At 42.4% G+C, this 72,089-nt stretch overlaps 2 protein-coding genes across 4 annotated transcripts in view; one reads left to right on the forward strand and one right to left on the reverse strand.

Annotated features, from left to right (window-relative positions):
- Positions 1–3,734: 3,734 nt before the first annotated feature.
- Positions 3,735–44,926, reverse strand: Mttp (microsomal triglyceride transfer protein). Its single transcript, NM_001107727.1, is given in 18 exon segments — positions 3,735–5,120; positions 6,462–6,632; positions 8,647–8,771; positions 14,626–14,853; positions 16,169–16,290; positions 16,385–16,482; positions 18,562–18,773; positions 20,193–20,405; positions 24,889–24,996; positions 25,673–25,841; positions 27,197–27,354; positions 28,333–28,483; positions 29,222–29,361; positions 29,641–29,757; positions 31,405–31,512; positions 36,861–37,004; positions 38,175–38,362; positions 44,768–44,926. Coding segments are annotated over 18 exon segments (2,691 nt in total). The 5' UTR covers positions 44,829–44,926; the 3' UTR covers positions 3,735–4,942.
- A 15,397-nt stretch (positions 44,927–60,323) lies between these two features.
- The window catches only part of Trmt10a (tRNA methyltransferase 10A), a 14,741-nt gene continuing 2,975 nt past the window's right edge, over positions 60,324–72,089 (forward strand). Inside the window, 7 exon segments of one of the 3 annotated variants that reach the window (NM_001044232.1) lie at positions 60,324–60,442; positions 64,056–64,251; positions 64,989–65,151; positions 66,206–66,277; positions 67,194–67,268; positions 68,870–69,019; positions 71,305–71,410. In NM_001044232.1, the coding sequence (NP_001037697.1) occupies positions 64,067–64,251; positions 64,989–65,151; positions 66,206–66,277; positions 67,194–67,268; positions 68,870–69,019; positions 71,305–71,410 (751 nt within the window). In that variant the 5' untranslated portion in view covers positions 60,324–60,442; positions 64,056–64,066. 3 annotated transcript variants of the gene reach the window in all.

Genomic DNA, 72,089 nt, shown 5'->3' on the forward strand with positions numbered 1-72,089 from the left:
TCTTGATGTAGTTTCAGTTTGCATCCCCCCCGCCCCCCAATGACTATGGATCTTCACCACTTCTCCATTTCTTTCTTGAAGAACTGTCCGTTCGGCAGTCTATTTTCTGGTCACATTGTTTGGGTGCTTAATTACTGCAGGTTGTCTCGTTTGCCATTTCTGTTGCTGTGACCAGGTCCCTGAGAAACACTAGCTCATGGAAGACTTACCATTTGAGAGGATACAGTCCATCATGGTGGAGAAGGCATGGCGGCAGGAACATGGAGCACGCTGGTCTCCGGTCAGGGAACAGTGGACAGGATGCGTCTGGGCTATACGATCTCAAGGCCTACCGTCTGTGACCTACTTCCTTAAGTGAGGCTCAGCTTTTTAAAACTTTTCCAACTCTCCAAATCAGCACCACCAGCTGGAAACCAAATATTCAAGCCTGAGCCTGTAGGGGACACTGCATTCAAAGCACAACAAAAACCTTTAGAGTCTGCAGCTATTAATGTCTTGTCTGATGTGTGGTTGGCAATGGTTGTCTCATATTCTGTAGGATTTCCCCTCCCCCCATTCTGCTGCTTGTTTCCTTCGCTGTTCAGAGTGCCTTTAATTTTATGCAATTCTCTTTGTCGGTTCTTAGGATTATTTCTGCTCTATTAGATTCTCTTTACTGAAAGTCAGTGCCTATGCCTATGTCTTGAGATAGTTCCTCTGAGTTTTTCTCTGTTTCAGACTTCCAAGGCTCACACTGAAGTCTTTGACCCATTTTGAAAGTGTGTGTGTGTGTGTGTGTGTGTGTGTGTGTGTGTGTGTGTGTGTGTGTGTGAAAGATATCGATCCAGTTTCATTGTTGTGCCAGCACCATGTCCTGAACAAGTTGTCTTTTTTCTAATCTATGTTCAGTGGCTGTATCTAGGTGGGTTTATTTCTGGATCCTCTATTCTATCCCACGGGTCCACACATCTGTTTTGTGTCTGTACCTTGCTGTTTCCATTACAAAGGCTCTGTGGTGTAATTTGGGGTCAGGCACTACTGTGACTCCAGGGGCGCTCTTTCTGCTCAGGGTTGTGTTTTCTATTCTGGGTGTTTTGTGCTTCCTTGTGAACTCCTGAGGTCTTTTTCTGCTTCTGTAAAGGACGACATTGCAGTTTCAGTGGAGGCACATGGCAGATTGCTTTTCTTGATGAAGCCATTTCACAGTGTTCATCCTGCCAATCCATGAACAGGCCGTCTTTTTTATCTTCTTGTATGCTATTTAGTTTCATTTAGCAGTGTCTTTCTGTTTTCATTACAGAGGTTTGCTACCTTCTTTGTTAGGGTTATTCCTGGGATTTGTTTTTTAATATATTGTGAACAGAATTTTGCTCCTGGGTTCAAACTAAGAAAGCTTGTTATTGGTATATAGAGAAGCTACTGGTCATTATGTCAGTGATGTATCCTCCTATTTTGATGAATGTGTTTATCACATTGCAGAATTTTTCTGTTTATTTTCTAAATGTCTATTTATTTTATATATGTGAGTACACTGTCGCTGTCTTCAGACACACCAGAAGAGGGTACTGGTTCCCATTACAGATGGTTGTGAGCTACCATGTGGTTACTGGGAACTGAATTCAGGACCTCTGGGAGAGCAGTCAGTGCTCTTAACCTCTGAACCATCTCTCCAGCCCTTTCCTGTTTATTTTTAAGGGTCCTTGAAGCAGAGGATTATGTCCTGTGTCCTTCCATTAATTAAAAGGTAAACAAAAGATACATCTATGTGATGGAATGTTACTCGGCCACACAACAGCATGAAAGGTGAGTAAGCTGCAGTCCGGACAAGGTGGAGAACACGATGCTGAGTGAAAGAAGTCAGCCTCAAACAACAGGTAATAGATCTCATTCCATTAGCACAAGATGTTCAGAGAAAACAGATTATTGATTTTCTAGGGTTAAGAGAATGAAATGGGGGGCTGGAGAGATGGCTCAATGGTTAAGAGCACTGAATGCTCCTTCATAGATCCTGACTTCAATTCCCAACCACATGGTGGCTCACAGCCATCTGGAATGGAGTCCAATGTCCTCTTTGGTGTGTCTGAAGACAGCTACATTGCACTCATATACATAAAATAAATAAATATTTAAAAAAGAGAATGAAATTATTGGAGGCAATAGCTAAAAGGGGAAAGATTTCTTTTTGAAATGATGCAAATGTTCTAAAATAACTATGATGACTATACACCGCAATTACACTAAAATATTGACTTCTATAAAAGAGGCGATGTGCGTAAGTTCTAAACCTGTAGAGATTGTGCCAAAAATTATTATGTTATTGAGAATTTAAAGTTGCTTCTGGACCTAGACACTCTTTAAAGAGGGAGGGGGAAAAGAAGAGAAAGAGACCTAGAATACATAGAGTGGGAGAGGACGTATGAACAGCCATAGACTGGGATCTACAGAGGAACATAGCACGAGCTCCTGGAACATGGGACTCTTCCTCAAAACTTTCCAGCAACTGCTGCATCTTTCCAAAGCCTATCACCTGGATGCTCGTAGCCATAAATAAACTGAAACTAAAAGACAGATATAGGACAGTGATGCCTGACAGCAGGGGCTGGGGCAATGCTGCTCAGAAATGAAGCCCAATTCTATCATTCTCTAGGTCAGAAAATGTCTTCTGTGCTTCAGTTTCTCCACCAATAAATTAGCCGCTCAGTATAGTACCTACTAACCCTGCAAGTCTACCAAGCACTTGAAACATTAGTCTGAGAGGCAGAGAACAACTTGTCATGCAGTCAAAGACAGGAGATGGCAGTCACAATTCCTGGAAGAGAAGCCAAGCTAAACTCTCCAAGCATGTTGGCAGGTGCTGGCTGAGCAGAGCGTGGAAATCCATCTTCAGAGTATCCCACAGCTTCCAAATCTCTTCAAAATACAAAGGTTGTTGTATATGCAGAGTAGGAAAGTGTCCACAACTGGAGAGAGGAATCCAAGTGAATTCAAACTTCTGTTTCTGAGTCAAATATCTCATTTTTTTTCATCCTGGCATATAGTCTAGTTCTCTTAAATTTCTATCTTGTTTATCGAAAAACGAATTATTGCTCGCCTTGGCTTTATGGATCCCTGTCTCTTTGGAGCATGTTTGGAGCCTGCTAAGCACTGCCCGGTCTCCAGTGATTGGGTTCAGCTAGGCTAGTGGGGCACTCATGCTCCTGGTACCAGAATCACCCCTTCTAGAGAGATGTTTGCTCCACATTTCACCAGAGGCAGTTGTGGTGTATTCCACAGGTTTAGAACTGAAGTTCCTCAGCCCATGACCCCTCAGCCTGTGTCACAGATCAACCTGCCCAACCCCCAGTATCAGGACAGTGTTTCCCCCAAAGCCAACCCACCACCTTCCAACATTCCCACTCACCTTCAGTTTTTTACTTGTTTTCCGATCTCTTCAGTAAGTCAAGCGTGCCAATCTATGTCAGTAACACAAGTGTGTTGATCTTTGTCTGTAACCCAAGCACACCGTTCTATGTGAGTAACACAAACATGCCAATCTACGTCAGTAACACAAACGCGCTGATCTTTGTCGCTTTGTTGGAAACTCGAGTTGTGTTGTTTGCAACCCGCCAGGTCCTGAAGGATTGGCCCATCTCCCTCAGAGAGCGGACTAGCCACCTAGAGACTGTGTGCTCGGCTTGCTACAGGGTTTAGTGCAGTGCATCCCATGGGTCCAACGACCATGGATTTGAAGTAACACAAGACGAAAGGAACTGAGTAAATTACACGTCTTTATTTTTCATCATCACAATTTATTTTCTACTTCAGTTAAACTTGCATTTACGTGTTTCCACTTCCGTTCTAAACTCCCATCTGTGGTCAAACAAGCACCTGACATTGATGGGGGGGGTGGACATTATAATAAACACATCTGCTCTATTAATAAATATGTTTAAATGCTTGGTGTGGCCTTTTAATTCATACACATAAACATGGTCTTTGTTTAATTTCATAGTTTTGGAATACACATCCATCATTTTCTTGAAGCAACAATTATCCCAATTGTTACTGGATGTTGCATAAATTGCAATCAAATAGATGGAGTTCCTACCACCCAGCAACCGATGCATAGAGAAAATGATAGCTACAAGGGGGTCCCCCACAAAGAACAATGTATCACATTACGGTATCAAAACAACACATCCAGAGAAAAATTTAATGGCTGCTCTAAGACTCAATTATTTTATTCCCATATGATAATTCCATTTTTTTAAAAGGGTGAATAATTTCCAAGTGGCCTCACTGTGAGGCCAGCAGAGACGTGTCACAGTATGTTTTAATTCTGTCTCTTACCTCCATGCTTATAAAACTATCAGAAAACATAAATATTAATTCTTGAGATTAACTAACACAATTCTCTTAAGTCTTATCTCTGTCCTTTCTTGGAACCTTCCCAGCTACGCCAGAAGAAAAAGAAAGTAAAGAAAGAGAAGAAGAACAAACAAAACAACAACAAAAGGGAAATAGTTTGCTTGGTTCCATCCACCCTGCCCTTCTCAGGAAATGTGTTTTATAGAAAGCAAGCTTAGGGTTCTGTCACGGGTTCACTTTCACTGAAGGGTGGTTGAATCAAATTCACATTTGCCTAAGCTTTTATGGTGTGGGTTTTGGTTCTGTTTGTTGTTTCTTTGTTTTTGCCTTTGTTTTTATACGAATACTAGTTTCTCGGCGCAAAACTAGACTCACTGTACTTGTTAGGACTTTTGCAAAGTGTAAGAAGTAGGCATGTTGCTGTAAGCGTCGTACGGTGACTCAGAGGGACACTGTGGGTCATCTCCTGACTAGGCTCGACTTTAATCAACTGAAGTTCTCCATTGCTCTTTAAAAACATCTTAAATACAGGTAAATATGTAAACACTGTGCTCCCGGAGAGCAAGGATTAGGCACGTCAAAGCATTTCGTTCTCGAGGAAATGGACCCAGGGGAATCAAAACCATCCACCACCGGAGTTGCCGCTCTCTGGCTGAGGCGGGAATACCACGTTGCACATCTCAGAGTTCTCTTGATGGAGCGGGAGTTCACATCCGGGCACTAGGCTCTCTTTTCTTCTCCGAGAGACATAGCCCCTCCCTGTGGATAGCCTTTCATACTTTGTCTCAAATTGCCTGTGTAGCAAGAAGAGGAAGGGCAGAGTTACACACAGTTAAGCCCCTCCACGATGGTCCCTGCTTCTGCCCTGCTCGGAAAGCTCTGTTGGACGAGGAGTGTAGGTACTATTCTTTTAAGGGGTCTCGTTTCTTCTGATACTAATAAGTACATTGTGACTGGATGGAGTTTGGGAATCCTACCTTGCTTTGTTCTGGAAAGAAGGACTAAAATCCTAGGAGGCTGCTAAGCCTTACAGGCCTTCCTGCCTCCCACCTCCAGGGCACTCAAAGCACTGAGTTAAACAGGGTTGAAGGTTGGGAGGGAAATATACCCAGCATAGGGTCAGAGCAAAATGGCCAAGCAGTTTAGCTAACCACGTGGCTGAGCTTGTGGCCACTGCATGTATTTATGGAGAATTACTCCAGACAAAAACGTAAGTTAATATCAGTGTACACCAAAAGTTCTGAACATAAGCCATTATTATTTGTGCCAGGAAAATGTAAAACCCTGGTACTGTAATTAAATCATTGCTGCATTTTAAAAATATGGATCATGAAGTACTAGTAGAATAAGGTACTCAACTTTGGCCTTATCCCAAAAGGTGATGTAAATGGTGACTTGCTAGTTCGAGTGTACAAATTACAGTTTATGCTTAGATGCTGTCCATGAAAATCTTCCTAACTACTGTGGAGGAGTTGGGGGTTTTCTAGACTCAAATCATGCTTGCCCGACAGGCTAGGTCTGCTGCAAAGGGCAGCAACAAGACCCAAGGACACGAGAGCTCAGCCCAGAATGGAAGAGAGGCTGTTCTGATATATAGACAATTGTGTAGTAGGTTTTTAAGGACCTCGGCTTTCTCATACTTTAAAAAAAAAAAATTCAGAATGCCAAATTCTCAAGATTGAGCCCAAATTTAAACAAGGTCAAGTTGCTGTTGTACAAATAACTGTGGATTCCCTTGGGCTATAGGAAATAGGTGACCAGATGTATTCTGTCCAGGAAGCAATCGAGAATATACCAGACAGCAGCAAAGACACATGTGGATTTTTTTGTTTTTGTTTTTGTTTTTTCTTTTCTGAAACTAGGTGGTAACTCCTAGAGTAAACTGAATCCCTCTTTTTCCCTAAAAATTTATTTCTAGATTAAACATGACTTAATCCCATATCAAACAAATGGATCCTTGGTACCTTAGAAACCAAGTTTTCTTTGAATCTGTCATTCTCTTCTTTAAGGATAACTGCCTGCCTACTTGGTTTCCCCTGTCCTCTTTTAAGTCTCGCACTGAACGTTGAGGAGTGAATGCAAGCTCTTGATGAGGTAAGGAGAGACTCTGGACCTCGTGCGAGTATTCGTCTTACCTGAGTGGAGCCTCGGCTTTGTCCATCTGCATGCAGACCAAGAACGGGTACTGGGAGAACTGCACTGTGGAGATGAACTCCAGGCCAGCCTCTGTCTCTGCTCTGCTTTCCAGACCAGCTTTCACAAAAGACGAGTCCACTGTGATGTCGCTGGTTATTACCACAGCCACCCTGCAATTTTAACGAGCATCTCTTACTGTCACGTTGAACTCAGCAGGAGGGCTAACAGAACTTCAGCAAATCTCCATTCATGGCACCGTAAGGAAATACCTAAGAATGAAGGTGTGACCCCAGTACACATAAAGCCTTGTTGAAAGCAGGACACAGTGTTGCCAGAGATTAGCCAGAGAAGAGTTGCTCTTTCCATGGGCTTCTCTTGCTTTGAATTCTTGACATGGGAGCTAAGTGTATATCACCTACAAATTGTTTGGAATGTGCATCCCAAAACACCAAGGTGAAACATGCCTGGAACCTAGTCCTTTCTCAGTCCCAGAAACATCCACATTTTCTTAGAAGGAAGTATGAGCACATGGAGAAGATGCCTGTCATTTATGAGAATTTTGTTGTTATTGTCTTTGTTAGCTATTTCAATTCCATGTCACTACTTTCTCCCAGGGTTTGCTAGAGGCATGTATGTGGTTGCCAAGATACATGAAAGAGTGCTGTATGTCAAAGAGCCATTCCTATGGTGGGATATGTATACACAGATAGGATGGGTTTAGCAGTGATCACTTAGAAAACCAGACAGACAGGTTGGATGACTAGGAGACATGCCTTGGTTGACAATGAAGAAGTTTAAAAAAAATTTAGTTCCAGTTTGGCTTTTTTTAAGCAACTGTAACCTCTAGCTAAACCGTAGGAAATTGTGTTCACGGGTGAGATCAGATTTGCATGCCCATGCTTTTGTATCTTAAAAAGAGGAATGCTAATTTTTGTCTGGGAAATTATAAAAGAATTTTGCTGCTATTGCTCTCAGTATTGAACAGGACACAGGTAGTTTGAGATGCGCACGGTAGCCTTTAGTACTTTACCAGATCTTCCGCTGTCTTCTACTCATGCAAACATCTAAGGGCTATTATTTAAGCAAATGAACAAGCAAATGAGATAGAAGACAGAATAGTTACAACATGGACACTGGAGGAATGGAGGGGGGAGGGGCAATGAGCTCACCAAGCAAAATATACCCATGTGAATGTATGTTATGGACAATGGGTATCCACAATGAAAAGTTTTAACTTGGTTGAAAATGGCATTATCATTTTATTATAACCCAGTAGAATTAGCAAATAAAGAGAGATTAATGCTAATAACAGAGAAAGGCTTAAACTTTTATGCTTTATGTTGTAATGTTAATATGAAATCTTGGGGATAAATGAGAAAGGAAAGGTTATGGTTTAACAGCAATATGTTTGTGCATCAGTTTGACGAGGGATTAATTTTGCTGGCTAGCTCAATATCAACCCAAGTTCAAGTATTTGAGAAGAGGGACTTTCAATGGAGGAAATCACTCCACAAAATCAGGCTGCAGGCATACCTGTAGGGCATTTTTTAAATTAGCAGTTAATGTAGGTTAGCTCATTGGCTCATTGCAGGTGCTGCCACCCCAGGCTCGTGCTCCTGGGTGCTAGAAAGAAAAGGAGGCTGAGCAAGCCAGTGAGCAGCGCCTCTCAGTGCCCTCTATATCCACTCCTGCTGTGCGTTCTTTCCCCAGCTTCCCTGAAAGATGCAATAAACCCTTAGAAACCCCAACTAAGACAACTGTCAACTGCTAAAGTGAAATAGGAAAGGAGGATGTCTTCAAAAGCAGGAAGAGCCTCCGTGCTCATCTCCTTGCTCCTTACCTCAGTGTTCCTCACCTCAGTGCTCCTCACCTCAGTGCTCCTCACCTCAGGGCTCATCTCAGTGCTCATTTCTATGCTCATCTCAGTCCTCCTCATCTAGTGCTCCTACCTCAGTACTCCTCATCTCAGTGCTCATCTCAGTGCTCATCTCAGTGCTCAGCTCTGTTCACACTGACCTGTTTCTAAGATTCTATTAATGTAATGAGTTCCCACAGTTGATTCTGGTCCATGGCTTACGAACATTACGAGCACAGATTTGGAACAGTCTGAAGGTTAAACAGCAACCAAGACATATTCCTGCTTTGTTGCTATTGTTGTTGTTGTTGTTGTTGCATTGTGCTTACCGATTTTTCACTCGGGTTTTAGACTCGCGGTACCACAGACTGAATTCCATTGAACCAGAAATGTCAATGGCTAGACCACCCTGGATGTCCATATTGGCCTTTAGTCCAGATTGCAGCTGAATATCCTAGAAGCAAAAAATACAATAAAAGCACAAATTAGTCAACACATCTTTCAGAGAGAGACACACATGGCTTCCTGATCTACAGTCCTCTGCTAGAGGACTTTGTAAATTTGTTTCTGTGCAAGCCCATGACCTCTCTCTCACCTACTAAGTTAGTGTTCTGCCATCAAACTCTACCCCCAGTGAAGAAGGCTTAAAAACATAGCATCCCAATATTGGTCACTGAAAGAAGGCATTGCTGATTTGCTAAATAAATCAATTAAAAAAGTAGAGGAATAGAGCATCAGTTGAGAAGGCTGTTTTCCTTCGATCACTGCCTCTCTTTGGGAGGGACCATTCGTTTTCAGTGAGTGGCTTTAGGCAGGGAGTCAGCACTATCTGGGAACAGTTTCAAAATACAACTTCTGATTTAGAAACACTGAGGGCGGGGCCCGGCAATCTGCTTCTACTATGCCTTCATGTGATTCTGACACAATTAAATTTGAGAACCAGTGGACCAAGGAGATGAAGGTATTTCCATCAGAAACCTAGCCCTGGCTTTTCTGGAAACATGAAGATTGGACAAAATGATCTGTTTGAGCCCTTAAGCACTTTGCTAATTGTATGTTGAGGCAAACACAGACAACTGCATCTTCTGGCAAACAAACAAACAAACAAACAAACAAACAAACAAAAAAAGGCAGGATGAAAATTCCCAGAGTAGGATTCGAGCTCCAGGAGCTGCCTAAGTCAAGCTAGAAAAGGAGAGGAAGGCAATTGAACAAGGCTTCTGCGCCCTGCTGTTTGACATCTGAAATGACATCCACACTTTGGTCAAGCCAAGCACAATCCCCACTGCATTTCCCAAAGGCACAGGGACCCTCCTGCCTGGTTTCCTGTTGTCTGAAGCACACCACTTAGTGTTGTTTGCCTGTGTTTAGACTTTGCCTATCAGAGTTCCCATTTACATTAATTAAGTGGTCATGGTGGTGCTGGCTGAAGAGGTGAGACTGAAATCTGATGGTCCGGAGCAGTGCTAATAGTAACAGTGATTCCGGAAAGACAGCTCTGTACCCTTCATTCTGGTATTCCTCCAAAGATGTCAAGAGTTCCTGGCAGCTAAGAGCATAACTAACTTCTTTTGTAGCTGCCATGAGGAGACCCAAAAAGCCATGCATTCACCAGCATGGCATTCGCCAAATGCCATGACTGCACCTTTTAGAAAGGATTGTGCTCTTCTCTCTGAATTTGAAACAAATAAGAGAGCCAAACATGGTCAGAAAACTCAGAGAACTGGTTTATACCGAAGTGAACTAAGAAAGTTTGACCTTGATATGGAAATGCTTTCATTCTGAAGATCACCCCTCATAAGAGCAGGCAGGGGGTGCTCAGTGCCAGGCTGGGACACATGGCAACATCCCTAAGGATGCTTAAAGCTATACCTACTCTAGGACAAAAATGTGGTTGCCATTGGATACAGGGGCTATGTCATGCTTCATAACTAATGTAAAAAAACATAACCTCTCCTGTTAAGTGCACAGCGGTCATGCCCAAGTGTGTACTTATACCTGTGAAAAACAGGGGAGACATCAGAGGTCTGCTGAACTCCACATCCATGTCTGTTGCCAAGTATCTCTTAATGCGTCCTGCCCCAGAAATATATCTTCTTTTTTTTGCATAATCTTTTGTTTGCTTGGTTTGAAACGCATAGCCCTGTTAATCCATCTAGTCCAGTAGGACCCTAGCATGTAGATCTCCACCTTCCCACTGGCCATACATCATCTGAATGTGAAAGCATCCAAGCCACAAGACAGAGCATTTCACAGTTATCAGACAAAGGGCCTTGTGTGAGGAGACCTTGTTCACTGCAGTTGGTTTGGAGAAACATGTTGTCTCCCTCAGATGATTCCTTTTCTAACCCACAAAGGGACCAGGGAAGAAGTCACAGTGAATTGTACTGGATCCACTCATGAGGACAAACCAACCCACCCACACTCACCACCCTGCCTCTGTGGAGGGGACTAAGCCATACAGTGCACTGTAATAAGTGGAACGAACAGAGGTTGAAACGCAGTACGTCCAAAGCCTTACACAGGACAGGTTGTTTAAACAGGCTGATCTACATCGGAGGTATTCTTCACTGATAGGAAAACTATGGCTCACCAGCTGCACTTAGAGCCAGACCGTGTCTAAGGTTGGGGCTTTTCAGCTGCTGTCACAGCTGTCACACAGTCACCACTCTTTGTCTCACAGTCTGCATGTCCATTCTGAGGGATACTGCAATGAAGACGGTGCATGAGCCTAAATCCTCAATTGGCCCAGAATAACCATTGATTTAATGTTTTATCAATGGACTTCGTGAAGAAGGTGTCAGAACTTTGTGTTTGTGATGGGTGTGATTTCTTTGCTCTTTGACTGTGACCTGAAAACTGTTTCTTGTAGAATAGACACTGACATTTGGCAGCTCCTCCTGCTACTTCTAAGAAAGTACATTATTTCCTAGCTAAAGAGGCTCTTCTTTTTCAGACATCTGTCTCTGAAATGTAATACAATTCTAATGAGAGACAGATAGTCAGACACATAGAAAGACACACATGCATGTATGCACACGCATGTGTACATGCACACAAATGGGAGGGGGAGGGGAAGGGGGAGGGGAGAGGGAAAGGGAGGGGGAGGGGAGAGGGAAAGGGAGAGAGAGAGAGAGAGAGAGAGAGAGAGAGAGAGAGAGAGAGAGAGAGAGAGAGAGAGAGAGAGAGAGAGAGAGAGAGAGAGACTGGGTAATTCTATCTGCCCTGGCAGCTGTGACTGGCTGCCAGCTGCCAGTATTTCCCTCAATGTCAGTACTTGACCTGGAGTGGTATGCACTTCTCAAGCTAGGACAGCATCACTGGAGTGTTCTGCAGAGACCAGAGCCTCAGTTACTTATAAAATGATCTCAAATCTGCCAAATACTTCAGCCTGACACTTACAGACACTGGTTATGGTTAAAATTGTAGGGGTGATCTCTCTTTGACCACACCTTGCCCAGCGTGCCTTACCTTAATGAACAGAAAAATCACATAAGAAAATTTAAATCAGGGATTAACAAGCTGTAGCCTATAAGTTCTCTGCATCACCAGCACCTCTGGTTGTTGTCGCACCTCTGGTTTTTCTCCTCCTCTTCATTCACAGGAAGAGAAACACGTTTTCCTTCGGAGTGCACCTACACTGTGGTGGTTTGAAAGAAAATGGCCCCCATGGGCTCATGGGGAGTGGCATTGTAGGAGGATGTGGGTCACTGTTATTTCCTGCTGCCTGGGGGTAGGGTCAAGACATGGAACTCTCAGCTCCTTCTCCATTGCTATGTCTGTCTGCATGCCACCATGCTTTTCCATGATAATAATGGATTAAACCTCTGAAACTATAATCCAGCCCCAATTAAATGCTTTCCTTTGTAGGAGATGTCATGTTCATGGTGTCTCCTCATGGGAATAAATCCCTAATGAAGACATATACCCAGTGCAAAGCTGCAAAATTCCACCTGCCTTGCAGCTAGAGAGAGCTATGTGCCGCCATTTTGGATTTTGCCCAGTAGCTTTCTACTAGCCCCTCTGGATGGGCACCCAACTCTTCATCCATCCCCTTTTCCTTTTTGGGAACAGACGGGGTGGGTTTTCCGTGCCAGAAAGAGAGTGGCCATCACATAGTCACAAAGTGACAAGTGTGAGATTAAAAGTCATGGGGTTTGCAACCCCACAGGAAGAACAACAATATCAACCAACCAGCCCTCCTCCCCCAGAGCTCCCAGGGAATAAACCACCAACCAAAGATATATATGGAGGGACCCATGGCTCCAGCCTCATATATAGCAGAGGATGGCCTTGTCGGGCATCAATGGGAAGAAAGGGCTTGGTCCTGTGAAGGCTGGATGCCCCAGTGTAGGGGAAGGCCAGGGCATCGAGGCAGGAGTGGGTGGGTGGGGGAGCACCCTCATAGAGGCACGGGGAGGGGTATGGGAGAGGGGAGAAACGGGATGACAATTGAAATGTAAATACATAAAATATCCAATTAAAATTAAATTTAAAGAACAGTCACAGGAAAATTGGGCGTGGTTGTGCATGTCTTTAAACCTGATTTTCAGGCCAGCCAATGCTACACAGTATTTAAACAAACAAACAAACAAACAAACAAACAAAAAAGAGTCACAGTAGGCAGGCAGAGCTAAAGTGCAGGTTCTGATCTCTAAAGATTTCTGTGTTAACGCCTGACTCTCTACTTCCAAATACTTACTGTGCCATAAAAGCCAAGCTGTCAAATCATTTTTGCAATCTGTGGCTACCTTGAACTTATGTAAGGAGCAATAAAGATCAAGACACGATGATATTTCATTTCAGCCATTGAGGTTTTGGGGTGCATTCTAACAAAATGCACTATCAAAGGTTCCCCCAGCTCTTAAAACCCATGACTTCGTAACCAGGAGCCTAAAAAACCAGAATCTTCACATCACTTGGTGAAGGGCCATACAGCTGACACAATATTCGTGTCTGTCGTAACCACCTCGCTTTGTAGCAGAAATTCATGGCTCGAAGCTACACAGTAGCTTTCCTCCCAAGATCACAGCAAGGAAGCCGTAAAAGCCAACCTCAAGCTCTGGCGGCCAGCTATGATGTCACCTCAGCCCCAAAGAAGCCAGTCCCACAGTGCGTACATCTTAAAGTAAATCTCCATGTGGTGCTTCAATACAATAAATATGAATTAGTGTACCTACCAGTGCCCCATAAGATGCTACCTAGGAACCTTCCAGTTTTAATATCACCCTGCTAAGACAGGATGTGCATCAAAGCACCAAAGAAAAAAAGTAAGCATCAAGCACTCACTCTCCAGGGCTCTTCGGAGAGACGAACCCTCTCTGTCTCTCAGAAAAATCCAACTGGACAAGTCATCTAAAGCCCACAGTATCTTAGACATAGACACGGTTCCACATAAGAAGAACTATTATAAGACTTAGCACCAAGGAGCTCTGAAAAAACCCTGAAGAACAAAGTCAAGGAAATAAAAGTACTTGTGTTCCCTATGGATGAGACAGCTTCTCTATGCCCGGGGAACAAGGGCTGGTGTCAGCAGGGGCTCAGGGGCTCACTAGTTGGATGTCATCAAAGCAATGCACCCCATTGATTTTCATAATCATTGTCATCACAAATGATGCCAGCTACTTCAGCACCTGCATTCAGGGTAAAAAGATAAGATACCCCCACAACTCTGTCCCCCAGTGCAGGGAAAACCGTGTTTGCAAGTAAAATCAGCTATGTTCTGTCCTATCGCAGGCATTCTCTACCAAGCAGCTGATCACAGAGAAAGCAAACGGCACTCACCAATCAAAGGGGAAAGGGCAGCCATAGCAAGAGGACCAACGACACGGGAGTGAGCCCCAGAATCCCTGGTGCTTTAACTCGTATTTTCTAGACATGTTTAGACTTTGTCTGCTGAGCCGGGGGAGAGGCTCAATTGGGTAAAGCGTCGGCCACACAAGCAGAAGGCCTGACTTCCGTCCCCATCACTCACCTAAAATCAAGGCTCAGTAGTGTACACCTGTAATCCCAGTGCTGAGGGTCAGAGACAGGAGAATCCCTGGGACTTGCTGTCTGGCTATCATAGCTTAACTGAGCATGATTTAGAGTCAGTGAGAGACTGTCTCAAAAAATAAGCTGGAAAGCAATTGTGGAAGGCTTCCAAGGTTGATGGCTGGCTTCTACATGATCTAGTCATTCATAGATGTGCTTACTGTGCACAAACATGTAGACACACACACACACACACACACACACACACACACACACACACACACACACACTGGAACTCAGTAAGTTCTTGCAGGCTGAGGGAGGTAGAGAATTACCTGAGAATGGTCTATTAGCAGAATAAGTCCTTTCACCACACTGACAGGGTCGCCGGACGCCGACAGCATTTTGGACATCAAATCACTGTATCCGTTAAAGAACGTGACAGGTCTAAGCTGAACATCAAACAGGATGGCTGACATACCAGCATACGAGTCAAGGTTCTCCTCTCCCTCATCTGGAGTGGCTGCAATTAAGCCTTCCAGCCCTTGGGCTTCAATGACCACCTAGGGAGAAAAGGACACAAGGTTGATAGCCTCAGCTCCCCACCAGCTCCACGGGTGATGGAGAGGTCTCTGAGCTACAGAGAGACCTTTTCAGGAACAAAACTTCAAGTGTCTTCTGCAACTAGGCAAGGGTAAGAACGAAACTTCTGTGTCTAACACAATGGAGATTAATTTTCCCTGTCTACGCTTCACAACTACCTTCGGATGTATGGAAGGTTTTATTCATTTAGTAGATGAGGTGAGGACAGGTGAATATTATTCACTTAGCTAGTATGTGGCAGAAATGGCTTGAATCCTTGCTGTGTGACTACAAAGACCACAGGCATTCTCTTGGAGAGCTTACTTTCCCCAAGCTGCCTCAAGCAACAGACTTGCCGTCTTCATGAGCCTCTGACAGGAGATGGAGGGGCACGGACACTCCACCCATCAGCTGTTCCAAGAGGGCACACTCATGCTCCTCCATGTCAAACTTGCATCCCTCACCACAAGAATGAGGCCACACTACGAGAAAGCTCACACCCAGATGACATGACTAGCCTGTAAGGAGTTTGGCTTATTGTCCATCCCTCATAGACAGGCTCTAACCACTGTGTGCTTGGCATTTCTGAGACACACGAGACAGCAGGTGGCAATGCCTTGGCACGGCAGGTATGGGATCTGACCATGGTGCTATTGAACAGGATGAGGAGTTCATATTGATGAGCCCCCAGGTTTCCATAATGACAGATCATCGTTGAGGCTTGGATAACTTCAATTAGAAGGTTATAATCTGTTATTCATAGAGCTAAAGTGACATCATGGTTCACAGTAAAGATAAATCATTGCTTAATTTAGGACTAAAATTCAATCAGTTCTCAACTGCTAATACTTGATTCTTCTCTTTCTTGGCAGTATTGGGGAAGTATAAACTAATTCCTCAAGAGCTGTACATTGTAAGATTTTGTACATCGAAGTTTCTTATAGGGGCAATCAGTCTTGGTAGAGATAAGCCAAAAGGCAAACACAACATAAAATTAAACACTTAGGGATATCTAAGTAATGTATTCCTGAATGAAAGTCTAACTGGCAACTTCTGGTGCAGCTTTAAGTTTGTTTGTCTATCTGTCTCTTTTTGTGTGTATTACAATATATATATATATATATATATATATACACACACACATATATATACACACATATATATACATATATATACCACCATTAACTTACAAACTAATTTGTAAGATATAAAATGTATTCTGTAAAGCTACCTTCAGTACATGACATTTTCCCTCAGACAATTTCCTTTCATTAGTAAGCCATGGCCATGAGGTACCTGGCTGCCATGCAGCTCCGCCTTTCCGATGTACTGGAAGATGTTCAGGTTACTTCTCCTCAGAATGCCAGACCCAGAGTAGAGGATATCAAGGCTGTAGGTGGACGCCGCGTGGGGACTGCCTAATGACAAAAGGACCACGGGACTCAGTCACAGTTCCAGCAACGATGAAAGGGGGCGGGAGGGGCAGCTCCTGGGGGGGGGGGTGTCACCTACGTTCTACGTAGCCAGTGTAGGCAGAAGAGGATCCACTCTTGGAGAAACGGTCATAATTGTGAACAATCATCTCCTTGAGAACCCGACGGATCATTTTGCTGCAACACAGAAGAGAGGCCTTTTCATTCACGGTCACGTCTGCCTCCCAGGTCAAGTTGGGAACACAACCAAATCCCAGTGCTGAAGAAGAAAAGTCCTCATGCCATCATGAGACCCAAGGAAGTGCTGGCTGGGCATCGGTGGCAAGATGGGGGCTCTCCCCTTCATTGCTCAAATAGCTGACGGGTAGTTCCATGTCAAAAGGACAGACCATAAGGATACCCGGCCACGAGATACCTTCAGCTTTAGGAGCAGAAAACTCAATTTGACTCATCACGGTTGGACTTAAATAGTCTATACATTAAGAAAGCTGTGCCAAACAGGAGGCTGCTGCGTACATTTTTTTTTTTTTACTTTTTCTTTCCCTTCTAAAATCACCCTTGGCAAACGATACAAAACCAGAGACTTCTAGGATTGCTATCTGTGTATTTTCTGCCACAGAAAAAGCTCAATAGAGCCCACAGGAGGAGGATTCTCTCCTCTGAAGCTTTAGCTCCTCCTGCACCCCTGTGTCGTGTTTATGGAATTAGCATTGAGAGCTTCCCACTTCTCATCATCCCACACTGATCCGTACAACTACAACACACCGAAGCCCCCAACTAATCAACCAGAGTGAGCCAGGCTAGCTCGGAGGCAGGAGCATTTTGCAAGGTAGGAATGGCTCTTTATTAATAATCTCCCTATCCGTCAATATCACCAGGTCACTGGATTTTAAGCTTAGAAGAGAAAAGATCATGTTCTCAAATATTCAAGGGTTTTCTGTGGATGAACTTCAGACACGTTCTGCTTCGTTCCAGAGGCAAACCCAGAGCCAATGAGAAGGCACATTGTAAACAGGAAGACACAATAATGAAGTCCTGAACTTGGGTCACAGATTCGTTTGGTGGCAGTGAGCTCCCTGACATCATAGACAGTCAGTGGAATCTGCTGTCACTTGCCAGGAAACAAAACAAAAACAAACAAAACACCCCTACACTGGAAAGAGATACATACCAAGCAAGGTAGACCTTAATTTCCCTGCCTGCTCTAAGGGTTTTGTTTCTGAGAAAGTGATGTCAATGTTTACAATGGCTTCTTCACATTTCTCAGGCTGCTTTCTGTCCCACTCCCTCCTCTTTCCTGTCCCCAGAAAACTAGGTTCGCAAAGCAGAGGCATGGTCCACACCTGGGCCTCCTCCAAGGAGGTCCTGAGTAACAATAGAAGAAACAGAAGAATCTGATCCATGTGGGCAAGAGCATCCTGGATTCCTTTCTGCTCCTGACTCCTCTGTTCTGACTGTCCCGCTCCTCCCTTGCGGGAGAGATGCCCTATAGTCCTGCCAAGGTTGGACCCCCAGTGCAGGGGAATATGGGGGTGGGGAATAAAGGGGATGTATCTGGGAAATACCTGCATGGGGGAAGGGGAGGGGAGGGAATGGGGGCTTATGAACAGGAAACCAGGAAGGGGAATAACATTTGAAATGTAAGTAAAGAAATATATCTAATAAAAAAAAGAGTGGGTGACATTCAGAGTGAATGTGGAAGGCGGCTTTTGGGAGATGTGATAAAGTGAGTTTAGGGAGAATGACTGAGCACAGGAAGTCAGCCAGTGAAGCTCTTCAGAGCCTGGCTCTTCCTAAACTGGGCGGTGACTAAGATTTGCAACTCAAGTGGCAAATTCAGGGGGATTGTGATAAAAGTCTCCAGAAAGTCCTCACATTTGAAAAGCTAAGTTTCTTTGTCTCATTGTGCTACTTACAAAAATAGTCCTGTTGAAAATGCAATTAGACTGTGAAACTTTACTAACATTTGGTGATATATATATATATATATATGTATATATATGTATATATATATATATTTACCATACTGAGCGGATACCCAGAGAGGCAGCCCTACCCAGAGCTCCCAATCTCAATCAGTGAAAAGAAAGCTGTTTTATCCAACTCACTAAAGAGTTTCTTTGGGGAAAGTTGGCACTCGTTAGGTGCATGTAACATTGCCCAGTGTACTGACCAGATCATGGTTATTAGCTATGTGGCACCATATCAATACACAGATAGGCTTGCATAAAAAGAGGCCTGTGGAATGCATGGTACCTTGCAGGCATTTCGAAATGCAGGATGTCTTGCACGATGGTGAGCATGTATTTGTTCATTTCTTTAGGAAGTTCCCCAATAGACAGCAGAATGTTCTTCACATCCATGTAGGAGGGGTTGTTCTTTAAGATGACAGCAGCAGCCGTTGTGCGTACAGTCTTTTCATGAACCTTACGATTCTGATGGTATATCCTGTTCAAGGTCTTCTTCACCTGTTAGGAGATGTTTTAAGTTTAGCACAACCACGGAGTTTTAAAATTGCTATTGGAGGGACAGTAAGGTGGGTCTGTGGCCAACCTTGATGATGTGTATGAGTTCCACTCTTTGGACCCACATGGTGGAAGGAAAGAACTGGCTTCAAAAGGTCGCCCTCTGAACTCTTCATGTGTGCCATGATGCGTGTGCATCACCTGATAGAAACTTCTAAGGCTGCTGATGTGGCAATGGGCCTTTTGTTGGGGGTGAGGCACTATGAACTGATATTTTCTTACAGTAAAGTACCTCAGATTCCTTTCCTCTCTTATTTAAAAGAAAATTTAGCATGCTAGTTTCTAGTGGTAGATTTAGGTTCATCATAAAGGTCAAAACAGTTTCCAAATATCTTCAACCCAACTTCTGAACAATCCCTGCCCCCCATATCAACATTCCGCACCAGTCTATGGTCTGAATGTGTCCCTCCAAAATTAGATGCAGTCATCTGTATGGTGGTGTTAAGAGGGTTGCACACTTGAGAGGTGGGGTCTGGTACAGCATAATTGGGTCCTAGAAGAGTTGCCCTTAGGAGGACTCAACACAGGTTTCACTGGGCTACACTAGTTCCTTCAAGAATCGTTGTCTAAAAGGGATTACAACTCCTCCCTTGAATCTTGATGTATACCATGCCATATTCTTCAGTTCTTGCCCTTTGCTTTTCCCTATCTCCTCACATCTTGCCTTTGCTCTCAGACCTGTAGGAGTTACATATCCCACCCAAGAACAAGCAGCTGGGAAAGGACCCCGAGAACATATAGCTAGGTTGATCTTTCTTAAAAGCCTACACCTCGTGCTTCCCAGCCCACTGCCTTCTGGTAGAGGGACACTCAGTTGCGACCTGCAGATGGCATCCTGAGTGACAAGCACTCTTGTGGAAAGCTCATATCGAAACACGACCACCTCTAACAAAATCACGATGTAGGGGGCTTCCAGAAAATGATGCGTGCGCAGGTGAGGCTGCATACTTCTGACATACCCACTGAAAACCCTAACGACATTCTGAGACGTACAAAAGCAAAGCCGTTTCCAGAGAGAATCTGTTTCTCAGCATCGTGCTCTCACCAGCTGAGCCACCTGGCCAGCTGCTGGAATTTGTCTCTTAAAATAAGAAAATGCTTGGGGATACAGGACATAGCTGCTCAAAATGTAGGGCCAATTGAGATTAACCATAAATACAAATGAAGGATTATTTCTAGGCAAAAGAGAGTGACTGTTATGGGAAAACAACAACAAAATAGATAGATAGATAGATAGATAGATAGATAGATAGATAGATAGATAGATAGATAGATAGATAGACAGACAGACAGACAGAGCCAGAATGACTTGGTTTTTCCCTCCCTCCTCCTGCTAATGTTGCAGACAGTCAAGTTGCTTACCTCGTCTGTGATGAAGGAGGCATCGTATCTCTGGAGAACAGTGGTAGCCAGGTGACTGACGGGCCCTTCCCCAGCCTCAGCGTACTTCAAAAGGAGCGGGATGCCTTCAGGAAGCAGGGCGTTCTTCAGAGCCAGCAGGTACATCGTGGTGTCCTCTTTCTTCTCTGGTTTTTCAAGTCCTCCCAGGATTAGCTTCTTAGCTTCAACCACTGCCTAAAACACCACACCCCTCAGACAAATGCCCAACTACAACACTCACACAGGGAAACAACATCAACTTCTAGGAAGCTTTGCTTTGGTTGCCACGTAAAACTTGTTAAGGTATGGAGTCCTCACAAATGTACGCTTACGAGATCTAGAAAAGCAGAGCACGGTTAGTAACGGACAGCCTTTAACACACTCTCAGTGCATAAGGGCGATTCCGGATTAAGCTCAGTTGTTACGTGTGGAGAAAACTTCCTCAGCACTCTGAACAAAAGACAACTGTGGTTCCAGATCCCCAGAGCCAATTGTTTATGATCTAATACTGCAGCGTTCATGGGGATAATCTCCTGGACCTCCTGGCGATACCATGCTTCATGAGTGCTTGGGACCCTTAGATAAAATAAGACAGCATTTGCTTCTTTATATGCACCACCCTGCTTACTTGAGTCATCTCAGGAGTCGTTGTTGCCCTCAATAATAAGGTGACTCTGTGCAAATGGCTATGCTGTGCTGAATACATCGTCATGAACATCTGCTTCCGCTCGCTATTTTCAACCCATGGCTGGTTAAATCTCAAGAGGAGAATCCACATATGTACAGGGAACCACTATACTGGCATCTTTGTATTTGATAAACGGACAAGGAATTCTTTGAGAACATTTGGAATGATGTTCTGTGCATCTTTATAGTAAAGGGTTGATGTGTCTAGTATAAAAGTCAGCATTCACTAAATAATGATACCTGAGAATTTTATATATCGGTTTTACCTTGGCCATAATATTTAAGGCAGAAATTGATCAAATAAATCAGCTGCTTAATAATGGTTGAAATTGGAAATGTAGGGATTTGTCATTCTTGGGTGTCTTAGATGTAATACTACGTTTAATTTCTATCGTGACTGACAATCATTTTCAACGTCCCTGCTTTTCTTGCTTGTTTATCGTACATTCTCTCTGTAGGCTACCCCTATGAAACCATTTGGTGTCAGTGGTGATCCTCCATATTGTCTGTAATAACAAGCATTGAGAAGCAAAGGTGACACAGTCATGTTTTTCTGTAGCAGAAGACAGTAGGGACCGGAGGAAATAGCAGAAGAAAAGTATGAGTGAACATGAGCTCGTAATAACAAAGGGGAGAAAAGGAGCTGCACAGATTTGGCACTTTAATCTTGTAAAGTAGCAAAAGGCTTTTAGATGGATATTACTAGATTTAACCCACTTGGGTTTGCTGTGTTTCGTTATGTTTATGAAGCAAGTTATGTGATTTTTTTTTAATGGAACAGGTGAGAGATTTGATAGGCTACTCAGGCCAGCAAAGAAGCTTTCAACAAATAAGACTAAGATACAAAGTTGTAGGTGAGCAACAGCAAGTAAATTCATATCAGCAAAGCTCACCTATGAACACTGCATTCATCACAGAAAAGGGTCCAGTCAAGGAGGAAGTGGTAGCACCCCATAAAGGTCTAAGGACAAGAATTATTCTATACACACCACTCAACAGAGACAGAGAAGCTCATTTGATTGTGGTAAAGGGTTGAATTATCAGGAAGACAGTAAGAACTATACACAACAACAACAGCAACAACAAGAGAGCATCCTCACATATCAAATATGCATTAAGAAATCTGAAAGAAGAAAGATTGTAGCTCAAGAGACACATAGGACTTCACAGGCCGTTTAGACCAAATGAGGAAACGCTGGACTTGAACTCCTCTTGAGGCAAACACACCCAAGTCATCCACTGACTGTCACATCCTATTCCCACGAAGTAGATTTTTCTTTCTCAGACATTGTGTATTAGGTGAAATTATACCTTTCGGTGTTTTGTTGTTGATTGGGGGCCTTTTTGAGACAGGGTCTCATTAGGTAGCCTTAGCTGGCCTAGAGCTCACTATGTAGTCCTCAAACTCACAGAGATCTATGTTCCTCTGCCTCCTGAGTGCTGTGATTAAAGTTGTGCTGTGTTATATCTGACACACTACAAGTTTTAACAGATTTAAGGAGACTGAATCCACATAAAATATTTTTCAGCCACAGTTATGTGAAACTAGAAATCAAATAACAGGGAAAAAAAAAACCAAGGAAAAGTAACAAATATGTGCACATTGAACAATTTTCTCGTGAGTAACTTGGCTAAAAGAACTTAAAATACATTTTTAGTTAAGTAAAAAAGGAAATACAACATACTTTATGGTTGCAGTAAAAACCGCCCTAAGAATAAAACTTATAGCAATAATTGATGACATCCAAAGGCATCTCCAATACATAGCGTATTATATTTCAAATAACCGTTAAGAGCAAACTAAGCTCAAAATTAGCATAAGGAAGAAAATAACAAAAGCCAGACAAGAAATAAATGAAATAGAAAATAATGCAAAAAAATTTTGATGAAAATTGCTTTAAAGACAAAATTGTGAGTTTTAAAAAACATAAAAAAAAATTAACAGACCCTGTGCCAAAATAAGAAACGAAGATAGAAGACTCAAGTAGGTGAAATCAGAAATGAAAGATGAGAGATAATTGCTGAGGAGACACAAAAGGTCCCCAGGGCAAGCCGTGAGGAGCAAGGGGCGCACAGAAGACAGCACAGCTTAGAGCAGCCGCCCAGCTACTTAAAATGTTGAGTGCAAACAAGATTACAGGATGAAAATTCAGTGGTGTGAACGCCCAAGTAATGAACAAGCTGACTGGGTAGTTAAGTCTCCTGTGAAGGAAAGACTGTCAGCCAGAAGGCATCGCTTTCAAAAAAATGCCTCTACCAAACCATTCTCAAACTCTCCCAAACAACTGAAGGGAAGGGAATACTGCTACTACCACTGCACAAAGACACCAGAGCCACAGACATTATCAGAAGACTAGGAACAAATTTTACTGCTGAACATGGACTTGAAACTTCTCAACCAAGCGACATCAGCCGGGAGAAGGAGAAAATGGCTCAGCAGTTAAAAGCACATGACGCTCTCGAAGAGGACACTGTTTCGGTTTCCAAACCCAAGTGGCAGCTGGCAACCATTGGTAGCTCCAGTTCCAGGGTATCAGATACCCTCCCTGCTGTTCACTGGTACCAGGAACAAATACAGTGCAATTACACGCATGCAGGCCAAGCACTCCTACACATAAAATAAACACCAACCTATGCATTCTGCATGATTGAGATTCAACCCTGTGATGAATTCAGCCATGGTTTTGCAAAGGCAAATCAACAAAGGTGGCTGAAGCAGAGTGAAGGTCAAAATAATACGGCCGTGTCAACAGATGAAGAAGGGATGGCGGACTAAACGTCCTATTCTGATAATGCTCAGCAAATTGGGTGTAGAAAGAGTGTCTCCCATGATGAAAGCCGTAGGTGGTGAACTCATAACTAACACACTGCACAGTGAAATGCTGAAGGACTCTCCATGAGCAGGAACAAGACAAGGACACTTAGTAGGCACCACTCTTCCCCATTATTATAAAAGTCCTCGCCAGAAATAGAAATAAAAACCCTCAAGTAGGAAAAGATATATGTGGGTTCCCCTGTTTCATTGCCAAGTAGAGTTAGACAGGGGAAAGTCTACGACTCCACTATCTCACTATTGGAACTGATAAATAGACTTGGTAAAGTTGCAGAACAACAGTGTCAACCAACAAAATCAGCAGTATTTCTAAACATTAAAAATGTAGTATCCAAAAAGCCTTTTTATAATAGCATCAAAAAACACTTATGAGTATTATAAGCCAGGACACGAGACACTGTCTACTGAACGTAGAAAATAGTGATAGAAACAGGTCCGCCAATAAATAAAAGGATCTCCTATATTTATAGGTTAGAAGAATTAATAGCATTAAATGTGTATATGACCCAAGGACACCTACAGACTCAATGTAAGGCACATAAGCATATCAATGACATTCTTCAGGGACCAAATGGTCAAATCAACTGAGAAAGATCAAATATTAAAGCTAGAGGCATCACACTTTTAAAATACAATACAAAGTTGTAGTCATAAAAAAGGGTATGGTGTTTGCATAAATTTGTAGAAACAACAGCCTGTGTAATCAGCCTGGGATGAATAAGCCCACAGAGCAATGGTCAAAGAATTTTCTACAAAAAGGCGAAGGACAAGCAATGGGGAAAAGGCGGTGTCTTCAATCATGGCTGTTGAGTAAATGTGCATTCGCATACAGAAGAATAAACGTGGATCCCTTACTAACTCCTCTATAAGAATTAGGTCCAAAGTAGCTAAATATTTAAACTTGAGAAGATCTGAGACTTCGAGACATGGAGAAGGAAGCATCCTTTAAACATCTGGTGTTGAGAAACAAAGACTCATCACTGTGGGGAGCTACAGTGAGAGACAGAAGTTAAGAAGAATACCAATGAGCAGCTCAACTGTAAAGTGTGGACAGAGAATGATTGCGGAGTTGGAGACTAGGGAATGGCCATGCTGGCTGTATGGCTACACTGTGCGTGCACAATCTGGACACAGTGGGTACGAGTCTGTGGCACTTACCTTGAGCTTGCAGCCTTCATTCTGACACAGCTTCCTGACTAGGGCTCCAATGATGATCATAACCGACTCTCTGATGTCGTTGCTTGCAAAGGAACCTTTGAACTTGCTCTGTGGCCAAAAAGAGGTCAACTAGGTCACCAGGACACTACAGCTTTCCAAAGGGACACTTCTCAGCTAATAAAGGAACCAACATCTGGGGGATGACTTTGTGTTTCTAGACAATAAACTCAGAATCTTATTTTTGAGACACTTAGAAATGTGTTGTCTAGTTTTGCATGGATTGCTAGACTGACCGATCCCAAGTGATCTTACCCCCTTTCTGTGTACCCTTCAGGATTTGATTATTCAGTTTCATCTAGGATCCCCAAAAGTCTGTAATATTCTTTATATGAACCAGAGGTATCAGTGTGTATGTAAAAATAGCATGAATATTTTTGATGTCAAAGTAATCCTAACCGCTTATCGAAGCATCGTACAAACTGTTAAGTCTCCTGTTTTGTTCGTCCTTTGCCACATGATAAGGTAGGTGGCTGCAATCTTCAAGTTGTCATAAAGTGTAGGTCATGCTGGTCACTAGACCCTCAGAGCCCCCAAGTGAGAAGGTTGACTGTGCTGGCTAATGCACAGAAAAGAGGCTGGCAATGTGAATGCCAGGAGGACTCTCTCCTTTGGCCTCAACTCTGACTGGATCCACTTTTAATACCAGCTTCCATTTAAGACGTTTCGTTTATCATTTTTACTCTAGCAGCCCATGGTCACCATTTTCCCAGTGTCCCAGACTTACAAGGAGGGCTCGCAGGAGTTCTTCATCAGGATGGGAGGCAAATCCACATGCATAGAGGAACCTTTCCTGGAGAATGATACTGCTGTCGCTTTTGAAATCCAAAAAGTCCAGGATGGCTTCCAGTGAGGCTGGAGTCTGAGCAGAGGTGACGGCGTCCACCAGCTGAGGGCTGTGAGACAGACGGATAGCAATGCTTACGGCGCTTAGGAAAGTGCTACGCAGCCCCACCGCTCACAGCTTTTTGTCAATCTGAACTTCCTAAAGAAGTACATCTTTCCCTTTGGACAGAAATCATAAATAATACATTCCCAAAAACCACTTTATTCTGCTCAAATTTCTCCTTCCCTTCTCTTGTCTTGAAACATACAAACCATTGCACTATACTAGCCCAAGCAAAATACACTCTAAGATTTGTAAGTTAAAATTATGTAAATATCATAAATCAGGCTCTAAATATTTTATGTGGGATAATAATACATATTGCCCAAAGTCTCAAGGTGAATTTTCTCTAATTAGCTTTACTCATATATACATTTCTCAAATGCCTAATTTAACTAGAGCACCGTTCATTATTGATAGAGAATGAAAACTATTTTAAGTTCATATTATAAGGGGGAAGTTTTTGCCCTTTAAAAATAAAAGACACAATTATATAGTTATGTTTTATTCACAATAAATATGTTATTGTCTCTCATGAAAAATGTGTAGTTAAAACATGGTCATGAAAACACGTCTTTGGCTAGTTGAGTCTGGGTATGATAAAATTTTGACTAATTGTTCACACATACAGAACATAGGAATGTAAATATTACAGACTGAGCTCATGCTCACAGGGGCCCACTCCTATAATCCCAGTCCCTAAGAAAGCTGAGACGGGAAGATCAACCCAGGTTCAAGGCCAGGCTGAGCTACATAATAAGTTTTAGGATGGCATGGGCTACAGAGTAAAACCTTGTCTCAAAATCCATCAAACAAGTTGATTAATAGCTTGAGAACAGAATCCCACGGAAGGAAGGCAGCCCCGCATCTCAGAGCATGATAAACTCAAGCCTGTACTAACTTGGACTCATGGGCACAAAACAATAGTCGTGAGAATCAGTGTAAAGCTTGCTGGTACATCTCTGGCCAAGTGAGCATTAAGTTACAGCTGTTAGAAAACGCAGGCCAACAGTTGCACTGGTTTAGAAGTAGGACAGAAGACTGAAAGCTTCTTCTGGGTCCTTCTTACTTAATAAAAAAACTAACCGGGTTGGAGAGATGGCCCAGTGGCTTAGGGCACTGCCACTCTTGCAGAAGAACCTCGTTTGTTTCCCAGCACCCATACAGCAGTTCACAACCACCTGACTCCAGGGGATCCAACTCCCTGCACTGATCTCTAAGGGCAACAGATATGCATGGTGCACATACATACAGGCAGCGAAGAGTTCATTCACGGAAAGCAAATATATCTTCAAAAATAAATTAAAAGACAATGGCAGCGTGAAACTTTCCTGACAGATGGCCCCAAATAGCAATGTGGCTTACAGAACTTCTTTCTTCTCTGCCTTCAGAATCTGAAGGATCTCTTCTCTCCTCGAAGTGCGGAGGTGCTGAATGAAGGCCAGGAAGCTCTGGACGGCCTCGGCGTTGGACAGGTTCTCAGGTTCCAGGTTCTTCCTGATAGATTGCCAGTGCTCCGCCAGCTACAAAACACAGCCGCAAGTGCAACCCCCTTAATTCTGAACTCCCGCCTTAGGAGAGCTGCTGTTCTCCACAGAGATACGATGGTCACCCCGCCATCTCATACACTGTGTGAAACCAGCAGCAAATACATAGGCTGGCTTTTCCCGGGGGGCCACGCTAGAACTGGATTTGCAGGACCTTGGCCCATGAGCTAACTGATGTTCGCATGTGTGGGTCCACCAATGACAGTGTTGTGACAAGCACATCTGCGGCCAGGCTGTGAGCACACTAGGGAAAGTGTGCAGAAGTGTGCAGCCGGGGATTTGGTATTTGGGAAGGGCAAAGTGAGACTTGTCACAGAGTTGTACTTGCTTTCTAGCTTGCTTGAACCTCACTGCAAATCGAAGTTCCAAACAGTCTGAGCTCCCTACTCTCTTTATGGCATTGCTTCCCTAGACTCCAATGCCGTGCTATTGCTGGGATCTGAACTGTCTAGAGTTTGTCTCTATGTGTATAATGGGGAGGGTCGTTTTCTCACATGCTACAGTTATCATACAATGGTTTTGAGAAGAGTAATAATGCTAATCAGTGGCATCCTTCACTTTCGAGACAAGCCAAATAACTTCCCTACTTTTTTTTTCTTACCTCATTGTATAGAAAGTTAAATTCTATTAGTGTGACTGTTAATCATGTGGTAAAATCACCATGCTGTTTAAAATGATTAATTCCTTCTTTTAAAGGACTAGTGGTTACTTCTGCTGCAGAAAGAGAGAAAGAGAGGAAGGAAGGAAGGAAGGAAGGAAGGAAGGAAGGAAGGAAGGAAGGAGGGAAAGAAGGAAGGAAGAGAGAGAGACAGAGAGACAGAGACAGAGACAGAGACAGAGAGACAGAGAGACAGAGAGACAGAGAGACAGAGAAAGAGAATGAGGAAGAGAAAGAGAGGTGAGGGGAACGCACAATTACAGCTCAGCATTAGACCCCAGTCTGTTCGCACTTACAGAAGGACAGCCTTTACAGACACTCTGGAGGACCTGTCCCACAATGGGAATGGCTTTGTACTTGGAATCAATTGCCTTAATTACTCCTGCCACTTGCTTCCCAGGTACCATTCTTGGGCCGGCTTCCGTTGTCTTCAGCTCCAATTTCTGCCTGTGCAACACCAAATGGAAACGGCACATTATAAGAATTTATGTGTGTGAGAGAGGAAAAAAAAAAACGCTAAAATTGCAATTCTTTCAGAAAACACAAAACCAACTAACTTACTCTATCCGTTTACACACAGTCTACGGCATCTCCAGAGATACCCTGAACCCCAACAACACCATTCAGTTTTTCTGGTCTGACTATTTTATTCAAAGATTTGCAAATTTAGGTCTAGACTTTCAAAATATCATGCCAAGAGGATAGAAGAAAGACAGTCTGTCAGGATGTAGAAGACCTGGGAGGTCTGTCAGCCCTTTTGAGTTAGCTTTCTGAAAATCGTGTTCAGGCAATCATGTGTCAACTATTAACCAAGACAGCAAAGCTCATTTTCAAAAAAAATTGTCTCAATGGTAATTTTTTTTTCTGACATACTCTCCCAGAATTTTGTCTTTCTGCCATCAAAAGACAGGCAATTGTACTGAAACTAGTATTTCCTATGTGTTACTGTAGATTGTATGAAAACTTATGTTGAACAAGTTGAAGTCAATTTTTACAAGGAATTCACAGTCGAAATGAAGAGGCCCTGTGTGCATACACAGACACACACAGACACACAGACACACAGACATACAGACACACACACACACACACACACACCTATTTACAAGTCAAACACAATATATAAAAGAAAACATTGACTCTAACAATGTATGAAGGAAAATAACACTCTTAGCATTGTCTTACTTCGACACTATTTTTCCTGCCACGGTTTGTAGGAAGTTCAAGGCAAAAGCCCTGGTCTCTTCTGCAACCACTGCTGTGACAAAGCTGTCCTCTATCTTATAGGTAGTGACAGAGGTGGCTTTTGAAGTGACACCCAGCACCTGCATAAGTAAGTGGATTAGCAGGAAGTTATTCTTAAAGTTTAATTGAAGCGAATAGCATCTGTCTTTCAACTTTCAAAAAAGTGCCTCTTGGATGCCATCCCCCACCCCGTACACACCTACAATGCCATGAAATATCTATTCATTTGGTGCTCGTGAAGACATAGCCTATACTGAAACTGATAAATGTTTTCTAGGTGTATTGCTTTGTTTCTTTTCTACTATCTTAAATCTCTACACAATGTCATTTTTCGAGTGCCTTGAGGGAAGCTACCATACCTGATTTGCTGTTGTAAATCCGGACCTCTCAATTTTGCATGTATCCAGAGCCTTAATTTTGACCACTTTGTCTTGCTGAGCCTGGTAGGTGACTTTACAATCCCCAGAGATATCTACCTGGAACGGAAAACAAAAGCATAATGTTTGGGGTGCCGTGTGGGTCTTCTCCACTCTCACAAGAAGAGGCTTGAATCTCGGGGTCCCTAACATGCCACTGAGAACTTCACCCCAACCCGGGACTACAAGACAGAAAGACAGAAGTCCTCAAAGACCTCTTACAGGATGCTTAATCTCACTGTCTTTGGTTAGACCTTAGAACATCTCATCAGCTGTCTCAGAAATCATGAACCATCCCTACTTCTCTCGGAGCCCAGGATCTGAATAAACTGCTTGACCATAACTGAACTCTCTGGCCATGTGGGTAATTGTCTGTTGAAGAAGAATGTTTTTAAAGGCTGTATCAAGATGGTACATATGATTTTTAAGAGAGAAAGATGGTCAAAAACTCTTGAAACTTGTGAGGTTAACTAAATTCATTGTCATTCATAATAAGATTTTGAGTTTAGACAAAAACATCCCCAAATAGACTCTGTTCGGCTCCTGTAAGCTTTCCCCTTGGGCCCCTGCCAGTACCATGCCGGCTGCTATTTTAGTAAGCTAGCCACATTCCCTTGGCCCAGCCCTGCCATCACAGTTTCTCCTCTGCTTGTGGGCTGGATGAGTTAAGATCAGGAAAACTGGTATCCAGATTGACTCAGTTCGGGGGGATAGCTGAGGACCCAGAATTCTCTCATTTCTATCTCCTCTCTGAATTAGGGGACTTGGTTCTGAATACCAGTGTTCCGTTCCAGATACCTGAGATTATTAAAATACAGCGACTCAGCTCATTGCTTACCTATGATTTTAGCATCCTTGGGATAAATCTAGAGAATGTATTTTTAATATGTTTCCCACAAGGCAGCAGGACACTTAACAACCCCCAAAGTTTTCTGCATATTTTACAATTATCCAAAGTTCCTTTAACATAACTGATTCTAATTCCTTAGCTCTATATTTAAGCAATAAACCATTTCGTATGTCAGTGAAATTTGACTATCCAACTTAGGCCAACTTTCTTAAAGGAGTATTTAATCCTGAAAGCTGTTATAATTGTCTGTGGACTTTCAACAGGCAAAAATGCTTACAAACAATTTTGATATACCTGTCGACAAATGCGATGTTGGTTGACTTCTTAATTGATCTACTCATTTATTTTGTAGTACTGGAGCTTGAACTGGGCCTCATGCTTGCTCAATAAGCTCTCTCTTACTGATCTATATCTCCCGTTCTTTTGATATCTTATTTTATTATTGCTTGGGGGATATGTGTGTGTGTGTTGTGTTTGTGTACGTCTGTGTGTATGTGTGTACACATCCATATACATACATGTAAGCCATAGAGGATATAAGGTATTTTCCTCCAGTGCTTTCTGCCTTATTCCCTTGAGACGGGTTCTCTCGTTGAACCTGCAGTCCACCAATTGGATCAACAGAACTGGTCAATGAACTCTCAGAATTCACCTATTTCTGCCTGCTTCACTGGTTACCCAACACGAGTGGCCAGAGTGGTGGGTTTCATTAAGTAACCAAACTGTCTTAAAGTTATTCTATGACCCAGGTAGACCTTGGCTTAAAACTGGGCCTTAGCCCCCACGTAGCTGAGATTACAGGGAGCGCCCCTCCCCCCTCACCAAGATACTGAGCTCTTAGGATTGTCACTAAGTACCTCATTGGTGGTTCCAGAGGTTAACTGCATCTGGAATAAGCTAGCCAAGCCTCTCTTGAGATTTTCTATGCCCACGGGCTCATTTTCATAGGAGTAGAACTCTTTGACCTAAAGGGAAGGAGAGAAATAAAATTGAAGCCATGATACATTGTTTATCAGATTCGATTAAACACTGGCTGGAGAAGGCAGGTTCTTACACCCACTGATTATGTGAGAGATTATTCTGTTAGTGCAAAGCCATGATTTCTTTCTTGTGAAAGGAAGCGGTTTCAGTTTCTAAGAAGCTAGATCCTCAGGAATAGATCCTCAGGAAATGGAACTTAGGAGTGGAAAATGAAGGTCACTGTGGAGAGCCTGGGATTTCTATGAAAACCAGGGCTGTGCGGGCAAGAAAAGGCAGGAGCATCATTCTCCTCCACAGCGCACACCTTTCCCCTGTAATTCTGCTGGAAACAAAAGCTGAATAATCGCGCAAATAAAAAACCAATGAACGTGAATGGAAGGTTCTTCGATGAGAAGGAGAATCACTACAAACAGCAGTCAACATTCCTCAAATGTCATGACGTCAGTAGGCTATGGCATGGGCTCGGGTTTGCTCGTGAACAGCCATGATGTCTGTGAACAAACTGCAGAGTACTGAAGTGTTTCCAGAGCGTCAATGCTGCTCCAGGTAGAAAAATATGCAGAGGTCGCAGGACTGGAGGGGTTGCTTCTGCTGTACAGCCTGCCCATGGCTCCTGCTGGAGGTTCTCATCAGAGAGTATGGGGGACGGGGAGGTTGAAAGGAGGAGTGATTGAGGATTGAGCAGGAATAGGAAGTGACTTGGCTCTCCTTTATCCTTGACAATTATTGGCCCATATCTTTTAGGATTTTTAATGAGTCTACAAGAAACAGCGCAAAAACCATAGAGATTTGCAGAGGGCAGCCTAGTACATCCACCTTAGACTGACTTCAAACACATCCCTCGGCTCAGAAGCAGAGGACGGATATGCCTTCCCTGTAAAAATTGCTATGCTCTACAGAAGCTGTAGCAGAGAGTTCCTGCCCCACCAATCCATTTCTCAAAAAACAACAAACAAACAACGGCAACAGAATCAGAATTTCAAACAAAATAGCAAGCTCAGGAATGTAATGAATCTAATTAATACCAACCTGAATAATTCAGCCTCCCTAAAAACTTCTCATGCACTAAGAGACAATATTGTGTCAGAATTAACCACACAAGTACTTCCAATTTCTATTTTGACTTCCTAGACATACTCCCGCCTGCCTAGTAACAGGTTTGCTGGATACTGTGTCTGTGATCAGTTTTAGTCACTATGCTGTGTAATCCTTAAGGGTTGGAATCGTGTTGTCTGCGCTGGTTAAAGGGGACCTGTGCCAGTGACTTCACTGTCTGAAAATCCAGGGATCATATTCTCAAACAAACCCCTGGCTGTCTCTCAGATGCAAGCTGCCTTTCTGATGCTCTATGCTATGGGATTCCCTTCCCATGGCAGCGACAGTATGGTTTCTAGTGCATGTGCCTGGGGGAAAGATATCTCTGGATTTCATGGCTACACAAAGCTTATAACTAGAATTCTCAGGCCCAGGAATCTCAGAAGTGCTTAGCCATGATGTGTGTTCGTGGAGGGTGATTTTTTTTTTGGTCAGAGTCTTAAGTGCTTCAGAAGCCATTTATGGGGAATGTTAATGCAATATCTACATTACCTCCCATTTCCCCAGTCTATAAAGAGTTCTTAGAGTTCTGGCTGGGCTGCAGGAGACGCTGGCCTTGTATTCAGTCTACAAGTAAGACCACATGCTCATCTATTACTGGTCGCCTCTGCAACGTCCAGCTTGCTGTCTTGACACTTAAGATGATGATGATGCAGTGTTATTTGTTTTCCAAGTAAACAATCCAAAAAGCATAAACTCTGAGACACGACCAAAAACATTTTAATTGTTTTCTATTAGTATCTATTGTCTTCCTACAGCTAGAAAATCGAACCAGCCTTTTGTTTTCTCCCTTTGTGGGGCTGCTATTTCAGAAGCTAAAATGCTGTGCATTTTTAGAGCAGACCAATCTGATCCAAAGTGAAGATAATGTTCTTATCCGTACTTGTCAGACATCGGAATTACTCAACGAGGATAATATTAATAAATCGGAACTTTGAAGTTTGACCCATGTGACTGTCAACGCAGTAATCTTAAATTCACTATTTCACAAGAGGGGCCAAGTATGTTTTATGGTGTTCAGGCCATAAAGCAGATAACTCCATTTAGTTCTGAAATGAGTTCTAGATACCCAAGTGCTAAGGCTTCCAATCTGAATCCACAGTCACCAGAGTTTCCAGAAACAGTATGTTAAGTTTTCCACACAGGAACTCAGAGTAAGGCTAGGGAGACTGCCAGGAAGGAAACACCCGGCATCCTGTGGTTAAGCCTGGGGCCATTCTTTTCTTTGGAACTGTATTTTCCCTTAGGAAGAAGTTGCCCCTCTTAAATGGGTACAATTACAGAGGGCAAACTTACATCCATTGCCTAAACAACAGAAATAAGTTGAATTGATCCTGACAAAAAAACAGGGAGTCACATGATATTTATCTAAGGCAAAGCACAGTTAAGAATGCTGTCAGAGTAAACAAAGGCACAGGCGAAGAACCTGGAAGCTTCCAAGCTGATGTTGACAACTACCACACACAGCCTCTTGCAGGGTCTGTGTGTGGGCAGGAGCTGCAAAGCCTGATTTAGATAGCAGATCCACCCCCAGGAAATAGCACAAAGTAAGAGGCAAACTTAATTTCATAGATACAGACAAGCAAAACCCAGGGTGGAATCCGGAAGCTGTCTAGTTGACCGGATTAGCATTTCCGGTCAAGAGTGTGTCTGTGCTATGAACACAGGCACCTTCCATCCCTCTGTGTCAATGAACTGAACAGAGACTGCCACCTTCCCAGCCTAGTTTAGTCCATGTAGACAAAGTCAGGTCAGGCGCACGCACTTACACGGGGGCGATGAGTGAAAAGAAAATATGTGATGAATAGGTATCTAAGTATTTTGTTAGGTTCCTTCACAACGTAAATAGGGGAGCTTTGAATGGGAGAGGAGAAAGGGAGGCTCTGGAAGGAAAAAAAAGATTCTCTAGAAATCCCAGGAATTTTGAATAGAATTTAATTTTGCCTTAGGATAGAAATGTCCTGTAAGAAAATGGTTCATCAGCAGCTTCCCTGCTTTCTCAGTTTCTCTCCTCGTAAACCTGAAATGACAACGACCTTTCTAACAGCGATGTGACCGGAAATTCCCTTTGGCTCCTTCTTAGTCTACAGGGTAGAGTCTTTTCCAAGCTTTTTATTGTGCAATTGAGAGAGATATAATGATGTACTTTAACCCGTGGCTACAGCAAGTCATCACAGACCACAGACAGCTTCCACTGGGCTGGTACATTGGTGTCACCAAAATAGTGATGTGGCAGCTTCTCCTCCAGCCTTTGCTCACCGAGGGCATCCAGTTCTTGTGTGTGTGTGTGTGTGTGTGTGTGTGTGTGTGTGTGTGTGTGTGTAAGGAGACTTTGTACTCAGCTTCTGGCAAAGGCACTGTAAAATGATAGATTGCGGTTGAGATAATAAATGCAATTAATATTTAATGGACTCAAGAAATTTGCCGCCTTGGAGGTCCAGAGAAGAAGAGGACCGAGTTGTGTGTTAATGAAGTTGAGCCGTTTGCCAATCAAGTGAGTGAATTCATACAGTGAAAATAGAAAGAACTTTCCACATCAGACCGGGAGGCCTCGCAACGAGAGGACGAGGTTACATAGACTTTGCTCCAAGTGCCAACTTCATGAAATTTCCTTAACTGCTCAGAACTCTAGGTCCTCATCTGTCACAGCAGGATGATATCAACACAGCTCCCAGGTTTCTGACTAGCGCAGGAGACAAATGTTCATAGTGTCTTCAGGCGGAGCTCAGCACGCCACAAGCATGGAGTTCTCTTTGCTTGTCACTAACTAATCATGAGCCAAGTCTGCCTTATTTAGCCTCACACCAGCTCCTGCAGTCACCCCTTTATGTACATTAAGTTTTTACCACAAGCATGCTCTGAGAGAGAGATGTAATTGCGGCTCGTGAGAAACTCGTTGCTACTTCATGAGAGAATTAGACTGCATTGTGACAAACTTCAGAAGAGGTGGTGGGCTTGGGGGATGTGAAGAAAGCTTTATGGACACAGCAGAAGGCACAAGGCTCTGGGGAAGGGAAAGAAAGGCACAGGGCAGGGAATGGAGGGGCTGGACTATAAACAGATTGGACGTTTCCTTGATGAAAACTATGTTAGCAAGGAGTAAAGATGGCTGAAAGAAAATGGGAAAACCATGAAAAGGATCTGAAGTACTGAGAATGTTGGGAAGTCGAAGGCTCACTTCACTTCCTGCTAACTGAGAGGGTGTGGACAACACAAAAGAAAGAAGGACATGTGAGCAAAGTTTGAATCACTGTAATCATTCTGAATAGTGGGGACAAAGGCATTCCGGGTTCACATTTTGCGTGACGTTGGCACATGCCTACCCCTGAATCCTTCTCTCAGTGCTCCATAACAAAAAAATTTGCGCCATGTTCACAACAGAAGTTTCTGATGTTTTTACAGTCAAGTACTTGCCATCGGCATCTTGAGTGTGGAAAGCTGAAGTTTGACAGCTATAACCCTCCCCACCGCCCCATTTGTTTTTCTATGTCTTGACTGAGCTTGACCCCCCCCCCATCACCCCTAATGTGAATAAAACACCCACAACTTTCCTAAACAAGAACGCAGAATGCCTGATAATTAACTGATCACAGTTGCTTCTCAGTTCCAACCGACTAAGACCCTAAAATGAGTTAGGTTTAAACCATAAAACTTCTGAAAGCTTACAGAATTTCCTTCCTGGAGTTCTGGGCAGACATTATAATATTCATTCATCATTTTGCTATGTTTAGTGCTTTCCCAAGTCATGTTTATAATGAACATTACATATTTTTGAAAGCTGTCTTCAATATGACACAGCAAAAGGTCAGTTTTATGCTTTGCCCAGACAGACAGCTTCACGAATTATCTACATTCCTCTAACCTTCCGTTCTACCCTACTTTCCTGAACTTACCCAAGTGTGCTCTGATGGTTTCTGTTATTCTAGCTCCATAATCCTTCCTAATTTAATTAGCTGCACTTTAAGAATCGTCCTTCTCATCCATATCCCATTACACTCATCCCATTACAATGATTTTAATGACAGAGACAGAGAGACAGACAGAGAACCTGGGTAGGGAATAGAATTCAGAGCATGATTTGATTTACTCTGGAGATGTTTAATCAGCAGCCTTTAATCAGTTCTTGAGATGATTCCACCCAGAAGAAAGGTGGCAACAGTGTGACTCCCTCAGAGTGTTCCCTGATGAAAGGAAGCCTAGGAGGTAGGGGAAGAAAACACCAGAGCCATTGCATTACCTTCCCCCGGACCAGATGAAGAAGCATGGGTCTCCGTAGAGCCTCCAAGTTGTCCTTTCCTACGATCTTAGGTGTACTTTTGCCCTTGAAGATGCTCTTCTCTCCTCTCTGCTGACCCGCATTTTCGACATTGACAGCCGTTATCTAAGGTCCAGGAAAGAAAACTATTAGAAAAAAAAAATCCCACATCTGCCTCCTGAAAGGTAAAGTGGTGAAGGGCTCCAACTGAGGGTGTCCTCTCTCAAACCATGACTCACAGGGCTTGTCCTTTGTGCCACAAATTTCTTAACCGACTAAGCCACAAAGTCTCACTGTGTCACTCCCTTTGTAAGGATGGAGAAGGTGTTTAACATTAGATATTTTGGCTCTCCTGGCTCCCTGTCCCCTTTCTGACTTGTCCTGAGCGGTCCCTGCCTGCCTCATCATTTCCCTGTCTGTAGCACTGTCTGAACGATGCTGCCCACTCTGCCTCTGTGTGTTCTAAACGGAAGGTGGGCAGCAGAGGTACAGAACAAGAGTGTAGGCAGCGTCTTCTTCAAGAACGCTTGCTGTTCTTGTGATAAATGACTCAGAGGAGTGGATGGTGATGTTTTGATGCAACTTTGAAAATACAACAACCACTATAGACATAAAAAAAAAAAAGCAACAGATTGGCAAACAGGCTGCTATAAACCACACTATAAAAAACATCCAAACTACTGGATAGCTTTGGTTCAGGGCACCGATTTGACATTAACCTCCAGAAAAATACCTAACTTTAAAAGGAATTCACTGTCGTCAGGTTCACGGAAAGTAGAATTACAATATATCTGCATTAGGAAAACGTCTCACAAATCTAAGCCACCATGGCTGACCAAACACTCTCATTCTGTGGAGTACTTGGTTTCTTCTAGTAGAGGCTCTGTCCCTCCTTAGTAATCCCACCTGTTAAGTGAGGCCTCTCCTAATGCCTCTCCATTTCAGTCCCCCTGGTTCCTTGCATAACTTGCTTTGTAAATCCCTTCCTCCCAGGACACTTTGAATGGATTCCAATACCATGTCCCTTTCATATTAAAATGATATATAGACCTAGAGATCGGACTCCAGTTACTTGGCAACCTGGATCACATATCTCCTAATAGCCTGCTCCAACAGTTTAGAGAACACTCACTACTGGTCAGCAGTAATTTCACAACTGTGACTGCTTCACTTGTCTTTGTGAACTCCAAGAAGCCAAGTATAACCAGGGGCATGAAACAAGGGCTGCTGGGAGATGTAGTTCTGACATCTAATCTTAGCGAAGTCTTGTGTTTCATTTTGGTAGCAAGTGCCCACCGTGACTTGGATCAGTTGATCATCGTCACCGTCGGGATTCCTCCACAGTAACACAACGTCCACGTCCGATGAGATCCGGTAGCCCACGCTGTCCTGCAGTTTTCCTTTGCCCCCATCGAGAAACACTTCGGTGGAGTACGTGAGCTTGTATAGCCGCTCATTATTTAATGAGAGGCCAGTTGTGTGACCTGCATTAAAAGAGGGACACGGGTCGAGTTTCAGTTGTCAGGCACCTGTCAGGCCAGAGAACAGACTGTCTTGCCACCGTTTCGTTCTTCCAGATCACCGAGGCTCGGCGGGGCTTAACAAGCATCTGCTGAACCCAAGACGGCGTGCTCCTCCGTGGCTTAAAAACCACAAGTAACTGAGTTAACTGATGAGCTACAAACATGCTTTCACTTCAGGAAGCATTGTGTATGTAAATTATGAAGTCACCTCTATATTGCCCTGGCTGAACACTGTGACACTTTTAGAGCAGCAGACATGTTGCTCTTAATCATGTGACTATAAGGTCAAGCAGAGGTCTTGACAGGAATTGCTTTACAAATTAAGTAAGATCATTTGTAATTTTATGTATATGAGTGTCTTGCCTGCATGTATGTACACCAAATGCATGCAGGGTCCAGGGAGGTCAGAAGAGGGCGTTGGATTTCCTGGAACTAAAGCCACATTCAGTTGTAAGCTGCTGTGTGGGTCCTGGGACCCAACCCCAGGTCCTCTGGAAGAGTCCCAAGTACTTTGAACCAAACCACAGATCCATCTTTAAAGCACCAGAATTAATATATTTTTTAATTTCAATAGTTATCAGAAAGACAGTTCTTTCATTGGCGTACTTGGTTCATTTAAAGAATGTTTTCTCTCTGTAGTTTTCTCTATAAGCTTACTTAGCAAACTTGTCCAAAGAATATTTCATTGGTGGTTGTGGTGGTTCATACTTATAAGTTCAATGCTTTGAAGACTGAGACAGGAGGATACCCATGAGTTTGGGGGTAGCCTGGGCTATATAATAATACCAGGCCAGCCTGGACTCCATAGTGATTTCCCTGCCAACCTAGACAAAAATGTGAGGCCATGTCTCAAAAAGACCAAAGGGAATAAATTAAAAAATAATAATAAATCCTCACCCAGGTACATTATTCTATTATAATATTTTAAAGAAAATTGGAACATTTCAGAGTCACCAATAAATAAGTTTACATTAACTGTGTCGCCCCCAAAGACACTTAATTACATAAAATCTTAACATGGGATTGAATTTTATGTTTAATATCAAATAGTATACAAGTCGGTATTGGGAATCAATCAATCAATCAATCAATCAATCCACAAAGGAGAAGTCCACACAGTTTCCAATTCAGTTTAACTTATTCCCAAGACATACAAAGAGGAAGGTTCAGAATTTTCTAGACACAAAATATTTATGATTACATAAACTGGCTTTGTATATGTTCTGTGAGTCACTTGCTAGGTGTTGTCCAGAAGGATTGGGAATGCATGTTTTTCCTTGGGGCTCCTGGGCTGCTTTGCCAGTTAACTCTATCAGGAAGTCATAACTTACTTTCCCCTTAAAAAGTATGCACATAGTTGGGGATTTAGCTCAGTGGTAGAGCGCTTGCCTAGCAAGCACAAGGCCCTGGGTTCGGTCCCCAGCTCCAGAAAAAAAAGAAAAAAGAAAAAAAAAAAAAAAGGATGCACATAGCCAGGTGGAGTGCTACACGCCTTTAATCCTAGCTCTTGGGAAGCAGAGGCAGGTGAATCTGTGAGTTCAAGGCCAGGCTGGTCTACATCAGTTACTGCTCACCCACCCTATGTAATGACCATTAATCTCCAAAACAAAAGAGACCAAGACATCTTGCCTGAGGGTTATGTGTGATGACAGTCATAAAAATCTAGTAAGTCCAGGCTCGTTCTGTTGTTTATTTGTTTTGAGACAGGGTCTCACTATGTAGCCCAGGCTAGCCTGGAACTCTTTTTTCCTCTTGCCCTTTGCTTTAGGTGCCTGGATTGCAGTTTTGCACCACCATGTCTGGCTCTGAGTGGCCATTACTACTCTTCATTAGATGAGGAGACTGAAGGGCATGGAGATTACACAATTACCCAGGGTGCTCAGGGAACTAACAACGCTGGTGTGATGGGAACTGTGCCTACCTGGCTGTAATGATCACGTTCTTACCTCTACCACGCCCCTCTAAATTTTAGATAGAGTTCTCTTTTATTCCTAGGAAAGGAGTCAGGGATTCATTCTCTCCTTCAGCAAGGATGCTCTGAGAAACTCCTAGGACACGGGCAGTGTTCTAGAGCCAACAGCCATGCCAGTGAACAAGGAGACAAAAAATTCTACCCTTCCAGAGTTAACATTTACATATGAGCAAATATCATAGGACAACAGACACGCTAATGGAAACAAGTCTAATAGGAAAGGGACTGGGTGCACCTCTCTATGGCAAGGTGAGCTTTAGGCTTGGCCACCTTCACATCTGTCCCAAGAGTCACACTCTGCCCCTCCCACTCCCATTCTCACAAAGAGCATCAAGTGCAAAGGCCCTGCCGAGGGCTTATGCAGATACAAGAGCAGCCGGGAGACTCGGAGGACAGGTACACAGTCTTAAGAGTTTAACTCAGTGAGATGGGAAGCTGAAAGAGCGTTTTGACCTAATTCCAGGGTCCGTGCTCTGACAAAGGTTCAAAAGGAGGGCAAGGGTTCCAGTGGGAATCCTGAAGGGTCAGGTGACAGATGAGTGAAAGTTGGCATCGCGCAAGAGGAAGTGCGGGCACCAGGTCAGCCAGGCAGGAAGCACAGGCACAAGATGTGAAGGAAGATGAAGTCCCAAAGATCTTGAAGGGGCGGAGCCTGTAACTCTCCCCGCCTCTCTCCCTCCACCTTGTTTGTATCCTGACCTGGCCCAATGCTGCAGTTCAAACACTGCCTGGTGGCCAGGAAGGATATTTAAGCTAGAAAGACCCTTTTCCCCCTTTCTTTTCTTCCTTAGTGACACCTATCCAGTTCCATAGAGGGCACAAAAGTGCGACGTTGTGTGCTGTCTTATCTTATCCTGACAGCAATTATAAAAGGCAGGCGGTACAAGAGGGAGCTGACAGAGACTGACTCTGAGTTCAGCTCACACACGGGGTAGACTTTGAAGCTTGGGTTTTATGAAGTCTGAGTTTATGGGCTACGTGGAGGTGCCTTGTGGTGAAAGTCATGTTGAAAAATGTGTAGGAGAGAGTAACTCTTTTGTTGTTGTTCCATCTACTTATCACATTTTTTAATTGCATTTTTTTAAATTTACATTTTAAATGTTATCCCATTTCCCGATTTCCCTTACGGAAACCCGCTATCCACTCCCCCCGACCCCCGCTTCTATGAGGGTACTTCCTCATTCCCACACACACAGACACCGACACACACACACGCACACACACATACACATACACACACACACACACACACACACACACACACACACACACACACACACGCACTCCTAACAAGGGGCATGTGACCGATCACCTCCTGGCTATGCTGGGACGATGAAGCCCAGAGCAGAAAGGGCTCTGCTCGCCCATGTCTTCTCCTACCTCTTTCAACAGACTTCAAGTGTCTGTCCTTTTCATCAAAGTTTAAGATGGTCCAAAAAACTGGTCTGTGGCCCAGTGTTACTCGCTATCCCTTCCCTAGAGTGTTTCTCTGCCTGTGCTGTCCAGGGTCCGGCTGCACTGTGCATCTACTATGTCATTGGCTTACTTTCTGTTTCTGGGTATTGCTCTTTAGACTGGACATAATGGCTTTTTTTTAAAGATTTACTTATTTTATGTATATGAGTACATGGTCGCTCTCTTCACACACACCAGAAGAGGGCATCAGATCCCATTACAGATGGTTGTGAGCCACATGTGGTTGCTGGGAATTGAACTCAGGACCTCCAGAAGAGCAGTCAGTGTTCTTAACCACTGAACCATCTCTCTAGCCCTCATAATGGTATTTTCTATTCCCAAAGTACAGACAGTGTGTCAGAGCTGCTACCTGACTGAAGCGAGGAGACAGCAGAGATGAGTCCACTGGGGGGTTGGGTTGTGGAGATAAGGGAAGAGGTAATAAAAGGCAAGCATCTGACAGGGAAATGGAAGGCAGGAGGGGGGATGGGATCTGTGGGGTGATCAATGCAAATGGACTAAAACTGAGGACTGGATCAGGGGCTGAGTAAAGGCAAAGCAAACAGAAAGTAAAAGCCATTCATTAACAAAACCGGAGCCTACACTGAGAACGGATCCATGGTTAGCAGCCCTGATCAACAGCCAGTGGGGAAAGCTTCAGCCTTCGGAGGTCCCACTAAACAAATCGGTGCTCTCCACACTGCCCTTCATCCTAAGAAGGGACGTTTGCTCATTGTCTATCAATTATTGTGAGGGCACAGAATGTGCCATCAAGTTATTATACCCTAATTCCAAAGGCTACACAGAGAGGGAGAACTGAGTCCTATATTGTATGTTTGTGACATTTAGCAAAAGAAAGTCTGTGATATGAAATGAAGAAGCTCATATAAAGAAGCGTAGGCCCTCGGCCCCTCACTTCCAGGCTCCTCCTAAGTCTTTGGAAAGAGGCCCCAGCAACCTGTTCTCATCCCTTATCTTCCCTCCATAATCTTTGTAAGCACAAGATATTCTTGTAATGTTTTCTCAAAGACGGCAGCCTCTCAATTGCACAAGCTCTGGGTTCTAAAAACCTGGATTTGTCATTGAGTTTGTACACAGCAAACTGTCATGTTCCAAGCCACAGTTTCCCCATGCGCAGGTGGCGTGCCTGCATGTTGCTGTGCCTGTGAACATGTGTGTGTGTGTGTGTGTGTGTGTGTGTGTGTGTGTGCCTGTGTGTGTCTGTGTGTGTGTGTGAGAGAGAGTGTGAGTGTGTGTGTGTCTATGTGTGTGCATGTGTGTGTGTCTGTGTGCATGTGTGTGTGTCTGTGTCTATGTGTGTGCATGTGTGTGCCTGTGTGTCTGTGTGTGCATGTGTATATGTGAGTGTGTGTATGTGTGAGTGTGTGTGTGTCTGTGTGTGTGTGTATGTGTGTATGTGTGTGTCTGTGTCTGTGTGTTAGTGTGTGTGTATGTGTGTATGTGTGTGTTAGTGTGTGTGTCTGTGTGTGTGAGTGTGTGTGTGTCTGTGTGTGTATGTGTGAGTGTGTGTGTTTGCTGTTTTTAGGTTAACAAAGTGGGAATCCATCGTGAAACCACAGGAGCTACTATATCTCCGCTATTTTTCCCTTCAAAATAACCATGGTATTGGGTTGTATACTCTTTGCATCATATCAGACAAACAAAACTCTGTCTTATAACAATTCCAAGTCAGATATGATTTACAAGTATTTTTATTCACTGGAGGAAGGGTTGGTTGTATCTTAAACACTAATGCTTTTTTTTTAAATACTGAAAATATTCCCTCTAGCTCAAGAACATATTTGTTCAGGTAAAATAATTAAATTGTATGTAGCCCTCTATATCTCGTTGTAGTAACAGTCCTTTTTCATGTAGAAATTTCACACACACACACACACACACACACACACACACACACACACACACACTTGAGACAAACTTTGCCTTGTGATCAAAAGTCACATTTATCCCAGATTTTAAACAGTTTATGTGTGGCTATTTTGTCGATCACTCAGAGAACACAGTACTAGAATTCTGTGTGTCCACCACTACCATGACAGATTGCCTCTAGAGCAATCAGCCTTAACCGTATAACTTTTTATGAATTATGAAAAGCGACATCTTTATACAAAGTAACAATCCAAAACCCAAAGAGTTTACAAGCTGACGGGATTAACAGATTTCAAACCAGTACACGTCACACAACACTTTCAAACCATTCTTTATGAAATCATTTCCCTCTCATATTTTCCTGATGTGATTAATTCACATTTTTAAAGTAATATTTGTCTTAAAACAAAAATTGTTAACTAGTGACGCTGTTTTTAAAAGACGTCTTATTTCTTAGATCCACAGTATATATATAGTTTTATTTTCATTAATTCACTGACTAGTAGGGATATTCTACTTCCTTTGAAAAGCATAGACTTTAGACGTGCTTTACCATTTCATTCATAATTCTTTGGCAATCAAATGCCTTTTTTTTTTTTAATTGGGTCTGATTCTTCTTGTTGTTCCATCGCTAGGCAACTAGAAGGAAATTTCAGGGCTGGGTTATTTTACAATTCAAATGAAGGCACAAGTAACAATAGCCCACATCTCTCCCCAAGAGTGAGAAACTGAAGCTAGAGACACACTGGTCTGGAGGATGGCGGGCTGAAATGAGGCGGGACCTCCACTTTTGTAAAAGAGAGTCAGAAATTAAATTCTGTCTTCCTTTCCACCTAGTCACCTTTCCCCCAGATAGTCCAATCTTATATACTTCCAAAAATTGTATAGTTAGGAACTCTTGACACACACACACACACACACACACACACACACACACACACACACACACACTGGGGGAGAGAGAGAGAGAGAGAGAGAGAGAGAGAGAGAGAGAGAGAGAGAGAGGAGGGAGATGAGATTCGAGTTAGGAAAAGGCAACATAAACTTACCTTTGACAGAAGCAGAATACGAGGAGAAGAAACAGAGGAAAAGCACAGCTAAGAGGATCATACTGCCTGGCTCCCCTCTACCGCATCCAGTCCCCGGAGTCACTGAGCAGTGGACTCTTCTGGTGGCAGCCAGCAAGGAAGTGACCCTCCTCAGAATCTGCGACAACAGTGTTTATCTATAGGGGAAAGGTCAGATTCCAAACTCCAAAATCAGGACCTAAGTTCATGGAAGGGCTCACTATTAATGATTAAACGTAGGTGGGCTATAGTTTGTAGTCTCTCGCTTTTAAGACATTTGTTTCATCCGAGGAGGACGATCAAGGAAGTTTTCATCTTGAGAACCAAACAAAAGCAGTGCACACTTTTTTTTTTTTTCTTTTTTTTTCCGGAGCTGGGGACCGAACCCAGGGCCTTGCGCTTGCTAGGCAAGCGCTCTACCACTGAGCTAAATCCCCAACCCCAGGCAGTGCACACTCTTACAAATGCAGAAAAGTAGAAGCATCGAGGAGCCAGGTCAAAACACACACACACACACACACACACACACACACACACACACCTACAACAAAAAAACCTAGTTGTGATACTTTTCTGCTGAAGTACTTAATCATCACCAAAGCTGGAGTATTCCATAATTTATATGAAAAAGTGAGGTTCAATTAATTAATCCCAATCTCATTGAGGCAGGTTGAACCAGAATACATCTTCCACGGTTATTTTGGGATTTTTAAACTATTCACCAACCATTACAAAAGGACTTTTAATTTCAGAATTTAAGCTAGGTCATACCACCATTGATGAGGATAATATTGTGATTAGGCCTTTTCGTTCCTGAAGAACAGATCATTGCCCTCATGTGTGGGAAACTTCAGGGACTGGGGTGACCAGCATTTACCATTATTATTGTGTCAGTAGGCCAACGGAGGCTACCAGAGCAACCCTCTGTTTGTAAGGACAAGTGATGCCAAGTGATACCCAGGTTCCTAAACTGGCCAGTTACATTTCTAAGAAGAGATTCAGAGGACGAGTACCAGTTCTCACCACTTTTGCAACAGAATATCATCTAGGGAACCTCTTTAAAGAGAATGCCCTGTATAGCTCAGACCACACTAGGTGACCCAGCCAACACTTGTCTCTGGAAGTCCTGATAGAAACCTAAACACTTCTAGGTTGAAGTATGTTGGGGAAGGGGTTGGCTGGGTAGAAGAAAGTATAGACATGAGGGTTATGGGGACATTGGTCTGTGAGAATACTCATGGCCGTATCTTACATAAAAATGAGATCTTAAATCAATCCTGCTTCCTCTGAAAACCCGCCATTCCCCTAACCTTGAGCTTAAGTCTTTTAGACAGTTTGAGTAAAAGATAGCAAGCAATCAAGCTACAAAATGAAATGCAAGAGTAAAAACCATCTCCATACTTAAGCATGTCCTTTGAAGCGTGTTTTCATATGCAAAATTGAAAGGTGAAAATTATTCTAACCTCTTTTTGGGTGTAGAACTTCAATTCTTATTACTGGTTTTCCTGGGGCCAGACAGAAAAGGGCACACTCACAAAACAAACAGGCAAACAACAACAAAAGCACAAAAAACGCAAACCTTTCCTGGAAGGCCTCTGTGGATACCAGGTGTCCACATACAATGCACATATGATATAATGGGAAATTGCTTGTTTAGCTGCTGTTGTTGTTACTAAATTTTATTTTTTGAGATGGCACTGGCTGACCCAGAAGTCACCGTGCAAAGCAATGGCTTTCCACTCACAGTGATCCTCCTGCCTCCACCTCCCAAGTTCTGGGATTAAACACATGTGCCCCAGTGTGTATCATGGCTTTCATTTTCACAGATCTCCACAATGTCAGACAGGCGGACAAGAAAGCCCTTCTAGCCACTGAGGCTTACGTGCGTGTTTATTACAATAAAGAACTATTTTGCGTCCCACTCGAGTGTCTCAGAACTACCGTGCGTTTCCATCTCGGAGCCCCAGTGGGGTATGTTTTACAGCTATTGCTATGCTATGTGGTATGTGATACGTGTCTCTTTGGGTAAAGTTCTAGTCGTTGTCAGGAGTTCTTATCAGAGTCCAACGGCATATCTCGATTACCTAATCAAGTGGGGGCTGTTTCACTTGACCGTTTGATTTCCACTAGAAAGCACTGTAGTCAGGAGTCACTTCGTCATAAGATGCACAGAAAGGCTGCCTCTGCTGCTCATAACCCTATCCTTTTACATTCAGCTTAGATACTTCTCTTTTTATGAAGAATTTTGAGAAAAGACCCCACGTTGTTGTTTCTCAGGGATGAAATTAGAGTGCCAAACGCTTGCACGTCCAGAAAACTCTGGATGGTACGAAGCATCGTCCTGTGTTGCTCCAGCCCACAGAGCAAACAGTGTACAACATATGTGTCTCCTAAACTTGCCACCTATTTTGCATGGCTCATAAAGTAGGAAAGAGTGACAGCACAGCATAAAATAACAAAAGCTGGCATCAATACCATAGCTTACATTTGCCCATCACAACTGTCATTTCCTCTTGGCTCCGGTTAATCGATTAAAACTACTTGAAGGAACAAAGAGAAAGTGATCCTTAAAGTGAGAGAATTAATATTTTTGGTTGCTTAAAAAATATTAAAGTTGGGGTTACAGAAGTTTTGATCGTGGGATGAAACTGTTATTAGTTGGGGCAGTCCTTTCACAGAGCCATGATAATTTAATATGGAAGTTAACAGAACATTTGTTTTTGTGATGGGTACTCCAGGCTGACAATACGGGGGCACACTGATGGGTCCTGATCAGCACAAACACAGACAAGACATTTTAACACAACGCTGTTCGGTGGTAGGCCATACCACCCAATACTGCCACGGTTCCTTGACAAATGAGGAACTGAAATTAGCGGTGGATAACTGATTCCAAAGTACAGCTGTGTTCTGAGAGTATCATAGGTTGTTAGGAGTTAACTTATTTCCCGAGATTAGAAGATAAATGAACTTTAGCCCACTGAAGGTTGGAAGGAAATGAGTTACCCTATTACTTATAGATGTGGCAAGCCAGGATGTATGATATGAGAGCCCTGAGAAGGTCTATCAATGTCATCAGAACATGTCGCTCTGTTCTTAGAAATGATGACATTGGGCTGGAGAGATGGCTCAGTGGTTAAGAGCACCGACTGCTCTTCCCAAGGTCCTGAGTTCAAATCCCAGCAACCACATGGTGGCTCACAACCATCTGAAACGAGTCTGATGCCCTCTTCTGGTGTGTCTGAAGATAGCGACAGTGTAATCATAATATATAATAAATAAATAAAATATTTAAAAAAAAAACAAAAAAAAAAAAAGAAATGATGACATTGTAGGAAGGAAGGAAGGAGAGAGAGAAGGAAGGATAAAAGAAAGGAAAGAAGGAAGAAAGGAAGGAAGGAAGGTGAGAGAGAGGGAGGGAGGGAGGAAGGGAGATATCAGACACTTTAAATCATCTCGGAAGCTCATATGCTTTAAAGTGTGATGGCATTTGTAATTTACTGAGGGACTTAGCATTTTCACAAAATCCTGAGAAACATACTTGAACAAGAACATTCTTATAGACAGGTGACGTCTTTCATGGCATGACAAAATATAGTTCAACAAATATTGTAAGAGATCTCTTTTTTTTAAATAGAGAAACATTAAATTATTAACTTTAATGAAAATAAAATTGAGGCCTATGCATGACGGATTTGGAATCTAAGATAAAACATAGTCTTTTTTTTTTAAAAGCAGAATTCAGTAAACATACATAAACACATATGCGCATATTATCAATATTCATGAAAACATTGTGTCTCACTAAGAGAATTTAACAGTGTGTCTGGTCACTTAGAACTGGCTTGACAGACAGAGGAGAACTAGAAAAAATGTGATTTCAGCATGAGTATAAAAAAATAAATAAAAAGGTTTCATCTACTCGAAGGATAAATAGGCTGAGAAAGAAATTAGGGAAATGACACCCTTCACAAAAGTCACAAATAATATAAAATACCTTGGTGTGACTCTCACCAAGCAAGTGAAAGACCTGTATGAGAAGAACTTCTAGTCTCTGAAGAAAGAAATTGAAGATCTCAGAAGATGGAAAGACCTCCTATGCTCATGGATTGGCAGGATTAATATAGTAAAAATGGCCATTTTGCCAAAATCAATCTACAAATTCAATGCAATCCCTATCAAAATTCCAACTCAATTCTTATAGAGATAGGAAGAGCAATTTGCAAATGCATTTGGAATAACAAAAAAACCCAGGATAGCAAAAACTATCCTCAACAATAAAAAAACTTGTGGGGGAATCACCATCCCTGAATTTAAGCATATTACAGAGCAATAGTGATAAAAAACAAAACAAAACAAAACTGTATGGTATTGGTACAGAGATAGGCAGGTAGATCAATGAAATAGAATTGAAGAACTAGAAACGAATCCACACACCTATGGTCACTTGATCTTTGACAAAAAAGCTAAAACCACCCAGTGGAAAAAAGATAAAATTTTCAACAAATGGTGCTGGTTCAACTGGAGGCTAGCATGTAAATAAATGCAAATCTATCTATTCTTATTGCCTTATACAAAGCTCAAGTCCAAGTGGATCAAGGACCTCCACATCAAACCAGATACACTCAAACTAATAGAAGAAAAAGTGGAGAAGAGCTTTGAACACATGGGCACAGGGGAAATTTTCCTCAATGGAACACCAGTACCTTATGCTGTAAGATCAAGAATTGACAAATGGGACCTCATAAAATTGCAAAGCGTCTCTAAGACAAAGGACACTGTCAATAGGCCAAAATGGCAACCAACAGACTGGGGAAAGATCTTTACCAATCCTATATCCAATAGAGGGCTAATATCTAATATATACAAAGAAATCAAGAAGTTAGACTCCAGAGAACCAAATAATTCTTTTAAAAAATTGGGTGCTGAGCTGAACAAAGAAATTTCAACAGTGGAATGTTGAATGACTGAGAAGCACCTGAAGAAATGTTCAACATCCTTAGTCCTCAGGGAACTGCAAATCAAAACAACCCTGAGATTCCACCTCACACCAGTCAGAATGGCTAAAATTAAAAACTCAGGTGACGGGCTGGAGAGATGGCTCAGTGGTTAAGAGCACTGACTGCTCTTCCAGATGTCCTGAGTTCAAGTCCCAGCAACTACATGGTGGCTCACAACCATCTGTAATGAGATCTGATGCCCTCTTCTGGTGTGTCTGGACAGCCACAGTGTACTTATTTATAATAAATAAATAAATCTTTAAAAAAAATCAGGTGACAACAGATGCTGGCAAGGATGTGGAGAAAGAGGAATAATTCTCCATTGCTGATGGGATTGCAAGCTGGTATAACCACTCTTGAAATCAGTCTGGAGCTTCCTCAGAAAATTGGACATAGTGCTACCTGAGGACCCAGCTATACAACTCCTGGGCATATATCCAAATATGCTTCAACATATAACAAAGACACGTGCTCCACTATGTTCATAGCAGCCTTATTTATAATAGCCAGAAGCTGGAAAGAACCCTGATGTCCCTTAACGGAGGAAAGGATACAGAAAATGTGGTACATTTATACAATGGAGTATTCCTCAACTATTAAAAACAATGACTTCATGAAATTCATAGGCAAGTGGATGGAACTAGAAAATATCATCCTGAGTGAGGTAACACAAACACACACACACACACACACACACACACACACACAAACACATACACACACATAGTATGCACTCACTTGTAAGTGGATATTACCCCAAAAGCTCGGATTACCCAAGATACAATCCACAAACCAGGATGACCAAAGTGTGGATGTTTCAGTCCTTCTTAAAAGGGGGAACAAAAATATTCACAGGAGGAAATACAGAGACAAAGTTTGGAGCAGACTGAAAGTCCATCCAGAAACTGCCCCACTTGGGGATCCAGCCCATATGCAGTCACCAAACCCAGTCACTATTACTGATGCCAAGAAGTGCATGCTGACAGGAGCCTGATATAGCTGTCTCCTGAGAGGCTCTGACAGAGCATGACAAATACAGAGGCAGATGCTTGCAGCCAACCATTGATCTGAGAATGGGGTCCCCAATGGAGGAGTTAGAGAAAGGATTGAAGGAGCTGAAGGGGTTTGCAACCCCACATGAAGGACAATACCAACCAACCAGAGCTCCCGGGGACTAAACCACCATCCAAAGAGTACACATGGATAGACCCATGGCTCCAGCTGCATATGTAGCAGAGGATGGCATTGTTGGGCATCAATGGGAGGAGAAGTCTTTGGTTCTGCCAAGGTCAGGATAGGGAGGGGACAGGGGTAGGAGGATGGGGGAACACCCTTATAAAAGCAAGGGGAGGGGAGATGGGATAGGGGGCTTATGACCAGGAAACAAGGAAAGGGGATAACATTTGAAATGTATATGTACATTTTGGAGATACACATATATATGCATATATATATATATATATCCTAAAGAGAAGAAAGAATAAATATATAAGTAAACTGTGATAAGGGAAAGATGTTTATTCCAAAGCTAATATTCTTAACCATGATGATATAATATTCAGGGTTTATTAAAGCTGTATTGTACTTTTTTATGAAAATAAAAAAAATTAATTCTAAGAGCCTTGTAACTTTAGAACACTTGATACTCATGAGATGGTAATGTCACAGAGGCCACTACAAAATGGGTAGCAGACACTCATACACCCCAGCTCTCAGTTTCAGACAGAAGCTGCTGTATTAAGTTTGTATCTAGAGCTGTATTTATAACTGAGTGTACCCACTGCCAGGGGAATATTAACCCAGAGGAGCTCCTGAAACACAGCCTTTCTGTCTGTCAGCAACTTATGAGAAGAGGGACTAAAGGAGAGTGTGTGGGCATCGGAACTGGATCACAGTCCCTTTTATGAAACGTCTTATTCTGTGTGCAATTTGCTTACACATTCTCCTCCAGTGAACCAAAAGGTCAGTGTTTCAAACCCACCTGGTAATGTGTGCATTTAGGGCTAGAGAAGATGGCTCAGCCGTTAAGAGTCCTTGCTGCTCTTGAAGAGAATCCATGTTCAGTTCATGCTGTTTCATGTGCCAGACACCAGCCACTCTCAACGTCAAATGGAAAGGAAAAGAAAAACCCTTGCTCTTCATTCAGAGAACCCAGGTTTGGTTCCCAGCGCTCACATGAAGTGGCTTACAACGTCTGTAATTCCAGCTCCATGGCATCCAGTGACCTCTGGTCTCTACAGGCACTCACACACATACCTGGTGCACATCCACCGAGGGACACACTTATACACCTAAGTAAATAAATCTGTTTGAAAAGAAATAAAAAAGAAAGAAAATAAAATTTTTACTTGATAAAATAAGTTTATTGCACTTCTTAAAATGAAAGTTTCAACCTAAAATACAATATAGAGTAGAAGTACAAATTTTTTTAAAGATATACATACCATAACTCAATAATATTTATATTTAAAGTATTTACAGGGATGAATATAGGAGTTAATTTACAGCAGAATCAGAAGCCAATAGCTTTAAGTAACCACTAAAATAAAAAAAAAAGATACAAAATACTTAAGATTGGTCAAGAGATGGAGGAAAGACAGCAAGTAAAAGACCGTGTTTCCGGATTGTATTTGAAGAATTTTCCAGAACTTGTGGAGAGCACTGTGTTAACTCTTCAGCTGTCATAGCCAATTACTAGCTTAGAGCAATAGAATTTTGTCCTCCGGTCCCAGAAGTCAGAAATTCTACAAGAGTTCACTGGACTGAAATCAAGATGATGGCAGAGGGTGCTTCTTTCTGGAGACTTTAGGGGACACGGCTTCCGGCCTTCCAGAGTTGCCTGTATTCTTTGGCTCGTGGCCCCCTTTCTACACCTTCACAATCGGCATGAGTGAGCCGAATCCTTCTGCTTCAGATCACTCTGAACATGTCTGTCTGCTTCCTCCACCGTGTGAGCACAGTTGATTAGGTCAGGCCTACGTGGATAACCTAGTGCGATGATTTCACTTGGAGGTTATTCGATCCGTGACCTAAATTAATCTACACCATTAACATGGATGGATGTTGACTAGGTACTAAGTCGCAGGCATCTTTGGGGAGCTATTTTTCTTCCTATCACACATACAGTCATCAGACAGATGTGAGGGGCTCTGCAAAATGCAAACTTCAAGTAGAATAATGCCGGGGGCGGTGGGGGAGAGAGAGAGAGAGAGAGAGAGAGAGAGAGAGAGAGAGAGAGAGAGAGAGAGAGAGAGAGAGAGAACAGTCTCAAGAACAACATAAACTGCACACTAACAGTAGAAAGGGATGTCATGTGAAGAGTCAGATAAGACAGATCACCTTAAAGGAAACAAACAGACGACTGTATAATCATTAACACCGCTAAGGAAAATGAGGCCTTAGAGCTGTGTTTCTCAACCTGTGGGTCTTGCCTATCCGATGCTTACGTTACGATTCGTAGCAGTAGCAAAATAACAGTCATGAAGTGTCAATGAAAACAATTTTAAGGGTTGGGAATCACCACAACGGAAGGAACTGTATTAAAGGGTCACAGCGTTAGGAAGGTTGAGAATTAGTGCTTTCAAATGATGTCTCCGATGTGCAGAGTAAACAATATTAGCTTGTAAGTTGATACCTGTCAACATAGTATTCTATTATGTGTGAATATTTTGAACCTACAACGGAAGTAAAGATGTTTCCAGGAAAACAAAAATACAACTAAAAGATCCTTCCAAAGAGATCGTTAATAAGCTATTTCACAGAAGATGTAAGGGCACCCACATCCCTGCTGTCTGGAGGCAGAGGCAGGAGACTCTTTTTGAGTCAGAGACCAGCTTTGTCTACCTAGCAAGTTCTAGGCCAGCCAAGGCTGTGTGTTGAGAGACCCTGTCTCAAAAGAAAACGAAATCTGCTCCAGCAGAAACTTTGGGTTAGTGACCGTAACTCAAAGTTGCAAACTGAGGTGAAGAACAAATAAGTGGTATCTGAGGAAACATATGCTTTAAATGTTAATATTTTATGTAATTAAGCTGATCTTAAGGTATAAGAAAAGCGCACATAGAAGATGTCACATCACTTTTTTTTTTGGTATAGCAAAAATTTAGATGTTTATTCCGTGGCAATAATTAGCTCAATAAATTAATGTAGATCAATTCAACATAGAGCCATCTAGACTACTATGCAAATATGTTTAGTCCTAGAGCTACTGAACTTTAGAAGTAGATGACTAAACAGCAGATGCAGATACTCTGAGACCATTTCTTCTTTAAATATAGAAATAGATGTGAGCGAAAAAAAGCCCTAGAAGAAAATTCACCAAACTAGTAATTCTTACTGATTATTATAATAATTTGTATTTTCTTTTTTACATCTTACTTATATCTTCCTTTATCTTATTTATTTTATGTATATGAAAACACTGTAGCTGTCTTCAGACACACCAGAAGAAGGCATCACATCCCATTACAGATGTTTATGAGCCATTGTGTGGTTGCTGGGATTTGAACTCAGGACCTCTCATAGAGCAGTCAGTGCTCTTAACCACTGAGCCATCTCTCCAGCCCCACTTAAATCTTCTTATAGTCTGTATATTCTATTACTTTTAAAAGAACTTGGTTTATATTACAAGATATAATTACAATAATGAAAAGATTTTTCATATAGCATTTATCCAATTTTACCTATAGTTAACGTTTTATATCCATGTGGTAGATTCAATATTAATAAACACATATCTATAAGTAGTTAACTAAAGCCCATGGCTGTTTAGATTACACTTGTTGTCTTAGACGTTTATTTCATGTGTATAAGTCTGCACCTAAGCATATTTATATGTCCCATATGAAGGGTAGCCTTCCTTCAGAACAAACTGGAGTTATAGACAGCTGTGAGCTACCCTGTGGGTCCGAGGAATCAAAACTGGGTCTTCTGCAAGACAGAAAATACTCTTAACTGCTGACCCATCTCTCCAAGGCCCTTGACTACATGTTTTTAATTAGTCCTTTCCCTTTGTTCCAATATCCTACCCAGGGTACATTACCTTTGATTGCCATGTCCCTTTGGGTTCTTTTTTTGGCTGTGCAAATATTGTATGGAGGAATCCTGTCTAGTATTTTGTACAGTGTTCTTCTATTGAGACCTTTGGAATATCACCGGCAGTTATTCCAATAGAAGCCCCAGAGCTCAAGGTTTGCTTTCATGACAATGCTTGAGAAGGTCAATGTGATTGGAAGTGGTATTGTTACCATGCGTCCTTGGCTAACTGTTGTCAGAATTCTCCATGTAAAGTTATTCCTATTTTTCACTCTCATTTTTTTTAACTCTAGACTCTTTGGAGCTTCGTTTCTCCCTAGCCATGGAGGAGTGATATGAATTAATGTGGTTTCTTTGACATGCTTCTCTCTTCTCTTGCCCATTTCTTGAATTTCTTGTATCAGAACTCACAGATACTTTATACCTTGGGGCATAACCCAATACTACTTTAATCTTCCTACAATTGTTTTTTGCTTTTGTCTTTCTCATTCAGAGTCCTTTCGGGGAGTTAGGGAGATAGATGGCTGTCCAGTATAGCTGTGCTCACCCGCAAACCAGGTGAATATGTAGAAGCAGTGGGGTCCTGGCGGCTTGCTGACCAACATGTCTAGCTAGTAGTTGCTCTCCAGATTCAGTGAGACCCTTTCTCAAAAAGCAAGGTAGTGAGCAACTGAGGAAGACACCTGATGTTGACCTCTGACTCCTACACACACACACACACACGCACACACACACACGTGAACTCACAAACACCTACACATACATATGAACATCCACAAACTCCCATCCCTATCTGCCTCAATCCCCACTCATGAGTTCTTTCAAGGTTATTGTTGTCATCCTTTGACGTACCCCATATTGATGTGTTTAGATTTGGTTTTATCTTTTTAGTTACTAGGTTACTAACTCACCTTGTGTGTTTCCTTAAACTCCTGGGATTTCCCACTGCTCTCTGGTTCCTTTTATTCTTGATAAGCATAAAAACCTAAGTAAGGGCAATAAGTATGTGTATTAAACCATAATCTTTTTGTGTGGTTTTCTTTAAAATATTCACTGTGGTTATGGGAGGGTGAAAGACACCTAGAGGCCTACAAGCCAAGTGGCTGGCCATTACAGAAGCCACTATCATGTGCAGTATATGATAGAGAAATGGGAAAAGAAGAGAAGCTACTGGGTTTGACCATTATGAAGGGAGGCATAACTGGAGTCACCAGGCAGAGAGGAATAGTCTGATATGAGTAGCCTGCCTTGGCCCAGGAGGCCATGATGAAGTTCCAGCCTGTGCTCCCACTGAGGGTCATGTGTGAGCCCACGGCCACACAGCATCAGGGGTCTGTGTCAATGTTCTTGACTTATATTACCATCAGGGGACATGCGGACATCTCTTGTCTAGGCTGCTGCCTGGACCATGTTGATGTCCAAGGGCTATGAGCTGGCCTGGCCCCTCACCAGCAGCAGTGCTTTGGGGAGGGGCCCTGCACCTCAACGGGGCAGCACAATAGAGCTGGCCCAAGTAGCAAAGGCACGGGAGACAGCCCCAAGGGCATGATAAAGGGAGATCTGGCTACAACCTTTACTAGCTGGGGCAGCAGGTAAGCTAACCAGGGCAGTGCTGGAGAGCTTGCCCTGGTGGTGTGGGTGCAGGAGTCCTTGTGAGTTGACCAACTCAGCTATACCCAGGTCCAGATCCAGGGCTTTGAGTTGGCCCACCCCAACATCAACCCCATTTGTGAAATGCTTGAGCCTGTGAAGGGGCTGATCCTACAGATCCAAGGCTGCAGGATCTCCGTAACACAGGGTAACCACAGCCATCCTAGAGAAGTCCCAGTGAGGATTCAGTATTGACAGTGTACCAGAAGCCAGAGGCCTCGAACCAGAACAATGGCTCATCGCAATGAACATTTGCAAGTAAAGACGTGTGAACAAGTGGCCGTACTGTGTTACACACTACAGCTTCCATGACAAGATATTTTGTTGTTCTTTTCATCTTTTTTTTTTTGTTTTGGTTTAATCTTGTTTTGGTTTGGTTTGGTTTGGTTTTGGTTTTACTTTTTATTTTCTTTTGGGATGGGGGTTTTCAAGAGTGGTGTGCAGTACAAAGGGGTGGAGAGATGAGTGGGATTGGGGTTGCCTGGTGTGAGATTCACGAAGAATCAATAAAAACTGTAAAAAAGTATTTACTGTGGGTGAGCTTATGCCACGGTGCTTTTGAGGAGTTCAGAGGGTAACTCTCAGAAGTCAAGCACTCTCCTTCCACCTTAAGGGTCCTGGAGATTGAACTTAGGCCCTCAGACTTGGCAGCAAGCACTGTTACCCACTAAGCCATCTTGCTGGCTAGGTATTATCTGTAATTTTAAGAGGAGGATAAAACTGCTTTTCTACTTTCAAGACGACAAATACCTTTTCTGTCACTATCACAAAATGGCATACATGCACTGGGGTCACAACCTTCATGCCTGCCCTTCATTCTTGCATCTGGACTTCTTTCCCCCTCTTTCTGTTTACTCATGTTACTACACACACACACACACACACACACACACACACACACACACACACAAGACTACTCAGACTTAAAATCATAAGCAGATTGGCAAAAATGGAGCTCCTGGTGCCCGAGCAATGCTCACAATCACACTTACTACCAAGTGTTGTGTCCTAAAACTCTCTTCTGTCAGTAGCCCTCTTCCTACGCTACAGTCTGCAGTCCGACCTAACAAACTGGCTGACAGCTCTCTGAGACTGGTACACAGATATGATTTACTTGGGGTGTCCATTATTTATTTGTGGTTAAGTTGCATAAACCTTATTTTTTTCTATAAATGCCATTGCATACATTTAAGGCCTACGACAAGGCCCTGTGAGCTACATTTGACTAGTAGCTATGGTGAGGCCACTTAACACCTCTGTCACTCACAGTTAGCCAACTACTGTTGTTTCCTTTGTGATGAAATCAACTTGAGCCTATTTCATTAGTATGAAAATAATACAGGGTTCATAGGTTATACATTTACTCTCCAGACGTGGGTCACTTTCATTCATATCTTCCTCAACCTCCCCTGAGCTTCCTCTTCTGCTAACTGCTGCTTTATCCTCTATTTCAGTGTATTTGAAGATTATTTCCCACACATAAGTGCAAACCCAAAACTGTATCTGTGTCCAGCTTATTTCACAGCACAATGTCTTCTACCTCCATTCATACTTAGGCAAGTGCCAAGATCCCATTTTTTTTCCTCCAGGGCTAGCAGCTCATTTTATATTTAATGGTTTCTTAGTTCGTTCATTTGCTGGCACTGACAGATACTAGTCTTCCTATCTTGGTGATGGGGGATGGAATGCTTACCTGGAACCCAGCAGTGCAAATATATCCGAGGCGGTGACATCATTTTCTCAGACTTATGTATATAGTTCTATTTTCAACTTCTCTAGAATCCCCTGTATTATTTTCTAGAATGGGTCCTCGATGTTTTTAAAAAGCAAAGCAATGTCAATACCAACAAACCAGATTTCATACAAATTCTATTTCTGACTGCTCTTTCAAAACATAAGCCCTGCTGTCATGCGGCCAGATTGCCACTTGGAGCTTGTACTTAGAAAGGAGCGCCCTCCCCGCCCTCCTTGCCCTCCCCACCCTCCCTGCAGATAGATAGCCTCTCTCCTTTGCTGTATTCCTTGATCTTACAAATATTAAAGGCTTGTGCCCACAGAAGCCTCTTATATTCGTTAAAAGGACAAACATGAACTATTGATTTTAAAGCCTGCTTCTATTTAGATGCCTGCAGATTCCCCAGCCTCCATATATATTCAAATCCAAACTTGCTATGTTTGCCTAAAATACAGCTTCCTTCTAGTATTCTCTAAGCTGCCCAATATTAATAGGATTGTATTTCTACCACTGTTTAAATTAGAAACATCTTTAGAGCTATTTTCCTCATCCTACCCATTGCTCTTCAGTCGCTGTGTAAAACCTTCACACTTTGCTTTTTTGCTTTTACTGTCCCCAGCTTTTACATTCTTTTTATTTATTTAAAGACTATATACTTTCCAATGTGGAGCAAAATTGCAAAATCTCTGAAACTACATGCTCAAGAAATATTCATTTCTTCCTTTTTATCTATAGGCATCTTAAATATGTATTCACCTCTGGATCCCCTATTTCTTTGATGGATATAATCATCTAGTCATTGTTGTATAAAATTCTAAGTCAACCACAATGGTGCATGGGTCAAATGTGCTAAACAAGCATGAGTTTTATAAATCACAAGACTTTACCTTAAACTCTTTATGCTTCAGTCTTTGGCTAAACTGCAGTTTTTACTGTTTTTTTTTTTTTTTCATACTTTGGATTGATTCTGCAACCACGAGAACAAATAACCAAGACAAATTTGGTGACATTATTTAAAGGAGGATTTTCTTATAACTTAAAAACTCCTTTAAATATCCAGGATACTAGGCATCACCTCTGAAATTGTATCATTATTTATAAGACAGATCCCATAGGGGCAACCCAACAGCTGCTGAAAGATTCGGAGCACCACTCTGCCAGCCTGAATTTAATGACCTACATGTGAAGGGCTCCATATCCAATTACTAATCCTCCCTCAGCTACGGAGGCAGCTGAAAAAAGATGCCCTACAAACAGACCATAAATGGGTCCAGATTTTACTGCCAATGTTCCGTTAACAGAAGTCTCTTACATTGAGAGATCCACAAGAGAATCCTGGATCACATTTTTCCAAATAAAAAACGGAGAGTTTAAAAGAGAAAGAGCCTTTCCCCCAACTAAATCCAGAGACGTTTCAGTTTATTTAAGAGCCTGTAACATGTTCAAAGGTCAAGCAAGAAGAAAAAATCTATATTGTGGGTCTCTTTATCTTCAAATTCTACTACTAGTCAATCAGAAAGGCCAAATTAAAACAAAATAAAACAAAAAGACCAACCTACCCAATTGTTTTTCCCACCGCCTCGGTTGACTTGGTCTATATTTAGCAAGATTATATAAGGTCAAGTATTTACAAACGATGAAATATCACTAGTGTTTTGCAAAATAGCATGGGAAAAACATCAAAGAATGGAATGTAAAGTACACGTTTTACTAAGGACATAGGAAACTTTAAAATTCCCAACTTCAATGAATTTTTATTATTTCAGTTTACATTTTCTTCACCTATGAAAGACCATGTGATATTGGTTAACTTTTTCCTACACAAATTAGAATTTGGGCAATACTAGATCCTTTCAACACAGAAAAAACAAGGGCATTTCGTCTGTTTCGCATTTCAATTTCTTTAAGTGGGGCTATCTTCGCCTCGAGACCGGAGCTTACACATGAATAAATGCCTGTAGGTAGAAATACAAACGCTGGACAGGGAAAAACACCTCGTGGTAGCCACTAACCACTCCTGAAAAAACCCAGTTCCTGACCCCGCCCCGTACAAGCCCCTCCCCTTTCTCTAGGTTGGAGTTAGCGCAGTTCGATGACGCAAGTGCCGTAAGCAGACGTGCAACCACCGCCTCTGCCTCTGGGAGTTGAAGTTTCTGAAGGAGGACTAACGCGTGGAGCCGAGAGCATTTCAGAAAGGCTTTCTGACCGCATCCCTGCTTTCCCCATCGTCCCCACGGCTTGGTAAATATGGCACTGCGGCTGTTGCGCCCCTGCTCTTTAGTATTCTTTCGGATGCCAAAGGAGCGTGAACTATCCTATCCTCCGCTGCAATCAGGGCTTCCGGAATAGAGGGCAAGGGCCTGGGAAGTAGTTGCGGGTTCGCGGAGGAAGTGGCGTCGGGTGGCGCGTTCGCCACCCCCCGCCCTTCGGCCCCTCACGTGACATCTTCCCGCATCGTGATTGGTCAGCTGCGGTTCGTTAGCGGGCGCAGGGCCCGCTCGGGGCGTGCGCGCCCGGCCTGCGTCTGCGCGTGCTCGTGACCCGCTGTCGTGCTGGCTGCTCGGGGTTTCTGTTGTTCGTGGGAATCCTGCCGGAAGTGTGGCAGAAAGGGCAATGTGGAGGCTGAGGGTGGCTTGTCGCAATGCTGCGTTATGCTTAGAGGACAGGCGAGGCGTTTTCCCTGCCTTTCCTCTTTCCTCTCCCCTGGCGGTCGGATGTAGGGAGCCGAGGGGCGGTTGCTGCAGATGCGGCCCAGCCTCGTGGTGAGCTGAGGATGAGTTTAAGATGGAGGTGTTACCGGTTGTCACTGAAATACTTTGTGTTTAAAATGTGGCTATGTGTCCAGAGGTGTAACATTATTCACATTGAAAGAAAGGCTGTCCTGTGATTCCTTCCCAAGCCAGAATTCCGGCCAAAGGGACTTAACAACTGAACAAAGGGCTATTGCTACTGCGATACTGACCAACACGCTAAATAATAAAATGATATAGAAATACACTGGTGCCGGCATGTGTTGATTCTAGTAACTACGGAAAAGAAAGCTTTAAAACTACGAGGGCTGTTTTAGCCAGTTTGATAGCAGCCCTGGTTTGTTTGGTTTTTTTTGGGTTTGTTTTTTTTTTTTGTTTTTTTTTTTGTTTTGTTTTTGTCTTTGGCATTAGGTGACGTATGCTCGCCCCACACCAGATAGTCTTTGTCGGCATTATTCAATTTTGAGTTGTGTAATTCCATCTGATAACCTATATCCAAGAATTAACCATCCACGGTTTAAGATGTGCTAAAGTAAAAGTCTCACACTTACGTTCTATCTTTCTGTAAAATGTTCTTTAATACTTGTTAAACTTGGATTAGTGAATGAAAATGTGCTGCGAGCATCCCTGCTGGTCAGGGAGGAGCCCCAGACTCGCTACCATAGAGATTTATGTCGTGACCCAAACTAAAACCAAGTGCGTTCACAAGTGCCATGTTTTACATAGTTGTATCAAATTCGTACACTGTATTTATTATGTAGTAGACAGTCGGAGCGGAAGCAATCTTGGTAAAGTCTAGCCAAAATAAGACACCCAGCTACTATTTTATCTGCATTCATATATTTTATAAAACGAAACATATTTCATGTGTTGTTCAGTAGTATAGCTTATTTAATTAAAGCTTAGGAAACTCACCCAGCACAGTGCTTCGAGAATTGATAAAATACATTAATGTTTAGACTGGCTTATGATAGGCTGCTCAGAAATGTTTCTGTTCTCTGATAGGTCAGGTTAAATTTAACTTGAGACATTTTAGATGTGAAAGGCAAAGGCTCCCCCTGGTGTAAGAGAGCTATAAAGCATGGCTTTTGTAATTCTCACAGTATAGCTAGCTCAGCACTTCAGAATTTTAAACATAGAGAACTATTGAAAACTATTGCCACAGATAAACAGAAATGTGCTCTCTTGAATATTTGTCTCAGAAAATGCTTTCCTGTTAATTTCAGTTTTGCTTTTAAGTTTGCATGTTTGATGGGAATTGTTTTATCCACCGTCCGTGGCTTTGGATATATACATTTTAAAGTTTTATTTAATGCCTTTAGAGTCATCTGTCAGCAGTGTACAGTCTGCACTATCCCTTCAGAATCCCCCACTCTCAAGGTGTTAGGTTACTGGGAAGTGTTGCTCTTGGAGCTGGGTTTGAGTCATATTGCCATAATTTCATTCATCTCTTTATTCTACCAACTATTTTGAGTATATTCTCCCTGTAGATTTGTTTGAGATACCTTGTTTCTTAGGAATTACTGGAGACGGGAGGAGTTAGTAGCTTTGCTATAATTATCCTCATTTAAAAAAAAACCCTTTGAAATACCATATCTACTCACTTATCCGGTCAGTTTGAAGTAAGAGTCAACTTCGTCTCAAGTAACGTGACACTGCACTTTCAGAGAAAGTGAGATGCACATAGTAAAACTACTGCTTAAGTTCTGTAAATGTGTTGTCCTTATTATTACGTCCTGAAGAGTAATTGTTTCATTGTTTGTTTTTGTGTGGCTTAGATTAACTAGCTACCTCTGTAAGAAGAATCTCAGAACATTTCTTAAGGCCCTACGATGCTTAGTACATCATGCTTAGTCTGAGGCAGGGACAAAAAGGCAAACGCTTGTAAGCTTTGTTATTAGTAACATATTAAAGAGAAAAGACATTTCAGTGTAGTTAGCCTTCCCCCAGTCAGCAAGTTGAATTCTAGTTGTTATGGATAAAAATGTGTGTGGTTGGATTTAAATGGAGATTTATTTCAGTCAACGCCTTAGCGTTGCAGACTGATTACAGAATCATATTTTGTTTTTAGCCATAACTAAAGTGTTTACAGATATACTGTGACATTTGTTAGAGAAAGAAAACTTGTCTATTTCATTAAAGCGCGTACACATCTTCAACGTCTGTTCATGGGTATGTATATGTGCTTTAATAAATATAATAAGCATATTAGTATCTGCATTGATTCTCAGATTTAAAATATAGCCATTACCCATCATCAATAAGTAATTTTGGAAATACCATCCTTAATGGCTGCTTAGCCTGCATAACTAACCTATATTATAGAGGAACCGTTATTTGTTTATACTTTTTTGCTGACACTCAAGTTCTGAGTTTTCACAGTTAAAAATGTTAGGATGAATAAATTGTGATGCAGATTTTAATGTACGTTTCTGACTTGCTTACAGGAATTTTTGCTAAGAAGATACATTGCTAGGTCAGAGAGTGTTCACAGCAGTTCAAGTCTCTGTTGTGATAAAACACTTGAAGCAAAAGCCAGTTAAAGGGAGGGGGTCCCTGGCTCATGCTTCTAGATCACAGTTCGTCATTGAGGGAAGACAGGGTGGGATCTAAAACAGAAACCACGGAGTCTACCAGTCAGCTTACTCCATTGCTCATGCTTAGTTAGCTTTCTGATGTGGCCCAGGGATGGCCACATACCATCCGGGCAGTGTCCATGTTGTTACCCACCCCCATCCCCAATTGAGCCTTCCTCACATAACTCTGGGCTTAGGCTATGTCACCTTGACAGAGGAAGCTAACTAGGACAGTGTCGGTGCATTTTCAACTCTCAAAACATACTTGCATTCTGGAAAAACCATATGAAGACCTTCTATAGTATCTGTAAACTCTTATTTCTTCAGTCCTTCCAGTACTGTCAGTACATAATACTTAATTCAGTGTCAAGTGATAGTTAAAGATCTTTGCCAATAAACGGAATTTAACTATCTAAAATGTGTATTTAATCAATGAGTTTAGCATGTAGTGGTCTCTATTGGCCATTTGGGTTAAATTTGTTAGTTTTCAGTTCATATAAAAAAATTTGGCTTTTCAATTTTTTTCAGAGACAACAAATATGTCATCTGAAGTGTTGCCAGCATCCATTGAGCCTCCTAATGTAGAAGGAAAGCCGGGCGCTAGTGACAGTGAGGAGGAGAGACAGAAGCAGAGAGTGGATGCAGAGGCCCAGCCAATATCTAAACGGCAACTGAAGAAGCTGATGAAACAGAGACTATGGGAAGAGCAGCGGGAACAGCGCAAGTGAGTACTTCAAAGCATGCGCTGTTTTTCTGAGAAATGGGGTATCAGGTCCTATTAGAAGCTGTCTGCCCTGAAACTGAAGTCATGACAAAATAAGGTTATGCATGTTTTTAGCTAACGCTGAGTTGCAATACTGATGAATTTAGACCCCGTCTTTTCTCACCTAAGACTGCCTGTGCAGCAGCAGACCTGCTAGGACAGCTCAGACTCCGTGCCCTAGGTCTGGGTAAAGCAACAACACAGGAAGGTCAACTTGTCCTGACATGGATGTGCCTAATACAGGAGTTCATGAAAGCATTTCTGTTAGGGCCAGTGTCTAAGGCCAAAATGTATAAGAGATTAGAAAAACTTGGACTTTTATTTTTGTTCTTTTAGTTAATTTAGTGAAATTTTCTTTTTAGTATTCCTTGTGATATTGAACTAGAAAATCGTTTAGGGGCTGAGTTGTGAATAAATTCTTTATAAATCATAAGTTTTCTGAGTCTTATATGACACTAGTAATGAAACGATTGGATAATGAAGTTTTTCACTGAAGAAAGCTCTGTAGCTTTGCAGAGTCCTTTCTTGAAATGTGCAGTTATTGTCTGGAGTAAATCAGGTTACGAAGGTCTGACCCTTTTCTCCCCACAGAAGGGATATGTCACACAACCATGACTACTTTAAAATGTAATTTTTGTTTAATTGGAAGTTTTATGAATATCTAAATATACAAATAACAAAATTGGTTGCTATTTTAGGGAAAAACGAAAAGAAAAACGCAAGAGAAAGAAATTAGAACGACGGTGTCAGCTGGAGTCCAACTCAGATGGAAACGACAGGAAACGGATCCGAAGACACGTTGCTCCTAGCAACCTCCGCCTTATCATAGACTGCAGCTTTGATGACTTGATGGTGTTAAAGGTATCACGAGGTCCCTGTGTGACTAGGTTAAGTCCCTTCTATTTTCTTAAGTAATATTACAGATAATGTTTATATACTAGACTACATCGTAGTAAGATTTTCAAATTCTCTTACTCCTAAATTAAGTGCTTTGATATGTATAGCATATTTATGTATATGTTTTTATATATGTAGACAGACATTTACCCCACAGTTAGATAATAGAACTCAGTAACCACATATTAATTATAAAGATTATGGAGTTTCTTGATGGCACAAGTCTGTAATCCTATCTCTTCCATGACTGAGTCAGAGAACCTCAGAGTTTTAGGCCAACCTAAGATATAGCACATTTGAAGCAAGCCTGGACTACTTAGTGAGATATGATCTCAAAAAAAAATTTTTTTTTTTTTGGAGCTGGGGACCGAACCCAGGGCCTTGCGTTTGCTAGGCAAGCGCTCTACCACTGAGCTAAATCCCCAACCCCGCGATCTCAAAATTTAAAACAAAAACTCTGTAGCATGGCTGGAGAAACAGATCTCAGGTAAGAGCACTCATCGGTCTTGCAGAGGACCCAGGCTTGGCTCCCAGTGTGGACATACTGACTCAATCATCTGCAACTCCAGTTTCAGGGCAACTGACCCCTCTTCTGACCTCCACAGGCACTGCACAAACATGTTGTACATACATGTATCCAGGTACACACATACACACACACACAGTTTGTTTTAAATCTGGCATTTTAGCAATGCCATTTAGGGTAAAGTCTGGAAATAGCATGATTCTTAAAAAAAAAAAAAAAGGTTTTGTTGTTGTCTGTTAAACCAACATTATTAGCATTTTGAATAGATAAAAACTTCAAAAGGACATGAGAATTACAGAGCATTATCTTTACATGTAGTAATTTTGCTAGTGTTTGGGAAAATTAAGTGAAAGTTATCACAATGGCATTACATTTTAAAAGAAAGATTTTTGCCTGTCTGGCCATTTCTTTTGCTTGTACTGTTCCTGTAATACCATAGAAGGCCTTAGATGACTTTGACGACTCTCCTTTTTAAATTGTGCTATTCTATAGGATATTAAGAAACTTCACAAACAGATTCAACGATGTTATGCAGAGAACCGCCGCGCATCACATCCCGTTCAGGTGTGTGAAGGGTTAGGGAGGCTCTGCTTGCTTTCCCATCTCCCATGACAAGAAGCATGAGTGGCTCCACTGGCCCCTCCCTGACAGGCTTAGGCGCCTGTGTCATGCTTGACTTTTCCTACAAGAATATGTAGGACATGAGTGTCGTTCCCAGACGCCCGCTCACCAGCCTCATCCACTGCTGTGTAGTGTTGGCTGCCTTTGTTTAGATGTGCGCCTGTTTTCACAGCAGTTTCTCCGCTTTCGTTCCTTCCAGCTGTGGGAAGTGGCAGAAGCGGGGAAGTAGGCTGCCACTGCCTGTTTGTACAGCAGGGCCTCTTAGATGTGTGTCACATTTCCTTTTGAGCCACTGACAGTTCTGAGAAGCGTTTGTTAGTTAGAGAGCGACTGTGGACACTACTTGATGGCTACTGTGAATGCCACCTTGTGACATGAAGATCCAGGAACTCCCCGTGGATGTTAACCAAGTGGAAGCAGCATGGGACTGGGCTTTTATATGATTTTATACCCTACCCGAGTGAGCTATAAAGGAGATGTCAGGGAAGGGGCAACAGCAGCAAAAATAAAGATCTTATCAAGGCTTTTGGATACGTCTTTTTTAGAAACACCTTCCCGGGGGGATGTATGAGAGCTCGATGAAAACCAGGGAGTCTGCAGGGTGCTCACCAGTGCAGGCAGATCATAACCACTCAGCCAGCGGGTAGAGAGGAAATGCAGGGGCCATGCTGGAGCTGATGGGTTGAGGAGACCCCACCTAACAGGCCCTTTTTCCTGCTGTGTCAGGCACTCAGAGTCTATCACAGTTATTTTTCTCTAGCTCAGTGAAAACTACTTTGTGCTTCCCTGGTGATGAGGGGATAAAATGGTGAACTGACTGGACTTTTTCTTTTTTCTCTGCCTACTAATTGCTCATCAGTTTTACTTGACAAGCCATGGAGGCCAACTGAAGAAGAACATGGATGAGAATGACCAAGGATGGGTCAACTGGAAGGTAGGAGACAGTCCAGGTTCTTCTAAGCTCCTAAAAGGCCTTTTTGCTTTACCTAAGTTCTCAGTAACAGTATGCTACAAAACTCTGGGTACCGTTGTACCATGTCTGAAGTTACAAGGGCGGAAGCTGAAGAAGAGACTGATGTGTCTGCTCATGTATATGCCCTCTCATTTGTCTTGGCTGCTACATTAGAGCCACTCCTAAAAAAGAAGTATCCAAAAGACTTGGTAAGATCTTTTGCATCAAAAGAAAATTTGAAACTTTCTCTACATTTTGTTTCTTTTCAATCCATACTGTCCATTCTGTGACCACTGGCCCTGTGCGGTTGTACATTCCTGAGATGTGAAAGTCTGGATTGTGAGTTGGCATATGCTGTAGATGTGGGATACGCTGACTTAGAAGGAGTGGGGATATATCATGGGCATATTATGTTAAAATATACTGGTCACTTATCTATTCTCCTTTTTAGCGCAGCTTCTAGCAGATTTAAAATGTATTTGAATAACTTTCCTGTTCTAGGTATATGTAAATATGTGGCCATCTTGGCTGTGTGCAGATGTGGCCATCTTGGCTCGGGACTCTCATGTTCAGCGGTGCTGTGTTAGCCTATGCAGCATTGTTTACTGTTTTCAGCTCCCACAGAGCCCAGCTTTCCCCACTAGTGTCTACAAATCTAATAGCTGCATATATTAAGAGCCCATGTGCAAACTTTTGCAAGTCTTTAGATTCATGCCTCTTTCTAAGAAATACTGAATATGTTAGACAGTGTACTTTATAGTTTGTGTCTTTATTTGTATTCTTGGTTTGTAGAGAAGTACAGACTTACTGGCTTCTAGCTACTCAGATCCTTTCTGAGGCCGTATTAAGTATAAGAGTCAGATTTATAGCATATACTTTCTCAGAAAAGTAACTGTATTAATCAGTAGCACACAATCTAAGTGTTTGCTTCATTTGATTTTCTTCAAAATTATTGTCTAACAGTCAGAGCCTGGAGACATACTATTCAGGCAGTTAATGTGACTTGAAAAATCTTACTCTGTCTTGTGTCTCTGACCTGACAGTTTTGGCAAAGAAGCTTTCAGATATGTCTCCTTGTAGAAACAGACACATTCTATTAATTACATTGACAGTTTCCTTTTGATGAGTCACATGGGAGACATAATTGGAACAGACATTTCTCGTCAGGAAAAGTGTGATCAGGAAGCAGGAAAATGCATTTCTATTTTTATTTTTGGAATGGAGATAAAGTGAGAAGGGTAGGCTGATGGCCACATTGAGGAAAGAGCTCCTAGGCTGAGGAGTCGGAGTTGACCCTACAGGAAGACTAGACGATACAAGTGCGGTCTCGGACTTGGCTTGCTGTCAGAGTGAGGAATTAGAGTAGGAACTGAGCCCAGCCGAGGGAGGAAGGTTGGTAGAATATTTCAAGGACTGTGATGTGAAGTAAGGAGTCGGTTATGGGTGTCACAGGCTAGTATAACAATAGTCTCTCAAGCTTGATCCCAGGTGTTGGGACAGGTTTATTTTGAGAAAAGGATATCATGTTAGCCAGCTTTCAGTGTCATGCTAGCAACACACTCATTCTCCTTTTGTTGTTGAAGGATATTCACATCAAGTCCGAGCACTATAGTGAACTCATAAAAAAAGAAGACCTGGTTTATCTGACGTCGGACTCACCTAATGTATTAAAGGACTTAGATGAGTCAAAGGCCTATGTGATTGGAGGGTTAGTGGACCACAACCACCACAAGGTACTGTGCTTTGTTCCTACCTAAAACCTGACAAAATCCTATAGTGAATGATTTTTCTGGTGCACCTACTACTGTGGTGGTAACCTAAGCTAAGCAAAAAAAAAAAAAAAAAAAAAAACTTGACCCTCCTGCAGCTCAGGGAGGTCAGTCGCTGCAGGTAAAAAACTATATTTTGCAGTTGCAGAATCTGAGGGACAAAGGTTATGCCTAAAATCAACCATGTCAGGTGGCAAAGTGGATTTTTAGAAATGACTGGATAGCTGCAGAGCTCTGCTGCATTGCCGGAAACTCTGATACTGTGAATTGCTCAGCCTTTGGAGTTTATACTAATCCTTAAAATAGTCAATTTTTATGTGCATGAGTGTTTTGCCTGCATGTAGTGTCCTGTTCTGTGTGCTTGTGTAGTGTCCTCGAAGGTCAGTTCCTCTGGAAATGGGGTTACAGACAGTTGTGAGCCCCTGTGGGTGCTGGGAACTGAACTCGGGTCCTCTGGAAGAGCAGCTGTGTGCTAACTCCCGATTCATCACTCCGGCCCTATACTAGTTTTTAAATGTATGATTGTTCAAATCATTTTTTCTCATCTATTTTTCTTTTCTCACCTCATGTTTTTATACAGATGAAAAGTTACTTTCTAAAGAGGACATTATTATGTACTTTGCCACATGCTCAATTCATCTCAATTTTCTAAAGAAAAGGTATTTTTTTCTAAGTAAAGAAATACTGGGGCTGGAGAGATGGCTCAGTGGTTAGGAGCACCGACTGCTCTACCAAAGGTCCTGAGTTCAAATCCCAGCAACCACATGGTGGCTCATAACCATCTGTAATGAGATCTGACACCCTCTTCTGGTGTGTCTGAAGACAGCTACAGTGTACTTACAGATAATAAGTAAATAAATAAACAAATAAATAGATAAATCTTTAAAAAAAAAAAAAGAAATACTGTCAGCACAGTATAGGACGTAATTGTATACTTCAGCAGCAGTATGTACATAGTTTCTCCCGTGTCACCCATGGTCACGTCTGCCCATCCAGTGGTGACTGCATGGCTGTAGAGCTCCTAGGTATAATATAGCTGAGAAACTGGACTTCTCTTTAATTGTAATTTTGAGTTGTCAGGTATGGCTAGGCATTGGGTGATCAACTCTAGAATATCCCAGGGCCCTCGTCAGAATGGTCATTAGCCTTTCTCTTGTCAGTGGGAAAGTCTAATGTATAATATATGCACAAGCAGATTCTCTTCTCAAGTTGTGTCTGTTTCTCTAATAAAGCATTTTCATTCTAAAGACCTGGCTCCTCTAATCTTTTGCCTCTACATAGGCTAAGTACTTGTTGAGAAATTAAGCTTATACCTCCTGGACCGTCTCTTTGTCTGGGATAGACTCAGATTTCAAGCATTTTACATTTGAGAAAATATAAAATCCTGTTAGATAATAGTTGGTAGAAAGAAAAAAATAAAATGTAAGAAAAATTGAAATATTCTTCACTCAGGGTTTTATGTCATTGAAATATTTGTGTCTGGTGTATAATTGAAACAGAATTTCCTTTAAAACTTTTTGTAGCAGAATTTTAACAGAGCCATTGTATCCAGCATGAGTAATAGCACCCAGGCTTTGAGGTAAGCTTTTGTAAATAGTCAGTGGTTGTTATCTGAGATTTTATAGGGTGTTCGTTCATTTGAAGGATTTCAGAGCCCTTACATAGCAGTCTGGGATACTTACCTGGCAAACCGGAAAGTCTCCTATGGCTGAGACCTGCTCAGGTAATGTTGTTTCAACAACCCCTAGGTCAGATAAGAGGTTCTGGTATTTGGAAGTTGAATTGCAAACAGTGCCTGTTATGTTAAAGAAAAAGCACTTGTGCTAAGCTGGTAGCATTCAGTCTGTGACAGGCTGATCCCGGTGCTGCTGAGGAACCTGAACTCATCTTGTAGTGGTGTCTCTCTGTCCTGGACCAGTTATCCAGCATGACCTAGACCACCGGCACCCTTCACTCTCACAGAAAGAATGACGAGTGCTTCACTGAGAGAAACGGGGTAGGGGACTAGAAAGAGAAGAGTCACAGCAGGAAACAGGGTTTCCCTGCTTGCCACTGAGGGGCTTCCGACTTGCTGGGAACGTCCTTTCTTCACTCCTACAAAATGAGGTGGTTAAACAAGGCTGTGAACGCTCCTGCTGCCAGGACTATAAGCTATTCAGATAATGTTCTCCGCACTGAAGTCGTGTCTGAAAGAGATCTACATTTTCCTAGACTGTACAACACCTAAGTCCCAGTATCTTTATTTTCAGGGACTCACGTTTAAGCAAGCATCCAGTTATGGAATCAAGCATGCACAGCTCCCTCTTGCAGAGTTCGTGAAGATGAACAGTCGAAAAGTCCTGGCGGTTAACCACGGTAAGCTGTGCTGTGAGGCGCCCACAGTCCCTGAGTGAACACTGAGGGACAGTGCATCTCAGACGTGCACAGATAGAAAGATGGAGTCGTTTGTTTACTAGAAGTAAAAGTGAATACTTCAGACATTTTTGAAAGTTTACGAAGTATAAAAACAACTAGCTGTAAATTTGTACTGTGACTCACATACAACTTGTACTTGTTACTAACTTTTGGGTGTGTTTCCTCCCAACTCTTTTTCTGTGGCTGTGGTCTGTCAGCTTTACTGATCTGGGTACTTATCTTCCACTTCATTGTAGTTTTCATGGCATTGATTTTTAGTGACTGTGTGATAGTCCATCTCCTAAATAGATAATCATTTAATCATTCTCCATTGCGAATATTTTTAATTTGTTTTATACCGTAAAATATAAATTTAATTATATTTTATTTTTTTGCTGTGTAATGCCCCAAATTAACCTATAATCCTGACCTACCCAGGAACCAGATAACATCATGGAATGCTGGGAATTGTAGTTCTTGGAAAATAACAAAACCTCATGGGAAAGGATGGTGGCCTGTAGCTTTATCCTTATAAAGCCCTTCTACATTCTCAGGTGGTAAATTCCAGGGAATGGTCCTAACCAAAGCCCATTTCTTGGTCAGTATTTAATATTTAATAAAGCTTACCTTAAATTTGGCC

This window comes from Rattus norvegicus, chromosome 2 (assembly GCF_021556685.1).
Source record: "Rattus norvegicus strain SHRSP/BbbUtx chromosome 2, alternate assembly SHRSP_T2T, whole genome shotgun sequence".
NCBI classification, from domain to species: domain Eukaryota; kingdom Metazoa; phylum Chordata; class Mammalia; order Rodentia; family Muridae; genus Rattus; species Rattus norvegicus.